Below are 72,089 nucleotides of genomic sequence, written 5' to 3'. Positions count from 1 at the left end.
CTCCTCTCCAGGTAAATACATCTCGCTACACCTGGGATAAAATTAAAAATCATCTTGAGGGAGTTTGGAATCATTCTGACCTTGGATTGTATATTTTTAAATTACATCAAGAAATATTGGATATGAATCGGGGGAACAAGCCTTCGGTGCTCAAAATAGAGCATCTGATTTGTTTTCTAGTACTGATAGTTTTGTGGGTCACAAATCTCTTTCTTCTATGCTAATTAATCTTGCTGTGTCTGCTCTACTTCTGATTCTGCTGTTATTGTCTTTCCCAGTCCTCTTTAAACTTAACGGTTGAAACATTTGGCAACTCTCGACTGAAGTTCATGCCTTTGTTTTAAAAAATAAGAAAGGGGGAGATTTTAAAAAATATTTAAAATTTAAAAATAAAAAATTATTTAAAAAATAAAAAAGGTGTCTCTGGCACCTCTTGAATATACAACTATTCCTCAAGTGGAAATTTTGACTTAATATTTTTGCCATTTTTTCTTTTTTTTGGCATTGGATACATACAGAGCTGAGTGATTTATAAATGCTATTCTAGTTTAAAAGTACTTTAATCTCCAAACAGTGTACCATCTCAGGGTAGAACTTATCTTTCTCAACTTACAAGAGGGTTGCATAAAACCCATCATAAATTGAATATATCCTAAGTTGAAAATGCACTTAATACACCTAACCTATGGAATTTCATAGCTTGGTCTAGCCTACCTTAAACACTCAGAGCACTTACATTAGCCTACACTTGGGCAAAATCACCTAACACAAAGTCTATTTTATAATTAAGTGTTGAATATATTATGTAATCTATTAAAAACTGTAATGAAAGTGAAAGAGAGACTGGTTATACGGGTACAGAATGGTTCTGAGTGCACTGGTTGTTTACCCTTGTGATTGGGTGGCTAAACATTGTAGCTGTGACTGCCCTGCATGGCAAAAGATATCCCTTGTTTAGGAATTGATTGCTCCAAATGACAACCAGCCCTTATATTAGAGTTTCATGAAGTTCCAAAATAGATAATTAATCTAAAAACCAATGACCAATTATTTGCATCCCAAGTGAAAGTGGGCTTTGAATAGAGAAAAGTGAATAAGCACTCTCAGAGGGAAATTTTCTCCAGATAGATAAAGTAATTAGTTTAATAGTCGGCCAAATCTATTAGCTTGACTAGAAGAAATTAAAGGAAAAATAAAGGAGGGAAAGGTAGACATTTTTATGTTTCAGGTGCATCTGCCTACATTCCCAAGATTACAAAGAACAATTATTTTTTGGAAATTAAGCAATTAGGAGTTTAAGAATATATCCTCCACGTGTACTTGTTACATTAAAGGAACTAAAAGACTGAGAAATAGAAACGTAAAAGAGACAATCAAGAAGATAAACAACCAGAAAACATAAATAACAAGGTAGGAGGAAAACAATGGGTATAATGTAAGATAAGTTAGGAGAAAATATTATGAGTAGTTTGTGGTCAAATGTACACATTTCATGTATAAATCTGCCACTATTTCATTCCAAAAAAAGAGTTTTTGATAAACTTGGTCAAAAATTGTTTCATTAGAATGGTGGGGATAAAAGTGTGTTTACAAAGTGGTGAAGAATGAATACATGGTGAATAACAAAAGGAAAATCACTGTGAATCAGGACATTGAAGGAATGATAATATGTTTATTATTTATTAAGCACTTTTTTTTTTGTCTTTTTGCCATTTCTTGGGCCGCTCCCGTGGCATATGGAGGTTCCCAGGCTAGGGGTCCAATCGGAGATGCAGCCACCGGCCTACACCAGAGCCACAGCAACGCAGGACCGAGCCGAGTCTGCAACCTACACCACAGCTCACGGCAACGCCGGATCGTTAACACACTGAGCAAGGGCAGGGACCAAACCCGCAACCTCATGGTTCCTAGTCGGATTCGTTAACCACTGCGCCATGACGGGAACTCCTTATTAAGCACTTCTAAAAGTGTTTATATAATTCAGATGTTTACAGATTTCAATTTTAATAGCATATAAAGGGTAATGTTATTATTTCCACTTCGTAGATGAAAAACTGAATCACAGGGAACACAAACAGTGATTGCGGAATCTAACTTATATTCCAAACCTGAACTTTTTGTACCTAATGACATTGGTACCAAGATGTTGGAATGTTTAAAACTTAACCCAACAGGTCACTGTGCTGTACAGCAGAAATTGATAGAGCATTGTGAATAAACTATAATAAAAAATTTTTAAAGACAAAAAAATAAAGCTTAACCCAACAGGTCAAAAGTTATAAACAATTATGATTATGACATATAATCTTATCATACCCAATGTATCTTAACACTGTAAACAACTAATTTCTTGCTGAAACACTGTGTTCTGCACAATAATAACAAAGATTATAAATTTTAGTGAGAAAGTCATGAGGGAGAGACAATGGAAGAGGTGAATGAAGAGAAAGCTTTTTAGAGAAGAAAACATAAGTTTAAAAAATTGTAATAATGCTAGCACTCAGATCTCAAGCAATGAATATGGAAAGCCTATATAGTAAGCCCCAAACTATCTATATTACACTTGCACTTTGAGAAGAACCAAAATACCATGAAAAAAAATTGAAAGATTTAGGAAGTTTAAGAACTGTTTTTAGGATTTTGCATCAGTTAGCTGTAAAATATAACTAAATAAGCAATTCCAATCCTATGTGCCAATAAAAATGAAACATAACTTGGGAATAAAAAGCAATGAAAAAGAAGATTCATGTTGGAGTGTGATATAGATAAAGAAACCTGATTTTTTAAAACATATACCTTGAAATTACCAGAACATACCTTGATGGAACCTAGGAATAATTACTATTATAATATTTACAACCAAATTTTAACTTGCATATTAGATGGTTTTGTGTAGTTTGTTGAGTGATTAATTACTGCTATGTGATATTAGCATCGCTCTCCTCATATCAAATGTCTCTGAATCATAAATGCAGACTGAGTAGGAGGCAGGACTCAGTGATGAGAAACCACACAGTAACAACTTTTGTCCTGCTGGGACTCACAGATGAGCCACAGCTGAAGACTCTGGTTTTCATCTTCCTGTTTCTCACCTACATGCTGAGCGTCACTGGGAACCTGACCATCATCTCCCTCACCTCCGCAGACTCTCACCTCAAAACTGCCATGTACTTTTTCCTACAAAACTTCTCCTTCTTGGAAATTGCATTTACATCTGCTTGTATTCCCAAATACTTGTACAACATAGCAACAGGTGATAAGACAATTACATACAACAGTTGTGCTCCTCAACTATTTCTTACTGATCTCTTTGCTGTAACTGAGTTTTTCCTCCTGGCCGCCATGGCCTATGACCGCTACGTGGCCATCTGCAAACCCCTGCATTACGTGACCATCGTGAACCACACGGTCTGCAGGAGACTCATCACTGGTTCCTGGCTGGCTGGCTTGTTGATCATCATCCCCCCACTCAGCCTGGGCCTAAAGCTGGAATTCTGTGACTCCAATGTCAGTGACCATTTTGTCTGTGATGCAGCCCCCCTCCTAAAGATCTCATGCTCGGAAACGTGGCTCATGGAGCAGATGGTCATAGTCTGTGCTGTGTTGGCCTTTATCAGGACACTTGTGTGTGTGGTTCTATCCTACGTGTACATCCTCAAGACCATCTTGCAGTTCCCTTCTGCCCAGCAAAGGAAAAAGGCATTTTCTACATGTTCCTCCCACATGATCGTGGTCTCCATCAGCTATGGAAGCTGTATCTTCACCTATGTTAAACCTTCAGCAAAGGCTGTTAATAAGGGTGTGACACTGCTCACTACTTCCATTGCTCCCATGCTGAATCCTTTCATTTACACCTTGAGAAAAAAGTAAGTGAAACAAGCTTTCAATGATGCAATCAAAAGAATTGCATTATTCTCAAAGATCTAATGGAATTCACTCATGTAGAATAAAAAAATTTTCATGAAAAGATCATTAGTTCCTAAGTATGTGTCTTTAAGTTTTCTAATCATTCCTATCCTAGGATGGAAATTGTCTCAGGTACCTCTCTTAAAAGAAATAGAAAATACATTTCTAAGAAACAAAACCATGAAGTTATATCTTAACAAGACTACAAAACTTCTAACAACAAAAGAAACAAAAACAATGAGTTCATTGTACATTTCAAATAGGGTAATTGTGCTGATTGCCTTTTACTTTTCTGGATTTCAAGAGTGTTTTTTGATGCTGAGCACAAAAAAAAACTGGTACTGGAAAAGAGACTAGAAAACCCACAAATTTATTGCCATTATATGTCTTATATTTTAGAAGGGATCCAAGACCAGGGCATTAAATAAAATATAAACATCACAAAGAACAATAACAAAAAGTTTTTTTTTTCAGTTAAAAAAAAGGGAAACTATTCCAAATTATCATACCTTAATGTAGAAGCTGAATTATGACAATAGTCCCTTATAATATTGAATATCTAAAAATGACAGACTAATAGATCAATTTAAACAGAAAACATGTGAATTTAAAGTGTTAATAGTCCCTCTAAGTAAATTTGTGAGGAAAATGCATATATACCTACATCTGTGTTTGCTTCTATATTTTTATCTATAACTATATGGCTTTTCTGGTAACAAGCTAAAATAATTAGAAGATAGTAAAAATCTAAAAAGTGAAAAATATGGAATGCATCTAGATTTGGCACAAAAAATGATTGCAACTCCGTGGGTGTGAGACTAGCACTTACTACTTCCTATGCTGAACTTCATTTTGTTGACTTACACAGACTACCAATTATTTCTCCAGGAAAAAAAAAAAAAGAATTTTGATTTGTGGTCTGCAACCATGGTGATCCACATACAAGTCCTCACACAGTAAGAAGAGGAGAACGCTTTTAAAGAGGGGAAGGGAAGCTGGGAGGGCTGTAGTAAACAATGAGTGCACGGTTTTTCATTGGCTGAGTCCTGACCGTCTCTCATTGGCTGAGCTTTGGCCAGGCAAGAAGAAGTCTTTCTTGTTGTTGTTGGACTCTGCTATTGTCCTAGGGCTAAAGAAACCCCATTCAAGTCTCCTTGCTTCTATTTTGGTTGAGTTTGCTTCTTATTAACTTTTACAATTTATACCTTGAGAAACACGCAAGTAGAACAAGATGTCAATAACCTTTCAAGGAACTTGACTGTGACACATCTCAAAAAGTATTTTATAGCAACAGCAAGTTGAAATAATCATATTTTAATATGTTGGATTTTATAAAATATAACACTAAAATCAATTCATTTTTATTTTACAATATGAATACTAGAAAATTCTAAGTTACAAGTATGGTATGGCTCATGTTCTGTTTATATTAAAATGCTTCAGTTAACCAAGCTGGTTACTACACCCAAAATTCACATTCTGTATTTTTGACCCAAAGTTTTGTTTCTGACTTAAGGGAGCTTTACCAGAGAAACACTTTGAGCAAGATATTTTTAAAAAGCTCCTCAAGCAAACTCTACATGTATTAAAACTTCTACAAGTAACAAAAATAAGAAAAATGTTCACAGTAAGCTTAAACTATGAAATGCAATACATCTTTTTAATATTAGACTGAAAATGAAAAAATGAAATTAATCTGTGGAATAAAAACTGAAAGAGCTATTGAATGAAAATTTTATGACCACTAGAATAGCTCTAATTTTCCTTCAAAAAAAGTTGAAATTCTAAATATATATACATTAATATAAATAATGGGAATCTGAATGTTTGAGCCATGCTGCTGCTTAGAGCAACACTCATTGTATTAAGTGGTTAGAAAGAGCACCAGAGTGAAATGAGTTCCAAGACTTTGGGAAACTTTTCCTATGCAGGTAGAGCTTTTTGCCAATTCTTTGTATCAATTGAAAAGATACAATTAATATAAATTGTATCTTTCTCTTTCTGATACAAAAGCTCTCTCTGAGTGACTCATTTTTTTTCCACATCATTTCTGTGTCTTTGCCCAACCTTCTTACATTCCCTTAATTAGCCTAGTCCATGCCCTCACCCCTTGGTTGACAATATTTGGAATTATATTTTCCTTGTCCTAAATCCCTGATCTGACCCACACTGCATATCTCCAAGTAGAGATCAGTGAACTTAATGACTACTGAGTTATTCAAAAGTTTAAGTTTCTAGAAATTTAGATTGCAATAATATCCCTCACCTATCTTGAAACAGGTGTCTTGAAGGAGGCCTGCACTGGAGGAATAAGAGTCCTTTCTCTGCTCTTCTTGGCCCACTAAGAGCTTACCTGAGGGCCCAGATTGAAAAGTCACTCTTCTACAGGCCTTGTTCCAAAATGCCAGACAACTAGTCTCCTAAGTTGTATTTAATGTCCAAAAGTGTTTTTAAAAATAATAATATCAAAAACAGATTTTTCTTTTTTATTTTTTTAGGGCCACAGGTATGTTATAAGGAAGTTCCCAGGCTAAGGGTCAAATTGGAGCTCCAGTGGCCGGTCACAGCCACAGTAACAACAAAGCCAATTCCAAGCCACATCTGCAAATACACCACAGGTGTGGCAACGCCAGATCCTTAACCACTGAATGATGCCAGGGATTAAACCCGAATCCTCTTGGATAGTAGTTGGGTTCATTTCTGCTGAGCTACTATGGCAAATCCAAAAAAATAAAAAAATAAAAAGAGAATTCGAAGACGGCAGAAGAGTAGGAGGACACCCTCGCCCTCTTCCACAAACACAAGAAAAAAAACCACATCTACATGTTAAACAACTCGCACAGAACAGCAATTAATCGCTGGCAGAAGAACCTAAACTCCAATAACGGCAAGAATCTTGTGACATAACTGGGTAAAACAAGAGAAAAGAGGAGAGTGAGAGAAGGGGAATCGGGGCTAGATGGGCGTTCCAGAAAGGGAACTGTGGAGGAGAAAGTTTTCCCGCACCCTGCAAAGTCACCTACTCCATGGAAAAATCAACCAAATCAGAGGGATCTCCAGATGCAGAGAAGAGCTCAGCAGTAAGTCTGAATTCCGAAGAGCAGAGTGAGAACCAAACAGATCATCTGAACCACTGGCACAGTCACCAAAAACCAAGACGCTTGGGTGGGGGCTGGGCACCGAGACCTCAGCTCCGGAGGTTAGTCCCCAGGAATGGGAACAGGCTGGGGTGGGCGGTGCTGAGACTGCTTGGGGACCAGGAACCGGTCTGTCCAGTTCTTGGGGCAGAGACTGCCTGGGAGACTAGGAAGCTGAGCATTGTGGGTGCAGGGCGCAATAGGCTAAGGGCTAGGGGGTGTAAAGCCACATCAGAGGGAACCTGGGAGAAGAGCTGGATCTGCAGGAGAGACAAGGTGCCAGTGCTGGGGAGGGGAGAGGAGGAGGGGTGGGCCACCATAGAATACTCCCCACACCACAGTGAGCTAACTTGCCCACCAGTTATCAGAAAGCTCTGACTCCCAGTGCATCCCCCTTCCCCCTACCCTGTGCACATGTGCTGGACCTGAGGCTGCCTGCCATCCCAAAAGACTGGTCTCACCATTTGCAGGAAGCCGACCACTGCAGGAGCTTTCCCTGTCCTGGCCTAGCCTGCCCTCTGGAGGGGCTATACCCCCACAGAGCAGTACCCAGCACCGCCAGCCGCCAGGAAAATGCTCACAGCCCAGAAAAGCTAGTACAAGCGTGGCCTGGCTGTGCAAATCTACCTCCATTGCCCTGTGATCCTGCCAATCCCTGCTGCCCTGGGGAAGAGCACTTTGGGTTCTCAGCGGCACAGCTGGCTGCTCCCGCCCTTGGGGGGTGCTGCACGCCTGTGGAACAGCTGACCAGTGCCACTGCTATTCGACATAGTTTTGGAAGTCCTAGCCACAGCGACTAGACAAACAAAAGAAATAAAAGGCATCCATATAGGAAGAGAAGAGATCAAACTGTCACTGTATGCAGACGACATGATACTATACATAGAAAACCCTAAGGACTCAACCCAAAAACTACTTCAATTGATTAATAAATTCAGCAAAGTAGCAGGATATAGGATTAACATTCAGAAATCAGTCTCATTTCTGTATACCAGCAATGAAATATTAGAAAAGGAATACAAAAATACAATACCTATTAAAAGTGCACCTCAAAAAATCAAATACCTCGGAATACACCTGACCAAGGAGGTAAAAGACATATGCTGAGAACTATAAATCTTTAATCAAAGAAATCAAAGAAGATGTAAAGAAATGGAAAGATATTCCATGTTCCTGGACTGGAAAAATCAATATTGTAAAAATGGCCATACTACCCAAAGCAATCTACAGACTCAATGCAATCCCTATCAAATTACCCAGGACATTTTTCACAGAACTAGAACAAACAATCCAAACATTTATATGGAACCACAAAAGACCCCGAATCGCCAAAGCAATCCTGAGAAACAAAAACCAAGCAGGAGGCATAACTCTCCCAGACTTCAAGCAATACTACAAAGCCACAGTCATCAAAACAGTGTGGTACTGGTATCAAAACAGACAGACAGACCAATGGAACAGAATAGAGAATCCGGAAATAAACCCTGACACCTATGGTCAATTAATCTTTGACAAGGGAGGCAAGAACAGAAAATGGGAAAAAGAAAGTCTATTCAGCAAGCATTGCTGGGAAACCTGGACAGCTGCATGCAAAGCAATGAAACTAGAACACACCCTCACACCATGCACAAAAATAAACTCAAAATGGCTGAAAGACTTAAATATACGACAGGACACGATCAAACTCCTAGAAGAAAACATAGGCAAAACACTCTCTGGCATCAACATCATGAATATTTTCTCAGGTCAGTCTCCCAAAGCAATAGAAATTAGAGCAAAAGTAAACCCATGGGACCTCATCAAACTGAAAAGCTTTTGCACAGCAAAGGAAACCCAAAAGAAAACAAAAAGACAACTTACAGAATGGGAGAAAATAGTTTCAAATGATGCAACCGACAAGGGCTTAATCTCTAGAATATACAAGCAACTTATACAATCCAACAGCAAAAAAGCCAATCAACCAATGGAAAAATGGGCAAAAGACCTGAATAGACTGTTCTGCAAGGAAGATATACAGATGGCCAGCAAACACATGAAAAAATGCTCAACATCGCTGGTTATAAGAGAAATGCAAATCAAAACTACCATGAGATACCACCTCACACCAGTCAGAATGGCCATCATTAATAAGTCCACAAATAACAAGTGCTGGAGGGGTTGTGGAGAAAAGGGAACCCTCCTGCACTGTTGGTAGGAATGTAAACTGGTACAGCCACTATGGAGAACAGTTTGGAGATACCTTAGAAATCTATACATAGAACTTCCATATGACCCTGCAATCCCACTCTTGGGCATCTATCCGGACAAAACTCTACTTAAAAGAGACACGTGAACCCGCATGTTCATTGCAGCACTATTCACAATAGCCAGGACATGGAAACAACCCAAATGTCCATTGATAGATGATTGGATTAGGAAGACATGGTATATATATATAATGGAATACTACTCAGCCATAAAAAAGAACAACATAATATCATTTATACCAACATGGGTGGAACTAGAGACTCTCATACTGAGTGAAATAAGTCCGAAAGGTAAAGACAAATACCATATTATTTCACTTATAACTGGAATCTAATATCCAGCATAAAGGAACATTCCCACAGAAAAGAAAATCATGGACTTGGAGAATAGACTTGTGGCTGCCTGGGGGGAGAGGGAGGGAGTGGGAGGGATCGGGAGCTTGGGGTTATCAGATACAACTTGGAATGGATTTACAATGAGATCCTGCTGAGTAGCATTGAGAACTATGTCTAGATACTTACATTGTAACAGAATGAAGGATGGAAAAAAAATGTATACATGTAAGTGTATCTTGGCTCCCATGCTGTAGAGCAGAGAAATAAATAAATAAATTTTTAAAAAAATTAAAAATTAAAAAAATAAAACAGATATTTTTGAGTGCTTACTCTCTGCCAGGCAATGGCTTAAGGGATACTTTATTTCTCATAATTTTAAACTTACATAAATTGAGAAAATGGCATAATGCCCCCTGCTGTACCCATCACCTTGTCAAGTATCTGTCTATAGCCAATCTTGTCTCATTACAAACTGGTCCATTCCTCACAACCCCTACTTGATTATTTGAAACAGATACACATATTATCTCACCTATAATATTTCACTACGTATCTCTAAAAACAAATATTTTTTTAAACATGAAGTTGTAGCATATATGAAATATATAGTAAAGAACATAGGAGTTCCCATCGTGGCTCAGTGGTTAACGAATCCGACTAGGAACCATGAGGTTGTGGGTTTGATCCCTGGCCTCACTCAGTGGGTCAAGGATCTGGCATTGCCATGAGCTGTGTTGCCATGAGCTGTGTTGTAGGTCACAGAGGTGGCTCGGATCCTGCATTGCTGTGGCTTTGGCATAGGCCGGCAGCTACAGCTCTGATTAGACCCCTAGCCTGGGACCCTCCATGTGCCACAGGAGCCACCTAAAAAAGGCAAAGAGACAAAAAAAAAAAAGGAAAAAAAAAGAAACATAATTCAATGTGTACGGACTGATGAATTTTTCTAAGTGTAGCTACTCATGTAACCATCACACAGATCCAGATATAGCATATTTTCAGCCTCATAGAAACCTCTTTCTTGCCTCTTCAGATCAATATCTTTCCAAATAAATCTGCTATACTGACATAAAATGTCAAAGATTAGTTTTGCATGTTTGTGATCATTGTATGAATAGGAATGCAGAGAATGTGCTCTTTGAGTCTGGTTTCATTTGCTCCCATTATGTCTGTGACAGTTGTAGCAATAGTTTATTATCTTAATTTATAAGTTGTAATCAATTATAAAAATACAACACAATTTAATCATTTTCTCTTCATGGATATCTGGGCTGGTTCCCAGTATGAGTCATAATGGCTGCTAAGAATTCCCTTTACATGTTTTTTGGCAGACATACACACTCATGTCTTTAGAATATAGAACTAGCAGTAGAATTGATAGGCTATATTGCAGCCATGTTCTCAGGTTAGTTGACACTGTCAAATAATTTCTGAAAATGGTGTGCCGATTTATTCTTCTATCAGCAATGGATAAAAGGTAATAATTGCTCCACATTCTTGCTAACATGTAACTTTTCCAGTTTAGCCATATTTTAACTAATGATGTTGAACACCTTATTGTAAGCTTTTTGGATATCAGACTTCCTATTTTGTGACACGCCTATTCAAAAAATGTGTACTTTTTATTAGATTTCTTTCCTCTTTAATTTTTTTTTTTTGGAGTTTTGTGATCTTCTATATACCAGTCCTTTGTCAGGGTTATGTACTGACATATATTTAATTATCTCTGTTTTGATTTTCCTATTGTTTTTTATCTTGACTTTAAAAAGCAAAAGTTCCTAATTTTGTTTCTATTTTTTTTTCTACAACCATACCTGCAGTATATAGAAGTTCTTGGGCTAGGGGTAGAATCAGAGTTGCAGCTGCAGGCCGATGCCACAGCCATGGCAACACCGGATCCGAGCTGCATCTGTGACTTACGCCGCAGCTTGCAGCAATGCCAGATCCTTAACCCACTGAGGGGGGCCAGGGATCAAACACATATCCTCATGGACACTATATCGGGTTCTTAACTGAACTCCAGTTCCTAACTGTAGTGAAGTCAATTCATGATTTCATTTCTGTTAGGGCTCTTTATTTTTTGTTTCAGGAATCCTTGCAGAACCCAGTACCAGGGAAGTATACCTCAATGTTCTAGACTGTAAGTTTCACTCATGTATCTTACAAATGAAGGTTAATTGCCCATCTGAAATTAACTTTTATATAAGGCTTGAGGTAGGGAACAATGTTCAGTTTTTTCACGTGACTATCCAAGTAACTCACAATTATTTTCTGAAAAGAATGACCATTGATCTTTTCTACTTGCATTCAATGGCAAGCCTGTCATAACCAACTGATTCATGAATGAGTCTTTTTCATTTAATTCCACTGATATATTTGAATCAGTATGCTACTGTTTTATTTATAGCAGCTTTAAAATAAGTTTTTATAGTCAGTATTGTAATTCAACAACTTTCTTCTGTTTCCTTAAGATTACTTGGGCTCTTTTTGGCCCTTTGTTTTTCATAACACTTTAAAAATGTTGGCAATTTTTATAAGCAAGTAAAAAATACTCTTCAGTGATTTAAGACTGCATTTGATATATGGACCAATTTGGGTAAAATTAATGTCTTTACAACATTGAGAATTCCAATTCAATACAACATGTATCACACATTAATTTTTATATATTGAACCATTCTTGTATGCCAGGGATAATCCCACTAGGACATGGTGTAAGATCCATTTAATGTGCTGGTGAATTTGGTTTAGTAGTATTTTTTGTGAAGGATTTTTACATCAATATTCAGCAGAAATATTGGCCTGTAGTTTTTTGGTAGTATTCTATCTAGTTTGATAATCAGGATAATAATACCTTGTAAAATGAATTTGAAAGTGTTTCCCCTTTCTTCAACCTTCTGGGAGAATTTGAGAAGGGTTGGCTTTAATTCTTTAAATATTTGGTAGAATTCATCAGTGAAGCCATCTTCTATATAATATTCCCTTAGATTTCTTTTTTGAAACATAAATTTATTTTTAAGTGTGCTTTTTACCTTATAGATATTTGGAAATTTGGGGGAAATTTCTCTTTATTTACAGTGTAATTCTATGGTTGTCAGAAAACACTATTTGTGGAACTGAATCTGTTACATTTCTTGAGATTTATCATATGGCTCAGAATATGGTTTTTCTTGACAAATTTTCAGTTTGCACTTGAAAAGAACATATATTCTGTTATTTTTGTGTGGGAAGTTCTACAAATGTCTGTTAGGTCTCAGAGGTTTACAGAATTTTTCAAGTCTTCAATTTCCATATTGATCTTCTGCCAAGTTGTTTTATCCATTAGTCATTAGTTTGCAGTTTTGCTCAAGTATTCCATATTCTTACTGTTTTTCTGTTCATTGGTTCTACCAATTATTTTATTTAAATATCCTACTGTAATTGTATAATAGTAGTTGAAATACTATTTCTTCTTGTAATCTATCAGTTTTTGCTTCATGTACTCTGAAACTCTGTTATTAAGAGCATTAAATTTGAGCATTTCTATGTCATTTTAATAAACTCACCTCTTTAGTCGTTGTGAAATAACCTTCTTTATTTCTGGTAAACTTTGCCCTAAAATCTAATATGTCTCATATTAATATAGCCACTCCAGACCTCTTTTGATTAGTGCTAGGAAGGGATATGCACTACTATCCTTCTAATTTTATGCTCTTTATATTTAAAAGGGAATTTTTTTATACAACTTGTACTTTGGTTTTGCTGGTTTATTCAATATGATAATCTGTGCCTTTTAGCTGGGATATTTAGATCATTTAATCCAGTTTTTATACGTCCAAGTTTAAATCTATCACCTGGCCAATTGCTTTTTGTTTTGTGTACTATCTCTTCTCTTACCTATTTTCTTTCCTTTATTTTATTTATTTATTTATTTATTTATTTTGCTTTTTAGGGCTGCATCCATGACACATGGAAGTTCCCAGGCTAGGGATCGAATTGGAGCACCAGAGTACACCATAGCCACAGCAATGCGGAATCTGAGCCACATCTGCAAACTACACCAGAGCTCATGGCAACATCAGGTCCTTAACCCACTGAGTGAGACCAGGGATTGAACCCCCATCCTCACGGATACTAGTCAGATTTGTTTCCACTGAGTATGAAGGGAACTCCCCTTTTTGCTCTTTTTTTATGCATACTTTTGGATTAAGTGAATTTTGTAATTTTGCTTTCATCTCCTGTGTTAGTTTCCTACTGTAACTGTAACAAATAACACAATTAGTAGCTTGAAATGACACAAAAGTTTCATCTAACCCTTTTTTGAGTTAGATGTCCAGTGTGAGTCTCACTGGGTTAAAATCAAGGCGTTCCTTTTTGGAAGTTCTAGGGTGGGGAATATTTTTCCTTGACTCTTCGGCTTCAAGAGACTGCTCAAATTTTTTAACTTATGGACCCCTTCTTCTAACTTCAAAGTCAGCAACATCATGTCTCTCTATAAACGTTCCTATGATCAAATATCTCTCTGTTCTCTTATGCCTTCCTCTTTCACTTAAGGACCCTCGTTATTGCTTTGGGCCCACCTACATAATCCAGGATAATTTCCCTATCTTACAGGCAGACAATTAACAACCATAATTTCATCTATAAACTTACTTTTTAATATGTAAGTTAATATATTAATAAATTTTGGGATTCATACAAAAACATCTTTGGAGGTTGGAGGAGGACATTATCTGCCTACCACATTTTCCTTGATGGGTTACTAGCTACTACACTTGGTTTCATTATTTTTGGATTTGATTTAGGATTTATAGTATATATCTTCAGTTTACCACCGTCTACCTTCAAATGTCATATAACCATCTATGCAATAGAATCCTGACAGCATAATGCCAACAGAATGGCGATTACATTTTTGAACTTGTTCATAGAATGTGTGTTTTAAAAAAATAGTGAAAATATATATTGAAAGATATTAAAAATGAGTATACTATCTTGCAGTTATTTATATTTTTCCTTTCTTAATTATGTATATTTTTACCTTTCAAGTAAATATAATAAAAATAATAAAGAAGAAAAGATGGTCTTTTGTGATAATTTAGCTACAATAAATGTTACGAAAACAAAGAGAAGTCTATCCAGTTCCTTATCAACGGACTTTCACTCTTTTAATGTGTGTCTGATGTTATTTTTGAATTCATGTCTCTAAGGAAATGTCCCCACTGTTGCTTCTTTCAGGCGTCTTGCTGAGTGGCTTACCCAAGGGATTCATTAGTGATTCTTTACCCTAAGACGCTAAGAAATCATGTTTATATACTTTCAGTTTTGTCAGCAAAGCTCTTTCCCCCAAAAAAAGCAATCTTATTGGTATAAAATTAGAGCAATGAGAATTATCATTTCTTCAACCAAAGACAGTTCATCATTATTTAAAAACCTCTGAATAGTGTTTTACTTAACATTTTTCTCTTCATCTTTTTAACCTTCGGGGCTACTGTGGGTGATGAATCAGCTGACACTAGTATTGGCACTTGGAAAAGTAAGTATGATGCTTATAATTTCCCTCATTTTTCCCTTTGAGAACTCTAGATGACAGTTTCTCCTGAGCAACAAATTGTATCTGTTTTCACCAATATTGTAATGAAAAAGCTACTTAAATGATTGTACTTATTTAATTGTACTTAAATAATCAAAATCTTTATTGATTGGCAAGTTTTCATCAAGGGTACATGATATTTGTGTAGATAGTTCACCTGAACATTATGATTTCATTAGATTGATAGATACGGATATAGATAGATATATAAAAGCATATGACAAGAATTGCTTTATTTAATGACCCACATACATTTTTAGAATGAGAATAATTTCTGAAAGCCAATAACTCAACAGTCACATTTCGGGGTCTGTTGTTTTCCCAAAAGTCTCCTTTTAACAGGTTTTAAGTAAGAGAATAAAAGAAAAGGAAAAGAAAAGTTTGTTGGATATTGCCCAGATCACTCAGAGTTGAGAACATTTTCACATGATGCTCTAGGAACGTCTAGGTTGAGGATAGGATGATGGAGAGTATGGGTGGCTTGCAGACCTAGTGCCATCAAGTACATCACAAGAGTAGGCTGGTGAGCCTAACAGCTCCGCAGAAAACTATGGCCCTAGGTCGGTCCTCTCTCCCTAACAGGACAGCAGTTTTAACTGTGGGAACTGTACACAAAGTGGGAACTGACAGAGCTCAATATCGATACAAAGACAGTGTTTTAAAGAAACTAATTAAAACCATTCACATAACAAACTAAATGGGGAAATTTTCTTTAAACTCTCAATTTAAGAAAACTATGGCCACTGAATTTTTGATTAGCTGATACTATAAATATTTAGTAATAACTTACTATGATGGAACAGTCTGGTCCAAAACCCCATTGTATGAGGTCCTTACGCTTTTCTTTTGTTAGTCTCTTACAGAAGAATGCATTGATAAAGTATAATTGGAAACAACAAAGGGAAAACTCCAAGGAAAACTTTTTTATCTGCAGAAGGTAGGAGGAGAAAAAATTCTGTATTGGTATATTTTATGAGAAAGTTTTACGCACAGACATAATAAGAAATATTTCATGGGTGATGTCAGAGCCACTAACAAACCAAGTGTCAATACACTTTAAAATTTTGTTTCAGTAAAACACAGTAGTGATTTTCATGTAGGCAAAAAAATCAAGCATTCATATAGTGGACCAGATGTATAATATTAATAAAAACATTATGGATGTCACTTGGGTAACACTGTTCAAATGCTTCAAAATTAGGAATATCCTTGTCCTAGGAAATTCCACTGACATAATTATGATAAGTGTGAAGTATTTATACAAAAGAAAGAAATTTGAGCATTCTTTAACACCATATACAAATATAAACTCAAAAGAGATTAAAGACCTAAATTCAAGACTGGATACTATACAAATAATTTTTTTTTTGTCTTTTTGCCATTTCTTGGGCCGATCCGTGGCATATGGAGGTTCCCAGGCTAGGGGTCGAATCAGAGCTGTAGCCACCGCCTACACCAGAGCCACAGCAACGCGGGATCCAAGCTGCATCTGCAACCTACACCACAGCTCATGGCAACGCCGAATCGTTAACCCACTGAGCAAGGCCAGGGATCAACCCTGCAACCTCATAGTTCCTAGTCGGATTTGTCAACCACTGTGCCACGACGGGAACTCCCAAATAATTTTAGATTGACAGCTTTTTTGTTATTCTTTTCAGCATGATAAGGATGTTATTCTGTTGACCTCACTTTGGTGAGTTTGTTTTTTAGTCCATTCCCACCTTTCTGGATTCCAGGAGGATTTTCCTCTGCCTTGATAAACTGTCTCAGTTTTGGAACAGGCTATCCCATATCCTGTGTAGATATGCCATATTTTGGAAGGGTTTTTCTCAGTTCTCTGTCCCATTCCTGCATTTGAAATATATTGTGAGGACTTTTTATTTATATTTGGGACACTATCTGTTCCCCCTCCAAAACTTTTATATAATACCTCTAGTGTGAATTTGTGGGAAGGGGTAAGTGAACATTTACTCTGGGGAAACTTGGAATTTTGTCTACACAAAAGCCCTTATGCAGCCACTAAAAGTGTATTAACATTTTGGCTTGTTCCTTTGTTCTCTTACCTATGGCAAATCCCTTCATTTTTATGACCTCTGCTATAGATGCAAATAGTTTAGGGTCATTCCTCTCCCAGGAAGTTTGTAAAACTTTATAGTTTATTTCATGTAAGTGTCTTTGGATCCTCAGCTCTCTGAGAAGATTTTTTTTATGGTGCACCCACAACATAGGGACTGAATCCAAGCCACAGCTGTGACCTAGGTCACAGCTGCAGCAATGCTGGATTCTTTAACCCTTGCATCAAGCCAGGGATCAAACCCATGCCTCCACCTCAACTCAAACCACTGCAGTCTGATTCTTGACCCACTGCACCTCATTGGGAACTCCTGAGAGGATTTTTTTTAACTGTGATTTTATTACTAATCTGTTCTGTCTTGGTCATAGAGGAGGAATCAACAATGTGACTCTACAGCCTGACGAGGGAGAGTATTGCCCCTCTTGCCTTTGATACTCCTTTATGCATTTGAAATCTCACTGAATTTTTCTTGAAAGCAATAAAGACATTGGAGATCAATGATGAGAAACCAAACAATAACAACCTTCATTCTCCTTGGACTGACAGATGACCCTCAACTTCAGATTCCAATTTTTATGTTTCTGTTTCTCACTTACATGTTGAGTGTAACTGGGAATCTGGCCATCATATCCCTCACTTTAGTGGACTCTCACCTGAAAACCCCCATGTACTTCTTCCTACAGAATTTTGCCTTTTTAGAAATTTCATTTACATCTGCTTGTATCCCTAGGTATTTGTACAACATAGCCACAGGGGACCGGTCAATTACTTATAATATTTGTGTTATTCAAGTGTTTTTTATTGGTGCACTTGGAGTGACCGAATTTTATCTCTTGGCTACCATGTCCTATGACCGCTACGTGGCCATCTGCAAACCCCTGCATTATGTGGCCATCATGAACAGCAGAGTGTGCGGAAGGCTTGTCCTCTGTTGCTGGACAGCTGGAATGCTGATCATACTCCCACCACTTATCATGATAGTAAACCTCGAATTCTGTGACTCTAATGCAATTGATTATTTTTTCTGTGATGCATCTCCTATCTTAAAGATTTCATGCTCAGACACTTGGCTTTTGGAGCAGATGGTGATAGCCTGTGCTGTGCTGGCCTTCATCACAACACTTTTGTGTGTTGTTCTGTCCTATGTATACATTCTCAAGACCATTCTAAGGTTCCCCTCTGCCCAGCAAAGGAAAAGGGCCTTTTCTACCTGTTCTTCTCACATGATCGTGGTTTCCATCACCTATGGCAGCTGCATTTTCATCTACATCAAGCCTTCAGCAAAGGAATCCGTGGCTATTAATAAGGCTGTGACAGTGCTCATGACCTCCATCGCCCCCATGCTGAACCCTTTCATCTACACTCTGAGAAACAAACAAGTGAGACGAGCCTTCAGGGACTCATTCAAAAGAATCACATTCCCCTCAAAGAAGTAAAAGAATGCTGAAATCTAGGAATGAAGTTTTCAAAAGATGGAGCTTCCTAAATATAAATTCACTAAGACAAAATTATCCTGTCTTTCTCATCTGTGCTCTAATCTACACTAATTTCCTCAAAACATCCTTTAGACTTCAGACCAAAATCAGTTTATTCTTTACTCTTCTCATAAATGAGCTAACCACCTTATCAAAAAATAACTATATGTTCATACTAAATTATATTACTTTACCTTCTTTCCAACTTAACCGAAACTACAAAATTTCCAAATGGTGAAAAACAAACATGATGCAAAACAAAACAAAAATCACTGCCTAATTTATGAGAAATGTGTTTAAAACAAATTAACATCACAAGAAAGTTGTATTTTAAATCTAAAAAAGAAAAAATAAAGACTCAGCACCACTACCTCAGCCATGCATACATGAAATTTTAGACACAGTTAGGTGGAACTAAACTCTATCATAATCCTGGCCAATAAGTTTTGATGATTGAGGATGGCCAGATACACACTAGTATTAAAATGGGCAAAGGACCTGTCCTTCCAGAATGTTTGGGAATTTTCTCTAGGCCTATAAAGATCTACTTTCAATCCTTTTCCATTGTTTTCTATGCTCCATGAGACTTACCTTACACAGAAGCACACTCAAATATTACAATCAGATATAAAAATCAATATTTTGCTATAGGGATTGAATATAAAATAATAATTATTGAATGGATTTTGGAGAGCCTCTATAGTGAGTCCAAATTATTTCCTGTGTAATTGTGTTTTATCAAGGACCAAGAAACAAGCAATGGTATGAAATAGTGAGCTCTAAGATTTTAGCTTGAAAATAGTTAAGAAGGTAGAACAGTAAAAGAAAATTTTATTATTGATGGCATCACAATACACTGTCAATAAAACCAATCCAAAATATGGACAAACTTTTTAAATAAATTTGGAAAAATGCAATGGAGATACAGAATCTATAAATTATTATATTGTGATACAGTTAAACTGATCTATAAGAAATTCATCCTTAAAAACTAAAGATGATACAAAGTCCACCAGTATAGTTACAATATTGATCACAAAATTAAAGAATACATTTTATGTGAACCTGCTCAAGGTTACCTGTCATTATTTATCACCAACGGATTCTGACATTTTCTGTTCTAACAAAATCACTGATTTTCTCATAAAGATTGGACCAAAATCAGAAGGCAAATTTGAGGAACCATATTCACAACATTCATTCTGCTAGTACTAACAGATGATCCACAACTGCCTTTACTTTTTCTCATTACCTACTTGTTGACTGTAACTGGGGACTTGGCTAAAATTCTACTTACATTAGTGGATTCTCACCATAAACACCAATGTACTTTTTCCTACATAGTTTTTCCTTCTAAGAGATCTTATTCACATCAGCTTGTACTCCTAGATACTTGTATAACCTACTGTGCTTGTACCATCCAAGCATTGTTTACTAAACGCTTGGTGGTATCTGAATTTTTCCCTCTGGCCACCATGTCCTGTGATCACTACGTTGCCATCTACAAACCCCTGAACTACACCACCACATGAGCACCAGGCTGCAGAAGATTCATTTTTTGTTCTTGGATGGCTGCCTTGTTAATCATACTTACACCATTTAGCTTGAGCCAAAATCTGGAATTTGGTGGCTCTAATGTCATTTATAGCCTTTTCTGTGATGGCTCTCCCTTTCTGAAAGCTCTCATGCTCAGACACATGGGTAATTGAGCAGATGGTTATAGTTTGTGATGTGCTGACCTTCATTACAACATTTCTTTTTGTAGTTCTCTCCTACATATGCATAATCAAGACTCTTATAAGATTTCTGTCATCTCAGCAAAGGAGAAAAGCCTTTCCTATCTGTTATTCCCTTGTGATTGCGGTTTCTATCACCTACGGCAGCTGAATCTTCATCCACAGCACACCTTCAGCAAAGGAATCAGTTGCTGTTAATAAGGTTGTAATTGAACTACTTTTATTGCTCCTCTGTTGACCCCCTTCATTTACACCTTAAGAAACCAGCAAGAAAAACAAGTTTTCAATGACCCAATCAAAAGAATCACCTTCTCCAAGAAGAAAAGGAATGCCAAAATTGATGATTCAAGTTTTCATACATTAGCCTCTCAAAGCATGTATCATTAAGTTACTAAAATTATTTGTTCTTTCCTAATCTGAAATCCATTCAAATTAAACTTCTAAGACTGGAAACCATAAACCTCCCAAAAGAAAACATAGGCAGAACAGTCTTTGACTTAAATCCTAGCAATATTCTTTTTCGCATCCATCTTTTAAAGCAAAGGAAGGAAAAGCAAAATAAACAAATGAGATCTAATTAGACTTAAAAGTGTTATACATCAAAGAAAACCATCAACAAAACAAAAAGACAACCTACTTGGGAGAAAATATTTGCTAAGGACATGACTGATACGGTGTTAATATCCAAAATATATAAATAGCTCATAAAATCGAACATCAAAAAATAACCCAATTAAAAAAATGTGCAGAAGACCTGAATAGACATTTTCCTAGGAAGACATACAGATGGCCAACAGGCAAATGAAAAGATGATCACCATCATTAATTATCAGAGCTGAAAATTAAAACCACAATGATATATGACTTCACACCTGTCAGAATGGCTATCATCAAAAAGACTATTCCAGGAGTTCCCGTCATGGCTCAGTGGTTAATGAATTCAACTAGGAACCATGAGGTTGTGGGTTCGATCCCAGGCCTCGCTCAGTGGGTCAAAGACCTGGGGTTGCCATGAGCTGTGGTGCAGGTCACAGACGCGGCTTGCATCCCACGTTGCTGTGGCTCTGGCGTGGGCCGTTGGCTACGGCTTCAATGAGACCCCTAGCCTGGGAACCTCCATATGCTGTGGGAGTGGCCATAGAAAAAGCAAAAAGACAAAAAGACAAAAAAAAAAAGACTATTCCAGGGCATCCAGATAAAACCATAATTCAAGGAGATACATGCACCCCTGTGTTCAGAGCAGCACTATTTGCAATAGCCAAGACATGGAAACAACCTAAATGTCCATCGACAGAGGAAAATTTACCCGAAAGGCAACCAAAACAGCAATTCATGGAAATTACATAGAGACCATGCAGACTTCAACTATAATGCTGAAATTATTTAAACCACAAGTTTCCTAAATGAAAACAGTAAAAGTTCTTCTCGAAAGGTATAAGAAGTTATAAAGAAAAAAAGAGAAAACTGGCAATTGAGTTTTAGGGATGAATGTGATTATTGATTATGCAGAAAGCATAGAGAAACCCAAGCAAGTATTGAATCTTCAATCCCCCTCTTCCTTGCTGTACAATAGCAGCCTCCTTCTACTTGGAAAACATGTGAAAGTCCTCACCTGAGGCAAGTGCATTGGAAGATAATACTTAGTTTCCTTAAAATCTGCCCTAACTTCAAGCCATGGCTTTTATAACAATACCTAGGACCAGGTCTCAACTTGGCCTTCCTAGGGAAGCAGTTTTCGTTTTATAGAAGGGAAATAATTATTCATCAAAAAAGCTAACATGTACTGCAGGAGTCAAGATAACATATTTAAGAATGGATCGTGAAGGTGCTAGAGTTGAGTGAGCGTTAAGCAAAATGCTGAATAAGGGAGAAAGTATTGACATATCTTAGCATCCTGGCAAAAACACCCAGAGACAGGATTGCTATTATCTCTCAGTCCTTGAAGTTTGGACACACCGGAGCTTGCAGGAAATGAACTAGAACAGCTTTACATCATGTTTAAAATGGTGCAAAAAGTCTCAAAGACTTAGGAATGCTAGACTGGCTTTACTAACTAAAACCAGAGAACACACCAGCTGTGAGAAGCCAAAGGAAATCCCCTTCACAAAGCAAGTAAGTAGTGTTCTGGTAGAGACAACATCAGCATCTCTGGGAACTCAGTAGTGATTGTTCTTTGTAGACCAAGGATTTTGGTAAGAGAGCCTGTTCTTTACAAATGGCAAGATTCAGAGTGCCAGAGACCAGCCAACAACATGTAATTGTCAAGAGCAAAGTGGACTCCGTCTTCCTAATTTTGTTTACCATGGAATGGTAATCCAGGGTCATTGTCTTGCAGGTGTCCATGGCAACATCTAATAGCATAAGACTGACATGGGCAGAAAAGAAGGTATTTTTGATCTATATAATCAAGAAGGTTCAAGAAAGCTGAGGGAAGCCATCTCAATGGAAATTCAGTCTCTAACTCAATTTCATACCTGAGCCAGTTTCCAACTACCAAATCTATCATGTCTTCTTGAGGAAGCATGCTGCAAAGCCACAGAAAATATAGACAAATTTATCAGTCCTTCCCCAAAGAGGTGTGATCACTTAGCAGAGTAATTTTAGACCTAAAAAAAGGGACTCCCAAATTCTTTCAAGTTCTGTTGAAATTGACCTTTCTGTTCTGTTGGAACTGATTCTAACACCACAGAAAACAAATGTCCCTATAGCTTGTGTGTTTGGAGGCCAAGTGATGAAATCTTGTCTAACCATTTTGCAGTGGATCCAAAGGATTTACAGTCCCACCTAGTAATTACTTCTGTGGTTGCTGCCTATCTAAAAATCATAATGGACACATTAGTAACTACCAGAATAATTACTTGATCTACACATACAAGTCCATGCATGCAAATATACAATTATCTCAAATCAAAAGTTTAGTTAAAATAGAAATAAACTGAGAGTTTCTTGGTGGTGCAGCACGTTAGGGATCTTGTGTTGTCAATGCTGTGACTCAGGTCACTGCTGTAGCAGGCATTCCATTCTTGGCCTGGAGACCTCTGAATTTCATATATATATATATGTAATTGTGGGTTGGGAGGGATGTCTGGCCCTATGGACATTCTGAGAAAAAGACAAATGAAAGCATGAATGGAAAACAAAAATAAAATTTCCAGCGGTTGCAAAGACATTCTTTAAAGTTATTGCAGCTTCAGCTCCAATTAAATTTGCAACCTGGAGTTCCCATTGTGGTTCAGCAAGTTAAGAACCCGACTGGTATCCATGATGATGGGGTTTGATTCCTGGCCTCATTTGTTGGGTTAAGGATCCCGCATTGCTGCAAGCTGTGGTGTAGGTCGTGGATGCAACTCAGATCTGGCATTGCTCTGGCTGTGGTGTAGTCTGGCAGCTTCAGCTCTGCTTTGATTCCTAGCCTGGGAACAATCATATGCCACAGGTGTGGCTCTAAAAAGCAAGTAATAATAATAATAATAATAATAATAATAATAATAACCACATTAGTAGTAGTAATAATAATAATAATGATAAGAATAAAATAAATTTGCAACCTAACCAGGTACCTTATGCTAAGGTAAGGGAACTCTTTGCAAAGACTGGGACTCTGAGACATGAAACAAATGTTTAGATAGACACGGATGAAGCTTGAAACAAGCAATGAATACATAATATTTCTTCCACAGAAGGAGATGTTTCAGTCACAGCCCACATCCAAAAACAGGTAGGAGTATCATTCAGGGTTAGGTTCAGCTGCATTTAGAAGAAAACACAAATAGCTATTGTTTCAACACATTAGAAATTAGTTTTTCATCTCACGGAGAAGTCTGAAGGTGGGCTAACAGTCATTTGGAATCCAGAGTCCTCTTACATTTCTTATCTTCCATTAGCCTCTGTTTCACAGTCCTAAGTTACCCCATGGTCCTAGGTGGTTGCCAGAAGTCTACATTGTGTCCACATTGTGTCCACATTGCAGTAAACAAGGAAAAATGGAAAAGGGGAAAAAAGCACATCCCAGTTCTGACCTCATCTTAAAAGCCTTTTCAGAAATACACTTGATACATCAGCTCTTATATCATTGGCCATAATCTTAGTCATATGGTCATACAAAGTGTAAGGGGGCTGGGTAGTATTATATATGGGTACTTTACACCCTTAGTAAAATTGGGGTTCAGTTGCTATAAATACGGAAAATACTGGGCAGGAAAAGCTAACTTTGTCACAGCAGCTCATCAAGATATTCTTCAAAATTTTATACGAAAGGTAGAAAGGCATCTCTTTTTCCCCACCCATCTCATCTGCCATGGAAACTTTTCAATCACTCTCTGCCAAAAGTGGGATAACAGAGAGATGTGATGTGACTTGGCTAGTCACTGGAAGAAACCTCAGTAGAGGAGCACCTAGTGGACTGAGGAAGAGGGCAGTGGACTGAGGAAGAGGGCAATGGAAGAGGGCAGGACTTCTTTCTTTGTCATGATTGAAATACATTTGAAATCATGACAAAGAAAAAGTCCTGCCATTGGTGACAATGTGAATTGACCTTGAGGGCATTATGGTAAGTGAAATGAGTCAGAAAAAGACAAATACCTTATGATATCACATTTACATGGAATCTGAAAAAGCCAAATTCATGGAAAAGGAGAGGAGAATGGTAGCAAGGGAGATGGAAGAAATAAACTGAAGAAATAACTGAAATTTTGCATTATCAGTTAGACAATTTTCAGTTATCAAACAAATAAGTTCTGAGGATCTCCAGGATAGTTCCTATAATTAATAATAGTGTATAATACTAAAAGTTGCTAAAAGAATAACATCTTAAATGATCCCACCACCAAAAAAGAATGGTAATTATGTGACGTGATGGATGTGTTAGCTAATGCTAAGGTTATAACCATTTTGCAATTTATAAATGTATCAAATAAATATGTTGTACAACTTAAACTTACATGATTTTGTGTCAATTACATCTCAATAAAGCTGGAAAAAATAAAACCTGAGAAAGAACAAAGCAACTCACTACCACCTCCTGCCACCCTCTTGCCCTCCCCTTGGATATCAAAATTTGTTCAGAAAAAAAAGATTAAAATATCTTTCAATTTGATTTTCTGAAATGTAGCAAATACTGATATTTCAAAGAAAATCTCTCTTTCTTTTTTTGATTGAGTGATATTCCATTGTATATGTATACCACATATCCTTTATTCATCTGTTGATAGACACTTAGGTTGCCTCCAGGTCTTGGCTATTGTAAATAATGCTGCTATGAACATTGGGGTGCCTGTGTCTTTTCAAATTAATGCTTTCGTTTTCCTCAGACAAATACCAAGAAGTGGAATTGCTGGATTGTATGATAGTTCTAATTTTAGGCATCTCCGTGCCATTTTCCGTAACGGCTACACCACTTCACATTCCCAGCAACAGTGTACTAGGGTTCCCTTTTCTCCATATCCTCACCAAGGTTTATTTGTGGTCTTTTGGATTATGGCTCTTCCTATAGATGCAAGGTGATTCTCATTGTGGAAGGACCTGGATGGTTTTATGCTGAGTGAAATAGGTCAGGCAAAGAAAGGCAATACTATATGTTATCGCTTATATGGGAAATCTATAAAATGAAACAAATGAATGACTATAACAAAAGAGAAACAGACTTACAGATATAGAAAACAAACTAGCGGTTATCAGTGGTGAGAGGGAATGGGGGAGGGGCAGGATAGGGATATCCAGCCCTTGCCAGCTCTATTAAGGTATGTCAGTGGGATTAGGCTGCATTTCTTTTCCACTTTAGGAGTTTTCTATTTCTTTCAAATATAGCAAGTCCATGGATGGAACATCCTTTCTTCTAATAGTTTTCACATACTTGAGAGAAATACCTGAAAGTTATGAATGTCTTACTGTCATTTCTCGAGCCACTGGAAGTGCCCTATGCTACTTTAAACTCCTTGATACAGTTCTCACATCATCATTTAGGCTTATTTTCTTTCAGTAACATTTCTTTGGGGTCTTAAGCACTGGTCTCCTTGGGTTGGGTCTTATATACTGAGGCAACTGATCCCCAAGTTAATTAGCTTAGAGAAGACCACAATTCATGATAAATCAGTAACTTTCCAACCTTCTCACCAAGGACTTTTGAAAGGAAAAATTTTGTTCAATGTGGCAAATTTAATGGAATTTTATACCCTTACACTGAAATATTAAAGTTAATCTTTGAACAGTAACGTGAATGTGATTCTGACCCACCATTTGCTCTTCATCACTGTTTTGCAGATTTTTAATAACCTCAATTCTCTGTAAGTATACTGACCTTTCACATTCTATTACAGCATGCTGTACAAGTCAGTTTTATCACACATAATCCATGTCTTCTGTTCATAAACCCCAGGGGAAAGTTTTCCTTTGTGCTGTTTTTCTTCTTTTTTCTTTTCTCAATGAGTCCCTTAAGTATGCAATTAAAAAAGCAATAAAAGACAGCTCACTTTTCACAGTGCAAAACCAACTATGAAATATCTCCCTACTTGGAGAATACGCTAACACTCCATTAGATAGCCCTGAATTTTTTTCTACTTCCATTTCCAAATGCAAAAATATAAGAATGTATTGTATCAATAAAGCTTATGATGCCATTTGGATATATTCACAGTAAATGCTAGATAATTTATCTTACCTGAGATAGAACCAAATAAAGAAGTTTCTATGGCCCAAGTCTAGAATGTTGGCCTAAGTTCAAACTTACATTAAGAGTGAGGTAGGAGGTGAAAATTTTAGAGAAGCACAGAGCACAATCCACATTTTTGCATTGAGGTGCAACTTAAAAGTCATTTTTCATCCCATTTCTTCCTGATATACTGTCTAGATTTGAGTATACTCAAAGTTCATTACTAGCATATTTTTTCTCCCTTTCACATCCTAGAAGAAAATACAGGAACTAAGGTAAGTGCTTTGGAGTTTGGATCTTCTATTTTTAATTGTAAATTAAGGTAATTTTGTGGAAATCAAAGGCAGATATTTATAAGCAGCTTGATTTCTTTTTTCTGGTTAATGGTTTTACATCTTTTTTTAGTATAAATGTATAAAATGCATAAAGGGTTCCTATTCATGAAGTACATCTAAATCTGTTCATTGCTTTTTCTGATTGATTGTTTACATTTAACATAGAATGTATACGTTGAAAAAAATAGAAGACTAATAACATCTCTCAAAAGATAGAAAGCTTCTCTTTGGTCATAATTTTGCCACATTTTAATTATCAATTTCTTTTCACCTGGTTATATCTTCCTAGAGATATATTTGCCATTCATTAATAAATAACTAGAAGTTATCAAGATTCTGATTATGGAAGAATAGATGCAAGAAGGAATTCATTGTTTTCATTTGGTGGCCAATAAACACAAAGCAGCTTTAGACACATACACTGTCTTTATATTCTAAGTCTTTTTAAATTTGATTCTGGAAATCACTGGGATATTCAGATAAACCCTCTGGACCAGGTCAAATTTTATTTTTTTAATCAAACTAGGAGAAAACTATTAAGGAAGCAATGTGTAATTGTCCTGAGTAGGCATAAATTTTGCCATGGGAAAAGGAAATAAAACAAAAATGGTATAAAAATTTTAGGTATATGATAGGTTTCAGAAAACAACTGGAGTTGACCATATTGAGAAAAGGAGTCATCACCAGAAATTCAGTTTCAAAGATAAAAAAGATAATTCTAAAAAACAGAAAATGCTTTTTTTTTTAACTTATTTGTGTTTTGGGTTTTTTTATGTTTCTTAGGAATCATGTTAATGGTGAACTCCATATGGAAGAAGCCAAAGTCAAATGTAATCTGGCTAACAAAACATTCTGAAAATGAAGAAAAGTCTTGATATAGGTCTTACAAATAATGCAGTTGATTTCAAAATTATGTTCAGGGAATTGAAAACTGCTATTGAAAAGGTGGTTGCAAGACTATGTCTGTTTCCAAATGTATAGCAGGATTTCTCCCTTTTATTTATATTTATGTTCTATAGTTTTTATTTGTAAAATCTATTAACTATCATAACTGCATTCCTAAAAGTAAAACCTTGGTAAATAGATATCTTTCTTCATTTTGCAGAGAGAATTTTATCTTTATGTCAAGATTAGAAAAATTACCTATGAACTCTCTTAGATGTTGTGACTATGTTTTATGAATTTTAAGTCCAGTCTGCAATTTTCTGATTTGGCACCCACCTGAGATGGATTTTGAATTATGTTCTTGTCGTTGCCATTCTTGAAGCAGTAATATATATGGCAGTGAGTCTTAAACATATTGTGTGTCATTTGCCTTTATTTAAAAAACAAACAAACAAACAAAAACCTGGCGTTCCCACTGTAGTGCAGCAGAAATGAATCTGACTAGGAACCATGGGGTTGCAGGTTCAATCCCTGGCCTTGCTCAGTGGGTTAAGGATCCAGCGTTGCCATGAGCTGTGGTGTAGGTCGCAGATGCGGTTCGGATCTGGCATTGCTGTGGCTCTGGCATAGGCCGGCGGCAACAGCTCCAATTAGACCTCTAGCCTGGGAACCTCCATATGCTGCGGGTGCGACCCTAAAATGACAAAAGACAAAAAAACAAAAAACAAAACAAAACAAAAAACCCTTATATGTCCCCTCCTCCTCATCATTTCCATAGAACTTAAGGGCGTTCCCAAACATTCTGAAATCTATCCATGTGCTCAAGGCTCAGATCTTACAGTCTGTATTTGGTATGATAAAGTTAAAAAAGAGCAAAGATGTAGAACATACAAGGCTTTAGGTTCAATTTTGAGCTAAATTACTAATGTAGTACTTCTCCATTTTGCTATGAACTTGAAAAGTCTGTAGAAATACAAATGCCTAGAACTCTCACCCACGGGATTCAAATGGATTATATCGGTTGTGTCATGGGTATTTATGTTTAAAGATTCACCAGCTTTCTGATAGAATGCTGGCACTTAGATATAATACCCCAAACAAAGTCTTTAATCTGAGCCTCAGTTTTCTTCTCCAAAAGGTGGGGCTGGTAATACTCTATTCGAAGAGAGTCTTTGGAGATATTAATAAGAAACTTCATGTACATCTCCAAACAGTTCCTAGCACATTGTCGGTGATCAATGAATGTTAGCCTCTCTCTTGTCTTTTTCGTTCTTTCTGATTGATTCTAACAGCTAATACTGACCATTATTTTTTTAAACTCTTTTGTCTACTTTAGACCATAAGTGAGAAATGAGGAATCATTCAGTGCAGACAGAGTTCGTCCTTTTGGGTCTGACTGATGACCCTGTGGGGCAGATTGTAATTTTTCTCTCTCTGTCTGTTACCTACATGTTGAGTGTGACTGGAAATTTAACCATCATTATTCTCACTCTGCTGGATTCCCACCTTAAGACACCAATGTACTTCTTCCTACGCAATTTCTCCTTTTTAGAAATCTCATTCACAACTGCTTGTATTCCAAAGTTCCTAAAGAGCCTTGTGACAAAGGATCGGACTATTTCCTATATGAGTTGTATGGCTCAGTTATTTTTCTATTTCTTTTTGGGAGTAACTGAATTTTACCTCCTGGCTGCCATGTCCTATGACCGTTATGCAGCTATATGTAAACCTCTACATTATACCACTATTATGAGCAACAAAGTTTGCTACCAACTTGTACTCAGCTCCTGGGCAACTGGATTCCTGATCATCTTTCCTCCAGTGATCTTGGTCCTCAAGTTGGAATTCTGTGATTCAAATGTCATTGATCATTTTATTTGTGACTCTTCTCCCATCCTACAGATCTCTTGTTCAGATACACATTTCCTAGAGCTCATGTCTTTTCTCCTGGCTGTGGTGACACTGATGGTCACATTGACATTAGTGATTCTCTCCTATGGCTCTATCATCAAGACAATTCTCAAATTCCCTTCTGCTCAGCAGAGGACCAAAGCCTTTTCTACCTGTTCTTCCCACATGATTGTAGTTTCCATTTCTTATGGAAGCTGCATCTTCATGTACATAAAACCATCAGCAAATGACAGAGTGACTCTAAGCAAAGGGGTAGCTGTGCTCCACACCTCCGTTGCCCCTCTATTGAATCCCTTCATTTATACCCTAAGGAACCAGCAAGTGAAACAGGCCTTTAAGGACATGGTCGAAAAATGTTTATTTGGTTCAAACAAATGAGAAAATTCTAAAAAGTATGAAGGAAAAAAATGAATTAAAATGTTCCCCCTTTAATGGTGTTTTAGAATGTCATCTTCTGCACATATTTTTAGATTTATTAGCATAATAAAATCTAACATAAAATTATATAATAATAAAATTATCATATAATCTAAAATTTGTGTGATACAAATGTTTTCAATAAGGCTCTATATGAGCTTGTGTGTTAGATGCCATTTTAAAAATGCTTTAAGAGGTTTGATTTCCAAATCTAGACTCTGATCACAATTTTCCAAAGGATTCTACTGAACAGAAGCAGCCTCATTTCCATAGCTGTATAGTCCAAGCAGAAAGATGTACACGGAACTAAATGCATAGCACCTGAAATGATGACTTTTCACTGAAAAATCGTTGGGAACATCATTTGCGTTGCAATAGCTGTCACCTTATGAACAGACAGAACCAGGACAAAAAAAAAATTATTCTGGTTTTCTTCAATCTAACTTAGAGACCACAACAACAAGAGAACAAATCTAAATATAAAAGTTTATGAGACTTTTCTATGCAAATAGTTGGATAACTTTTTGGAACTTGGCATGTAAACAGAATGTTTGTATGCGGAATCATATTTTTAGGAAAAAACATGACCATTTGACAGAAACCACAAAATCAATTATATAGTAAAAAAAAAGTTCAGTTATATTACACATAACATTATGCTCTGAAAATGTTTTGCGTTTATTTTTAATGTGTTAGCAGATTGTACAAATTAAGAATTTGGAGATATAGTTTATAATAATTTAGTTTACGAAATACTTTTTTATTCAGTGAGACAATAAATTACAGTCCTTGTTTATGTGATAAGAAAAAAAGTAATAAAATTCTATATGACCACAAATGAAAATATTTTAATTAAAATTCTAAGTTTTTTTAATTTATTAAACAGATATCGTCTATAGATGCCTGTGAGTTGAATTACAATGTAAGAAATTACTTCATTGCCTTACTTCAAAGCCTAAAGTATGTTTTGCTTCTTCCACAGAATCTTTCCGGTTGAATAAAGCTATTTTCTCTATCTAAAACATTCCTATTTAGAATGTAATACTTATTCTCCCATATAATACTAAATTGCACTTTAATAGTCTAGTCTAGTTCGCTGAGCACGTGGTGATGTCACTGGTAATGATCGCAATACAGGCTAAATCTCAGCAAGGTCAGTGAAGTCAGTAGAATTTTTTTCTTTCTATTAACCAAGTTGATTTTAAAGTAAACTATTGCTATACCTTATATAAAAAAAAGTGTAAATACTTGAGTTCAAATTCCATAAGACAAACAGTGAGTTTTGCAACTCATTGAAGGAACATTCAAATGAATGCCAGAAGTCAATCCAAGTCTCTGACAGAGATAAGTTTTTGAATTTTCTCTAAAATCCAGCTGAGAACTGGCTTGCCATATATATACCAACTTACATTTTCACCCTTATTATGTGCTGTTATAATATAATCTTTCTCCTCTGTATTTCTTTGGAATTTTGAATTGGTTTATAGGAGTATCTGAGAATAGGGAAAAAATGTTTCCCAGATTTATTCAATTCAATATGCTGGAAACCTTATTATGTGAAATTTAACAGATTTGGCTCTATTAATAGAACAAAAATGAATGTACATATGATGATGAGTTTGAAAAAATATTTCACACTATAACTCTATATTTTAGTCAATAATAAAGATAAGATGCAAAATATTTCTCAAGAATCTACAGATTTAACATATAAAATGCCTGTCAAAATTAAAGCTTTAAATTTGAAGGCTGTGGACAAAGAATGCCACCTGCCATTTAAGTAAACAAAAGATGTTGCAGTCATCAAGCCATCAGCCATTGCAGCCCCCCCATATGATAAAGATGCATGTCAATGGAATAGGCTAAATAAGCCCAGATTCTTGCATCTTCCCACATATAGAAAAGCACTAAAATCAGTAACTTGAGATGTCTGCTGTTGCAACTAGCAGTTAGTTTTTGATTACTGAACAAAAAACTACATGTCTTTTTTTCTATTTTCCAGCAAAAAAATACTGGCTCCTCCCTTACCTATTTGGACAGTTCCTTAGAGCTATCTGAGAGCCTGCATCCTGACTTTATAGTCCTTAGTAAGGCCACCAAATAAAGCATAAATCTCAACTTTTAGGTTGTGGCTTTTTTTTTTTCAGTCAACAGTGTTTTTCTATCTGGTTATTCTGAGAAAAAATAGTCAACATACTTAGCTAATGCCTAAAATTATTCCAAGATTGATTACTAAAATCATGAGACTAGAGAAAGATGCCTAGAATTGTCATGAGACTAGAATTGAAAGATGCTAGAGATTAAGACACAATTTGATTTTTAAAAATAGCTGTCCAAGGTCTCTGTTTAAAACTAGGAAGGTTAGGACAAATTCACACTTTGTAGCAAGTAAACCTGCATGTTGGACTGTCAACTAAACAGATACAGTAACAGTGAGGGCAGTGTTATTATGCAAGATACGAGGAAGTATGTATACTCTAGTATTGAGTCCAAGATCACTCTGTATTTGCAGTCAAACAGTTGTTGATTCTGCAAAGTAAAATGTGATATAGACACTATATATATAACTGAGCAGGAGACTCAGGGGATCCCTCCCCCATGTCCTCTGCCTGCCTCTGATTTGTAGAAAAGCTGTAATCTTCCAGGTATCCCCTGAGTCACAGAAGCCTGGCTCAGGAATTAATGATTGAAAGGATGTGAACATACAGTAATCCAATTCAAAGTTGGGCCAGGAGAAGTGGTAAGAATTTAAACAGGAAATCAGCCAGATGGCAGTCACAAAATCCTTACCTCTTCCCTGAAGAATAAAAATGTTGTAATTAACGTAGAAACCAAAGGTGATGTGAACTTCGTTTGCATTTGATCCAAACAACTAAGTGAACAAACAGAAACAGAAAACAAAGAATCTTTATGTAAACCAGAGAAATATGAAGACACTCTGAATAGGAGAGTCTATTACAATTTGTTGATAATATTGATATGTGGGACAATGGCTTGATGGTGGTGGGTAAAAGACAATTTTCTTTTCGGTTTGATACACTTACTGATAAACTTGTGGGTGAAATAAAATGAATGCTATAAGGTAAAATGATACTCAAAAATAAAAGAGCAGAGCTTGATAGAGAACAATAATTTTAATAAATTAATCATTATGGAACCTGGAAAATGTGTACCTGTATGTTCATTACATCTGGTCTCCTGCTGTGAATGTTTAAAAATGACATTTGAAAATGGCTTAAAAATTTGGATGACTGAATAATTTTCTAGCAAATGTACCTGCTAGTCGAGACTGAGATAACATCACTGCTCATGGCTGGTGCCCTGTGAACAGGCACACTGTCTTCTTCCCTCCATCTGCACTGATTCGTCTCTAGGGCTGAGTATCTGGTTCCTAACACGGCCGGTAAATTTGGCCAGTTTAAGAAAACTCTCATCTTAACCATATTCTTCGATCTACATTAATCAAGAATGAAACAACTATTTAGACTTATTTGACTCCTGTGCCTAGTTCTCAATTTGTTCTGAACTCATATTGAGGAATGTGTAATTAAATAATACCAATCAACAGCCTTGTTATCCTTTAGAAAACTAATGGATACGATTTACATATTTGACCAAGCTGTGAGCACCGAGGATAAGGCAGGCTTGTGTGAAAAATGATTTTGCCCCTTTCGTTAAAGAAGTCAGAGGATTTCCCACTGTGGCTCAGTGGGTTAAGAATCCAACAAGTATCCATGAGAATATGTGCTCAATCCCTGGCCTCACTCAATGGGTTAAAGGATCCAGTGTTGCCATGATATGTAGTGCAGATCTCAGATGTGGCCTGGATCTAGTGTTGCTGTGGCTGTGGTGTTGGCCAGAAGCAGACATTCTGATTTGCACACTAGCCTGGAAACTTCCATATGTTGCACGTGCAGCCCTAAGGGGGAAAAAAAAATCAGAGAAGCTAAATATTTTAGAAATCTGAAATTAAACTACAGCCATAAGCACAAGGTTAGGATACCTGCCACATGCTTTCTTTCTGGTTGAAATCTGGAATGCCACCGAATATTTTTGGTTAGATGGGGACTGTACTTGGAAGGCTGCCCTCAAGCACTGTTAAGATTGTGAGAAATTCCTGGAGGGCTTTCTAGTGTCTTGATGGACTCACAGTAGACATCTGTGTCATAGGAGAACAGACGATTAGCACCAAAAAAAGTGCCTGAAGGCAGACTTTTCTCAGTGAGCTTGAAGGTCCAAATTACAAGGCCATTTTTACCTTTTTTCCTATTTTATTTTTTTACTTTATTTTTCACTTTCACTTGCTCTTTAATTCTGAGTATTGGTAATCTTATTTTTTTAACATAATCACAGTTTTATTGTATATTATTCAATTATAATTAATACCATTTATTATCATAGTATTAATAATATATGTATAAAGGCATTACATTTTAATTTTATCTTTGTAGTTGCTTTATGATATGCAGCTTGCTTAATTTTAGGACTAGATGGGGTTTTTGGTTTTGTTTTTGTTTTTTCAGGGCACATCTGTGGCAATTGGAAGTTCCCAGGCTAGGGGTCAAATCAGAGTGGCAGCTGCTGGCCTATGCCACAGCCACAGAAATGCAGGACTTGAGCCACATCTGCAACCTAAGCTACAGCTTGCCACTAAACCTACTGAGCGAGGCCAGGGATAGAACCTACATCCTCGTGGATACTGGTCGGATTCTCAACCTGATGAGCCACAACAGGAACTGTGGTACAAGGAGGTATTTCTTGGGCTGTTCCTGGAAATCCTCTTGATGTTTCTGGAGAAGCACATACATTTAGTTTAACAAACTGTTCCTTTCAAAATCAATAAAATGAATCTTGGATCCTACTTATGCTACTTGTTAGCAATAGTTCATTTTTCTAAACTTTTATTTCTCTACACTTTTTTAATGGACTTTTATGACTATAAATCACTTTTAGGGTAATTTTCAGGTTAATTATTATTATGAATTTTTCATAACTTTTGGCTTTTAATCTGTTTCAATTTAAATTTAAGGAAATTTAAAAATAAACATTTTAACAGGACAGATACTATTCCCATGCCTTCCTTTCTTCTTTTGTTCACAGATTAATGTCATGCATTAACTTTTTTATTTTTTATCTTCATATAAAAATTCTCATTTGCATTATCAGAAGCATCAAACATCATATTTTTGTATGATTGGGTCACTTTGTTATACAGCAAAAAGTGACAGAACATTGTGAATCAGCTGTACTTTAATACAAAAAATTTAAAATTATCAAACTTCATGTCAAAAGATTATCTATTATATAACTAATATTTGTCTGAATGTCAAGCATAAAACATCCTAGAACTTGGCATATAAGATAGACTTCTCCAAGCTATTTACTATATTAAAGTAGAATAATGATAAGTAAGCAACCATGAAATTAAGTGATATGAGAGCAGCAGATAAGCAATAACACAAATGTGGATGAGTAGGATTAATCCAGGCTTTCTGGTAGTGTTGGTAGAAGAGGATTAAGACAAGGACAGCAAGAGAGTCCCTGTGGAATGTCATTTAAACTGGAGGACCCTGAGATTGGGTGTTTGAAATAAGTGGAAAATTCCTGCCTACCAGGGCCATGGTATGATCAGGAGGCTCACGTAAGAGAGCAATGATCAAAGGCAGTTTAAATATGCTGGCCTATAGAAGTTCAAGTTGGTGAAGAATTTAACAAGTGATTAAGTGCTGATATTTCTTTGAGAGCTATCACTGGGTGAAAATTTGAAATGACTATAGTTTTCATTTTCAAGAAGGAAATCATTTCATATTTGCAAATGATAAAACCAACAAGGAATTAATTTCCAAAAGGTACAAAGAGCCTATACAGCTCAAAAAAAAAAAATTGAATAAGAGGCAGAAGATCTAAATAGACTTTTCTCCAAAGAAGATACAGATGATCAACAGGCACATGAAAAGATGCTTAATATCACTAATTACTAGAGAAATACAAATCAAAACTGGAATGAGGTGTTACCTCACACTAGTCAAAATGGCAATCATGAAAAGAAGTCTACAAAAAATAAATGTTACAGAGGGTATGGAGAAAAGGGAACCCTCCTACACACTTGGTGGGAATGCAAATTGGTATAGGCACTGTGGAAAACAGTACAGACATTCCTTAAACAACTAAATATAGAGCTACCATATGAGCCAGCAATCCCACTTCTGGCCATATATATCAAAAACAGGAAAACTCTAATTCAAAAGGATATATGCAACCCAATATTCATTGCAGCACTATTCACAATAGCCAAGACATGGAAACAACCTAAATGTCCATTGACAGATGTATGGATAAAGAAGGTGTGATACACATATGTAATGGAATATTACTTATCCATAAAAAAGAATGCAAATATGCCATTTGCAGCAACATTGATGGACCTAGAGATTATCATACTAAGTGAAATAAATCAGACAAATATCATGAAATCACTTATATGTGGAATCTAAAAAAATGATACAAAAGAACTCATTTACAAAACAGAAATAGACCCACACACATAGAAAACAAACTTATGGTTACCAAAGTGGGAAAGGAGGGAGGGATAAATTAGTAATTTGGGATTAACAGATACACACTACTACATATAAAATAGATTAAAAAAATAAGTACCTACTGTATAGCACAGGGAACTATATTCAGTATGTTGTATTAACCTATAGTGGAAAAGAACTTGAAAAAGAATAGATATATCTGTACATATTATAACTGAATGACATACACGTACACCTGAAACATCATAAACCAAGTGCCCTTCAATTTTTTTAAAAAAGAGAATGTCATTGATATTAGTATTTATACTGTAATATTTTTTCTCCATCCTGTATATCTGATTTGCTGATTATTTATTTTAATACATATCCTGTTAATAACTTTTGAATAACTTTTGTATTGAATTGGATCCATTCAATAAATATGTAAATTGTGATTCTAAAGTTTCCTCAGTAGTAAATGCTGTTTTGAAATCCTAAATCTTTATACTTATTCCTAATTTTAAAATACGTTTTGGGATTTTTATAACTATTTTCCTTGTCACACTTAGTTTCTTTTTAATATTAAAAGTACTCTTTCTTCTTAATATTATTTCTCTCTGTAAGGAAAGATAATTCACTAAGTTTTTTGGGTTTTTTTGGTTTTTTTTTTTTTTTTTTTGAAAAATGATGTGCAGGAAAAGTTGAGAGTGGGGTCATCCTTAGATTTCCTGAAACAACTGTTTTTTTCTTTTGTATAAAGGTTATAATCCTGAAAGAGTTTGGTTTATAAGAGGACAACAGGAGTGACCTGATCAAAATCAATATAGAACGGAAGACAAAATCTAGTTCAGAGAGAGACACGATAGGAGAGACACACAAGAAAACTTCTTAGGGATCCTGACTTCAACATTCCCCTAGTTCTTTGAGAGTGATATAATTCTTTGGACTGAGTCGTTAAAGGCTTGTTTCACTTGTTTGTTCCTCAGAGTATAAATAAATGGGTTTAACATGGGGGAAATGGAAGTAGCGAGTATCGTCACTCCCTTATTAAGGGTCGTTTCATCTTTTGCTGAAGGTTTGATGTAGACAAAGATGCAGCTGCCGTAGGTGATGGAAACCACAATCATGTGGGAAGAACAGGTAGAAAAGGCTTTTGTCCTTTGCTGGGCAGAGGGGAATCCTAGAATTGTTCTGATGATATACACGTAGGACAAAACCACACACACGAGCGTCAGGATAAAGATCAGCACAGAGCCAGCAAGAGTCATCTGTTCAATGAACCTTGTCTCTGAGCAGGCGATCTTCAGGAGTGGATTAACATCACAGACAAAGTGGTCAATGACATTAGAGTCACAGAAGTCCAGGGCCAGTCCGAAGCTAAACGGTGGGGAGATGATCAACAAGGTGGCCATCCGACAGCAGAAGACGATCCTTCGGCAGACCCTGTGGTTCATGATGGTCACGTAATGCAGGGGTTTGCAGATGGCCACGTAGCGGTCAAAAGACATGGCGGCCAAGAGAAAAAATTCTGTTACTGCAAACACGTCTGTGAAAAATAGTTGGCATGCACACGCGTTATAGGTAATGGCCCTGTCACCTGTTGATATACTGTACAAGCATCTAGGAATGCAGGCAGAAGGAGATTTCTAAGAAGGAAAAATTTTGGAGAAAAAAGTACATGGCAGTTTTGAGATGAGAATCCACTAATACGAGGAGGAGGATGATCAGGTTGCCAGTTAGACTCAACATGTAGGTGAGAAGGAGAAATAGAAAAATCAAAATCTGCATGTGCGGGTCATCTGTCAATCCTAGGAGAATGAAACGGGTTAGTGACGTGTGGTTTCTCATTGCTGGGTCCCGAGTTCTGCGCAATCTGCATGTAAAACTGAAGAAGGTAAGATCTGAGAAGAGGGTGAGAAAAATGTTTAGAATGACTTTTGTTTAGGAAAGCAGGGTAATGTATTTTACATGCATTTTTTTATTTGATAGTTTAAAGTAATTGATGTTGTCAGTCAGCTCTGTTGATATGTCATTTGATAGGTTGGAAACTTGGCTTTCAAACATTTTTTGACCACAACATACAATACGATAGACATTTTATACGACAGTCCAGCGTACATGCACACACACACACACAAATATATTCTTACATGTGTCTGAAACCAAAATTTCAAGAAAATTAGACACTCTGCTCTGGGATGTTTTCTATACAATCCATAAAAATATTGAGTCACTATGCCATACGCCTGAAACTAATATAATATTGTAAGTCAACTATATTTCAATTTAAAATTAATAAATATAAATATCATCAAAATGATTTCACAGTCTACTAAACAGTCATAACCTGTATTTGAAAATATATTTAATTTTTAGAGCATCTTTAAATGATATATTCCAAGTAAAGTATAAATTTCCCTGAAATTTTTTTTAAGGAATGCCATTCTTTTAATTTATATTTTGGAATAGTTTTTTTTTTTCCATATTATACTTGTCACCCAGGAACAATGATATCACAAACTTTAGGGTATCTTTTTTCAAAGAATTTTCGCCTTATCACTAACTCAGATTTTACCCAGTTTTAATTATCTACATTCTCTGATACATCTTCATTTTGCCAAATCCCTGACCCAATTTCCAGGGATTGTTGTTGGCTTCTTTTTTCCTGGATAAATTGAAAACTCATAAGGGTTTCTACATTCATTTGACAAAGCAATTGAAGATTCTATTCCACTGCCATGATCAAGCCCATATTTATCTACAAAGGATAATTCCTGTATTAAGAAATTCCTTTCCTAAATATTTCCCATGACTTCCTCGAATTCTTTATGTCTTTGTCTGATTGTCACTGATTGTCCACCTTGGTGCACAACACAGGGAGTATTTTGACTCATACCAAATTCGCCAAATTAAAAGATGTTCAATGCAAAGCTCAAGGATACTATTCTTAATGTTTTCAATTCAATCTGATATTTGCCTGAAACACTCAAGAACCCTTGTTATCAAGTCGCTGATGTTATAATCAGCTCTACAAGTATTAACGACATTATTCAATCTCACTTCTATCCTTAAGTTTTAATAATTTTCTTTAATTCCAGACTTCCAACCTGTTCCTCAACTGCTTATGGTATGTTTTCTGAACTCACTACTCCACTTAAACCACACTTGGCAAGTTTAACTGTTCTTTCTTTAGGTTTCAAGGAAGTAGAGTCATTTTATTTACACCTGTTGTTGCATTTGGTGCTATCAATCACTCCTCCTACTTATATTGTTCCAGATACTTTGTTTGCACCGTATCCACACTCCTGGTTGTTGTTTTGCCCATCTGGTTTCCCATGGAAAATTATCTCTTCCCCTATTCAGCTTTATCTATATGTTTTCCCTGGAAATTAATTAAATCCCATGACTTCCATTTATCATTTAAAATTTGATAATTTTTAAACATCAAATCTTTTTTTTTTTTATGGCCACACTCGCAGCACATGGAAGATCCTGGGGGAGGGATTAAACCTGTACCTCCACAGCAACCTGAACCTCTGCATTCAGGTTCTTAACCCACTGCACCACAGTGAAAACTCCTAACCATTGCATCTTTGATGTGATCTCTTTATTTATTTATTTATTTTGTCTTTTCAGGGCTGCACCTGCAGCATATGGAGGTTCTCAGGCCAGGGGTTGAATCAGAGCTGCAGCTGCCAGCCTATGCCACAGCCACAGCTACAGCAACATGGCATCCGAACCATGTCTGTGACCTACACCACAGCTCATGGCAATGCTGGATCCTTAACGCACTGAGTGAGGCCAAGGACCAAACCTGCAACCTCATGATTCCTAGTCGGATTTGTTTCCCCTGTGCCATGATGGGAACTCCCTGATGTGATCTCTTTAAATGTTAAACATCTTCACCTGCTGATTTCACCGTCTCTCTAAGTGAACATGTTCACAATGGAATGCCTCATCAACTGCTCCTCTTGCCATAACTCCTGCCATACTCCTTGTTGACTATACTAAAACCAAAGCCAACACTGATTGCCCTACATTAACAACTGAGAACAAGCTATCATTGTCTTAGTGTAACTGTATCTTGAAACTTGGTTGACACTACAGGTACTTTTACTTAATTTTGTTGTTTCCCTGATTCAAACATGGTCAGTTGGTTGGCTGGTTGGTCGGTTGGTCTTGAAGTTATGGAGAGTAGGTCTAAAAGCACACCATAGGGAAAGTCAGGTATTGCAGTCATCTTACATGGACTACCTGTCTGGAAAGTATTGTCATCTAACCATTTGTATCTCACTCCCCCTGCTCATTCTGACTCATACCCAGCATTCAGGGACTTGTTCCTCTGTTTTCTGTTGGGATTCTTCAGAGGAGTCTCCAAATCTCCCAAACCACATTAAGACCTTTCTATGTGTTTTGTCACAACCCTATGCTCAAGAGAGGATGCAAAAAAATTAGTGGAAATAGGATATTAATCTCATTTAATACAATAACCATGAACTGAAGAAGTCTGAGATATAGAATTAATTCTGTATTTCACTTTACCCTCAGATCTAATAAGTGGTTAAACAATTTATATTGTTTAATACACAGACTCAATTTTAAAACTCTGACACCTCTTACCTTTGCCATATCCCTGCCTATAATTCCAGGGATTCTTGTTGGCTTTTATATTCGGTGGAGGAAATGTTCTAAGAGGCCCTTAAATCACAATACAACCTAGCTCATATATACGTCTGCATTGAGGTCAAAAAGTGTTAACTGACTTATCACGGTGTTTCTCAGAGAAATAACTTTCCTTGTATGGCTTCTATTCATTTCCCTCAATATGCCTGTCAGAAACATATTAACACCAGAAAATGAGGAATCTTGAATTCTAGATTTGAACCAACAACTGCTCTGTGGTGGGTGTTCAGCCAGCACCAACTCAATACACTAACAACTGCTCAAATGTCTTCACTTATTGTTCAAGGCTATCAATAAAGTTTTTAAAAAATTGACAGATACATGTATACATTCTCTTTTCTCACATTATCCTGCTCCATCAAAAGTGAACCACATTCCACGTAAAAATTAAAAAAAAAAATTGAGCGAATACTGTAAAGTATCTATAATGGAAAAAATAAAAAACACTAAAATAATTTAAAAAAACCCCGCAATTTCTTTAGAAACTCCAAATAACCGACTGTGTGAGGGTGTTAGTTGATTGCTATAAAATATTCCTTTCCTGCAGAAGTAGGGGATACTCATATGCCCATTTCCCATAATGAATCTCCCAGAGTGGACAGGCTCCATTAAAGAGACGGTGGATGGACTTTGTTTTAAAATGTGATTTAGGATGAGCTCCGGCTCTCCCAAGTATGTGCACATCATGCATATAACAATAAACTGAACAAATATTAACAATAGATTAAATAATGACAGTAATAAAACAGAATAATGGACTCAAATATAGAAGAAGATTGCATATACAGCCCACCTACTTCTCTTTGCTTCAGGCTTGAGACTTCCAAAAATATGCAACTCCGGAAACTTCAGGCCTTGTCCCTGCTGTTAAATATCTTAAAAATTAAGTTGACACAATTATTTGACTGCTGTATCTTACTCCTCTTGCCTTTTAGAGTACTGAACATTTTAAAAAGGTATGGATATTAATCATAACAGCAGATAATTTCCAATTCAAGGCTGCTTCTAGAAGTCCTTCACTGCACCTGTTTTTAGGTTGTCTGCTATTTATTAACGCATAAACCCAGCCTTATCAGTTTCCACAATCAATTCAATATTATGAATTGTTTCTTATAATCAAAATTCAATTAACTATTCACATCACTAATTTTGGTAATAAATATCAAACTGTTTTTAGGAAATAATAATTTTCAGAGTTCCTGCGGAGGCACAATGGTTTGAGGATCTGACTGCGGCAACTAGAGTTGCTACAAAGGTGTGGGTTCCATCCCTGGAACAGCACAGTGGGTTAAAGCATCTGACATTGCCACAGCTATAGCAGAGGTCGCAGCTGTGGCTTGGATTTATTCCCTAGCCTGGGAACTTCCACATGCCACAGGAGAAGCCATACAAAAAATAAGAAAAGAAAAGAAATATAATTTTCTAAGTCTCTCAAAGACCACAGACATAATGGTTTCAATTGGTTATTTATTTCTGAGAGTTAGAAGAATGAGGAATACGTTTTCACAGGCTTGGACATGGACTTCTAGGGGGTCAATCTTACTTATTAACCCATCCTCACCTCACAGGCAGCTCGGGGATGCCAATGATATATCAGATCCTTTTGGTTCTACCTTTTGGCCAAACTTTTCCTACCAAGGTATTTGTAATTGCTGCTCCAAGGTCTGAAGGAATATCAAGAACTCGTTTCTGTTTGGAGAGACATGATAACTGAACCTTCCTAAACAAAAATGAGAATTTCTGACGGTAAGAAGACTGATGTTTGTTTTATGTGCCAAACATGAATCCAAGTGATAAACATGAATCCTAGGTGAATTAGGTTTTAAAGTCATTTATGAATCTTTTGAGCAATCATTTGGCAAAGATCGTGAAACACGTAGCCATGGGGACAGTGTCTTCAGAGAGCTGAAGATTCCACAATGACATTCAACACAGGACATTCACACAAAATGAAAATAAGATGACAAAGAATAAGTCTACATTCCCTTCCTCTTGTTTAAAGACATCTACCGTTACTAATAGCTGCTAACAGAATAATTTCCTCTTTCTCCATTTTTACCTTAAGTAATTGCTAGTTATTATAAAGTAGACACAAAATTTTATTTGTGGTTACCCATAATGTATAATTTTGGGGTTGTTTATACTTTCTCCTTTTGTTTTTTATAATTTTGGTAATTTACATATAACATAAAATTTACCATCTCTATCAATTTAAAGGTACAGTTCAGTAGTACTAAGTACATTCCTATTTTTGTGTATTACCCTTCATCTTTAACACACTTATTTTTTCTTGCAATATCTATTAATTGCTGTTTATTATAAAGAGTAAAGTAATTTCTTTTTATTGTTTAAAATTGTTATTTATGGAGTTCCCACTGTGGCATGGTAGGTTAAGGATCCAGCATTGCTACAGATGTGGCACAGGTCACCACTCTGGTTCGGATTGGATTCCTGGCCTGGGAGCTTCCATAGGACCCAATGTGACCAAAAAAGTAATAATAAATTAATTAATTCAATTGCATTGCTATTTATTACAAAATTAAACTAAAAAATATAAAATTTAAACTTAATATAATACCCACCCATAATATCTCAGGTTATACCTTTCCAGAAATCTCCTATGTAAAAATATTCATATTAATTGGTAGATTCACAAATGTGAAACTTTCTATACCAGTTGTTTCTCAAGCTAATTTATAAATAAAATTTTCAATAAACTTTTTTAATCTCAATAATTATAAATTTGTGTCATCATTTGGGGAACTATGTCATATTCCTTCTTGGAGCATTCCATCATAATTTGAAATCAATTCTAACCAGTGAAACTTTGTGATGTCTAAAAACATGTTTCACTACCATAAAAAAATGACTTCCTCAAAACGATTATATGATTCTACAATTTTTATTATAAATCTTTGCAGTTTCTTTTTAAAATCAATGATCAGTTGTGACACACAATGCATTTTTATCAAATATCTTTGTCTACAACATTCTTGGCAGGGAAAACAGAAAAATACCGGAAGGAATTAAAATAAAAATATACGAAAACTGGAGTTCTCGTTGTGGCTCCATGTGTCAAGAACGAGACTGGTATCCATGAGGATGTGGGTTCAATCCCTGGCCTTGTTCATTGGGTTAAGGATCTGGTGTTGATGCAAGCTGTGATGTAGGTTCCAGACATGGCTCAGATCTGGCATTGCTGTGGTGTTGGCTGGAAACCATAGCTCTGATTCAAACCTCTAGCCTGAGAACTTCTGTATGCCATATCTGCTGCCCTAAAATAAATAAATAAACAAATAAAATCTCAAGTTACTTTTCAGAAATAAATTCATATTTTCTCATTGTCACATATATTCATATCTATCCTTTATAACTTTCTTTCATATCAATTCTTCATTTTTAAAATGAGGTATGCTTTTCTATTTTTAAATTATGTTTGTTGAATACCAAAGTGAAATATTTCAAGATTGAATTTGATAGTTGTCTTCCTATATTTCTCATTATATTTGACATCTTCTGAAGAGGATTTATCTGTGTTTTTGTATTATGTGTGGTTACTCTCAAGATATATTTGAGGGTATTTCAAAGTTTATACTTTCTCATTTTATTTTTTTATAATTTTGGTAAATTACACATAGTGTAAAATTGACCATCTCAACTACTTTCAAGAATACAGTTCATAAGTATTAAGCACATTCTTTTGGTCATGGATTTCCCTTAATACTTTAACACACATATTTAATTTTGACTTTTCTTGCAATATCTAGGAAGAGCTGCTATCTAGATCCTCATTCCTAATAAGGAAAATCTTTTAGACTGCTTTTTTTTCCTTTTTCCACTTGTTCTGAACTATTTAATAGGAGACTGTTGACTCATGTCCTATGTTGCGATGGTAAGGTTTTCTTTCTTTCTTTCTTTCTTTTTTTTTTGTCTTTTTGCCTTTTCTTGAGCCACTCCCATGGATTATGGAGGTTCCTAGGCTAGGGGTCCAATCGGAGCTGTAGCCACCAGCCTACACCACAACAACGTGGATCTGAGCCGCGTCTGCAACCCACACCACAGCTCAGGGCAGTGCCGGATCCTTAACCCACTGAGCAAGGCCAGGGATCAAACCGGCGACCTCATGGTTCCTAATCGGATTTGTTAACCACTGTGCCACAATGGGAACTCCAAGGTTTTCTTTTTATTATAAATGTTATTTTAGTTTTAAGAATAAATATTATTCATATCTGTAACTACCCTACTCCTGTTACCCTAAAGATATTTTCATCTCTTGGATGAAAGCATGTTTTTCTTTCTTGGTGGAGTATACCATTACATAATTCTATTGGTTTTAATAAAATAAAACATTTTGATAGTTTTAATTTCTTAAATTGCATTAATTTGGTCTCAAACATGAATGGTTCCTTTCCCACGTGTATAATTTTCTATTAGAAATCATTTTCCTGGAGCAATTTCATTTTCTTTTACTAGGACTTCCAATGATGAACCTATTTCATATATTGATCCTTTAATACAATGCAATACAGTACACTGACAGATAATTATTCTTCAGAAGTGTTTAGGATTGTTTAAATTATTTTTCAATGTATTATTGAAGTATAGTTGTTTTTCAAGGTTGAGATAATTTCTGCTGTACAACAAAGTGATTCGATTATACATGTACACACATCCATTCTCTTTCAGATTTTTTTTCCCACATAAATTATCACAGAATATTGGGGAGAGTACTCTGTGAAGTGTTTAGTTTTTTCTCTTTTCTTCTATTTATATATATTCTTAATTTACCATTAGGTAATCATTTCCTTTTTATTTGATTCTCACTTGGTGATTAAAATGTTATTGACCAAGGAGGAATTTTTTTTCTCTATAATTGCATCTAATTTTCCTTTCCAGTTATTCTGTCTCTGGAGAGCACACTGCATGGTTATTAGGATCTATGGATTCATCTTCAAAGGCTCCACTTTTATTATTTGCTAAGTATATTTACTCTTTCCTTGTATTCAGAAGTTACTTGCTACAGGGAATTGGATCACGAGGTGGAGCAGGAGGACACAGAATTCATCTCCCCCATGAATATGCCAGAGATACATTTACATGTGGAACAAGTAAACTAAAACTGAAAACTAACTGGACACTGGCAGAAAGACTCCCGTACAAACAACTCTATAAGAAAGAACCACCCAGAATCGAGGAGGAAGGAAAGAAAAGCGATCATCAAGTTGGGACCTGTGCTCCTGGGAGGGATCAGAGGAGAGGGCAGATTACATAGGCAGAGATCCTCCGTGGGAGTGGGCAGTGTGAGCCACCTATTGCCCCAGCCCCGAGGTCTGACAATGCCGACAAGCCCTTGGCATATAGGAGGGCCCGTGGGACTAACAGGAGGCTTTGGGAAGCTTAGACTCTGATTGTGAGGAATGCACAATGCTTGGATGCTCCCAAGACAGGGAGGGGAGGGTGGATTGAGAACACAATGAGGATGGCAGGTGCCTAGGTCTGAGCCCAGCAAGCACACAAGCAAGAACTCTTGCTTCACAATGCAGCAACATGGTGGAACAAGTGCAGCCACGACCAAGCAGAGAACTCAGCCAGGAGACACAGAGGAGGCCCAGACCCAAAGCAGCATCTGAGCAGGGAAGGGGCAGTTATCTCTGATGGTGGCCAGACCACCACAGCCCACAGCCAGACATGGACCCATATGCACTTCAAAGAAAATCCTACAAAATATTAAAAGAAATTAAATGAGTGGGAATGCCATGTTAATGGATTGGAAGAATCCATACTCTAAAATGTAAATTGTTTTCAAATCAATCCTTTGATGTAGAACAAACTCCATCAAAATCCTAGCAAATTATTTTTGTGTCAATTAACAATGCGATTCTAAAATTTATATGGACAGCAGAGGCCCAAGTATAAGAATAATAATAATAAAACAACACTTCCCTGAAAAAGAAGAAAACTATACTGACAATAATATAGAAAAACAGATGGAGAGGCCAGGACAGGAAGTGCAGAAAGATACCCCTGCGAATGTGCCCTTGCCTCCGTTTCTCCAAGCTGTCTGTCTCTGAATCCCTGATGCCCTTGGCCTCTCCATTCCTACCTCAGTCTGAATTTCCCTCTGCCCAGGAAAAGCTCCAGTATCGCTGCTTTGGAGGGCGTGATGCTATCAGGACCTATGGAATTTTCACTGTTTACCATGGATGGGGAGGAGGCTCCAGGGCAGCACAGGAAATTACACGCACATGTGGATTCTATGATTCCAGCTCAGTTATCTGAGTTCCCAGCTGGGCTACTTAGCTTCATAAAAAGCTGGCCCTGTTAGCAGTGTCGAAACATGGGAGCAAGCTCTGGATTCATAACCAAACAGTGTATATTGAACATAAGACACTCAGACCCTGCGTTCTTGACAAGCAGAATGACATGTGTGGGTGTAACACAGTCCCAGCATGTTTTGAATATGAAATTACAGTGATTAATATGACAATACTGATTAGTTCTACCTTGAAATAAGAACAATGGATGAACTGGATTACATGATCAACAGAATGATATCATTAAATATTAACTCTCCAAAACATTGAAATAAGATGGCTTATAAACTAATGAGCAGGAGTTCTCACTGTGGCTCAGCAGAAACAAACCTGACTAGCATCCAAGAGGATTTGGATTCCATCCCTGGCCTCGCTCAGTGGGTTGGGGATCCAGCATTGTGAGAGATGTGGTGTAGGTCACAGACAGCTCTGATCTGGCATTGCTGTGGCAATGGTGTGGGCCTGCAGCTGTAGTTCCCATTCAACACCTAACCTGGAAACTTCCATGTGCTGCACATGCAGCCTTTAAAAAGGGAAAACAAAAACAAAACAAAACAAAAAAAACAACAACTACTGAGCAGAAGGAGTTCCCGTTGTGGCTCAATGGGTTAAGAACCTGACTAGCATCCATGAGGATGCAGGTTCAATCCCCAGCCTTGCACAGTGGGTTAAGGATCTGGTTTTGCTGTGGCTGTGGCATAGGCCTGCAGCTGCAAGCTACAACTCCAATTCAACTCCAAGCCTGGGAAATGCCACAGGACATAGAGACAGCCCTAAAAAAACAAAACAAACAAACAAACAAAAACCTAAGAAGCAGATATTTGGAGGACTGACTTGAGTAGATCACATGAGGGTGTAGTGTAACAAAACTCATCAGCTGACCCCCAGCGTTTAGACCATGTAAAAAGGATGAGAATCTGATTGTCTTTTTATCATCTGACATTTTTTTCCCCTGCAACTGATGCTATTATGCTTTCATTTCTCATCTCTGTGGACACTGACATATGAGAGGTGATTAATTTCTTTCTTCTTTTTCCGCCAAAGATAATTTTACCATATATTCATCAGTGGTTTGAATAGGGTCACTAAGGGCATTTTTGTTTGTTCCCTTAATTATTCCCTATGCACTCAAGCATATAAAACCAACATATGCCATTTCTATCAAGGAAAATGTATCCATTTTTTGCAGCCCATTCACTTCACAGCCAGGGAGAGTTTCCAGCATTTATTTACCATTGTTTCCATTCTTGCAGTCACAGCATTAAGGGAAGTATTTATAACAGTCACATGAGAGACAGGCACTCTCATCAGATTCCATTTGCGACGTGGTGATGTTTGGTAGCTCACTGCACATTACCTTGCATTTGCAGACACTCTTACCTGGAAGAGTATGCAGAGCTTAAAAGTAGGGCAAAGTCAACTCAAAATTATACTTACTAGCACCCAGTATTTCTCAGACTCATGAAGGAACTTTGGGTTAAATTTCCTGAAAAGTCATGGGGAACCACCAGAAAGTAAGTATGAAATGTTTGTCATTTATGTGCCTAAAAGTTCGAAAACTGGAACCATGGAAGGTGTGCAAAAGCAGCCCTTAGGGAAAGGCAGTGAGTTTAAAACTTTCAGCTGGAATCTGAGTCCAAGAAGTACCTTCATATTCAGAGAGGGTTTGAAAAGTAATCTTTGAGCTGCCACTTTGTTCTATGTAACATGGTAATCAATCTGAACATGACTCTTGGGTTGTGATCTTGGAAGAGATTAGACTTAAGGGTAAGACCAGCTATGTACACAGCAGTGTTGGCACTGCCATGGCATAATGAGAGGGGCCAAAAATGAATCTCAAAAAAGTATTCCTCATGTTTTCATGGTCTCTTAGAACATGAGGGTTAGAAACAGCTTCAAAGGGGCAACCACCCCTTTCCATCACTCTGCTAAATGATTATTTAACTTATCCTTAAACATTTCCAGTCCATCCCTTGGGCTGCCTCAGTCCTGTCCAAATCCATAATAATTAAAGTTACATTAATTAGGTCAGACCACATTCTAGGATTTTAGAGCCTCTGAAGTTAATTGTTCTTTTACTAGTGCACTCAAATAACTCACATATGTAAAATGTAAAAACAGCAAAAAAAGTAAAAGGAGTTCTCTGGTGGCTCAGTGGGTTAAGCATCCAGCATTGCCATTGCTATGGCTCTGGTTACTGGTGTGGCAAAGGTTCAGTACCTGGCCTGGGAACTTCCACATGCACCAGAAGCCACCGCACAACTGCACAAAAAAAAAAAGGATTTAAAATAGGTTCGTTTGTTATTAATTGAAAACATCATAAGATCAGATAAACATAATGATGATTATTTTGGAATTAAATGACTATAATTAAAATAAAGTGGCAAACCTCACTTACAAGAAATATACCAATAAAATCCAAATATCAGGATATCTTGTTAGTAAAATACATTAAAAACAATCTCCAAAGCAATAATTCTCAAATTCCTAAGGCTTCGGGAAATCAAGATTCTTACTTACAAAGAGTGAAACTACACATGGGGATATATTTCTTAAAGGACTAGTTTAGCACTAAATGTGGGAAGCCCTTTAGTCAATATTTCTTTTTTGACCAGTTCTTAAAAGTGAACTCTGATATGTTTTAAAAGAAAAGAGTTCTATATAAGAATGTCCACTAAAAGATTATTTTAGAAAAAATGGAAAAAATTTTGATGCTCAATATTAAAAATACTATCATTTTCTTCTTTACATATTGGAATATAATATGAAAAGCTGTGTTTGTTTTTTTGTCTTTTCTAGGGCCGAGCCCACAGCATATGGAGGTTCCCAGGCTAGGGATATAATCAGAGCTGTAGCCGCCAGCCTTACACCACAGCCACAGCAACGCCAGATCCAAGCTGCATATGCAAACTCTACCACAGCTCATGGCAATGCTGGATCCTTGACCCACTGAGCAAGGCCAGGGATTGAACCCGCAACCTCATGGTTCCTAGTCGGGTTTGATAACCACCCCACCAAGCCACGACGGGAACTCCGAAAGCTGTGTTTTTAAAGAATATTTAATGACATGAGGCAAAGACATTGTAAGTACTCTAAAACCAACTGCATGAATAAAGTGAGGTTAAGTGAGGAAAATATCAAATATTATTTACATATAAAATTAATTTCACAAAGTATAAATAACTGCCTTATACAACTATATACGTAGAAACAGATTGTAAATAAATTCAACAAGTGATGAGTAATGAGGAACTCTGTGTGATGTGATTCTAGAAAGCCTTGCTTTCTTTCTTATAGTTGTCTTTTGTTTCTAGATGAATGTAGAGAATAAATATGTGTTTTTATTTTATTGGCATTAATGTAATGTTATTATCTTTAAAGACAAAAATAATAAATAACAATTCTCCATATTTCAAAATGATTCCTTGATAGCAGGAAGTGAAACAGTCATAGCCTAAAACAACAGTATTAAATATAATGTCTTTGTGTTACGATTTTCTTCTTAAAGTAAGCATTCAAACAGTGGTGTGAAGTTATTTGCAAATCTCATTCCACCATGTCCTCTGAACTGAGAACACAGACTATGTATTTTTATGGTATGCAGCGGTGTACCACCCATGATGTTAAATGGAAGTCAGTGTATTGGGCAGCATGAGCATTGGGGTCCACGGGTAGAAAGAAGGAGCTGAGGACAACTTTGGAGGCACTAAGTGGGAAGATGTGTAGCTCTCAAGAAACCACCACATCAGCCTCAGAGAGCAATCCCTGCACAGGCACACCTTATTTAAAAGTGGCCGACACTTAGGCGAACCCTTTATGCTACAAGAGAAGGTCAGCAGGATTTTTCTAGGAAGGTGTTGCTAAATCCTATCACATCCTGGCAACCCTCCTTATAGAAAAGACAAGTTGCCTTCCCTAGGCCAAGAGGGAAACAGCACTTAAGGTATTTCCTAGGGAATATCTTAAACATCACATAAAAAAAAATTCACATTACAAAGGAATTGATATCTCCTAAGAAGATACCATCTAGCCATTTTACTGAAGTAACCCAGATGCCCTGGAGATATCATTTGCAGTTAGGGATCATTTGAAAAGCTAACATTTTGTGACTAATAGAACTGACTAAGGATGAGCAATTGTCCCAACTTCTGAAATGACAATGTTTCTGGAAACATGGAATCTTTGGATCCAATTTGAACTGGCTTAAATTCCAGCTCTGATATTTCTTAGAAGTTCAATATATGCTCATGCCTGAGAGAGTGAGTGAATAGATCAGAAAAGTGAGAAATGAAAAACTGCTCAAGGGCTTCCTGGAAGATGATGAAATGATGGCTGTTTGCCATGATCCTCAAAGGAAGCAACATAGGGAGGCAACCTTGTAGGGAAGCGCCTAAGGATGGATTGTGGGTTTTCAGCTTTTAAGAATAGTCACACTTAACAGCAAGTTTTATTTATTCTCTGTGTCATATTTAGTCCTTGTTAATGTTAATGCCTGACAATCCCCGTTCTTTGGAGGAATAAGCACAGAATGTGAGTCTCTTCTTGGGCCAGGCTGCTGAGAACAAAGAGGGACGTCCTGTAGCACTGATAGGGTAGCTGTGATTAATGACATTCCCAATGGTAAGGTGTGTTTTCGGAGAAAGAAATCATGGCAAAGAAGGCAGTGCTTCCCCAAGAAATATTCTCCCTCATCTGCATCTTGGAGGATATAGATTTTATGTTATTAAGGGAGTTGGAAAGCAGCCTCAGAGGGCATTTGGGAGCTAAAATGTCTATGCATAAACTACAGAACCCCAGGGAGATTCTGTAAGGATCTTAGTGCAAAGCCTAAGGACAGGATTCTGTTCCCTGGGGGAAACCATCAAACATCCCCCTTTCTAGGGTTTGGGAAGGCTTAGGAAGAGGGAGACATTAGACAATGGATAGATTTTGAAACAGGAATTCAAGGAAGGAAACAAAACAGAGGCTGGTCAAACTGATTCACAAGAGAGACACAAACTCTAACATTTTACCATATTATCTATTGTGAAAGGAGTGCAAAGAAGAAAGCTGGAAGAGGATGGGACTCAGGAAATTTCCAGATAACTCTCTGATACTGCTCCCAGGTCATCCAAACAGTAAAATCTTATCCAGGATGCTGGGGGATTAAGAAATTATTTGAAGGGGACAAATGCTGCAAAGCACAGAAAATAGTATGACTAAGCCACTGATGGTAATTGCTCTAAGGTATGAGAATGATATGTTGATGTGCTGTAATCACAAGTGGGAAAATACATTTTTATCCATTTTTTATATTAACGGTCATTTGTGGATCTCCTGCTCTACACTGAGGACGGGAGGACCAAGATGGCTGCCAAATCTCTGGGGGCTGTGAGATCTACTTTTTAATTGTCCTGTGCTGCAGTGGACGCTTCCATAAACCAAATTCCAAAGATGAATATTTTTCATAAACTACAGTCTGAAGAGCAAGGGAAAACAGAGTCCAAGGAAATGAAGCATGATGCACTCACTAACATCGTGATTATTGATTACCAAGGGAAAATTCTAAAATGTGTTTCCACTGGCTTGTTTCACTACTTTTCTATACATAGCTTATTGAAATATTATTTTTACATTTTATTCCTCAGATTCAAAGTTTATGATTTATTAATACAGACTTCTTATGTATCTGATAACTGTGATGAAAAATCATTCTGCTATCACTTCCTTCATCCTACTAGGATTAACAGATGACCCACGACTCCAGGTGTTTCTTTCGGTATTCCTGTTTCTGACCTACATTTTCACTGTTGTTGGAAATCTAGTCATCATTCTCCTCACTCTGGTGGACTCTCACCTTAAAACACCCATGTACTTTTTCCTTCGGAATTTCTCCATCCTAGAGATAATATTTACAACTGTCTGTGTTCCTCGATTCCTGTATAGCATGACAACTGGGGACAAAAGCGTGACCTATAATGCTTGTATCATCCAGTTATTTTTTGTCATCCTTATTGGGGCAACAGAATTTTTTCTCCTAACGACCATGTCCTATGACCGCTACGTGGCCATCTGCAAGCCCCTGCACTACACCGCCATCATGAATGGAAGGATATGCACCACTCTTGTCCTTGGCTGTTGGCTGATTGGGTTAATTGTCGTACTCCCACCTCTCAGCCTAGGAGTTCAGCTAGATTTCTGTGACTCCAATCTCCTTGACCATTTTGGCTGTGATGCATCTCCTCTTCTAAAGATCGTGTGCTCAGACACTCAATACGTAGAACAACTTGTTTTAATCATGGCTGTGCTGACCCTCATGGTCACACTCGTCTGTGTGATTGTGTCCTACACCTACATCATCAAGTCCATTTTAAGGCTCCCTTCAGCCCAGCAGAGACAAAAGGCTTTCTCCACCTGTTCTTCCCACATCATTGTGGTCTCCATCACCTATGGAAGTTGCATCTTTATCTATATCAAACCAGCAAAGGAAGGAGTGGCCATTAATAAGGCGGTGTCCCTGCTCAACACTTCGGTTATTCCTCTGATGAACCCTTTCATTTATACGCTACGGAACAAGCAAGTCAAACAAGCCTTCAGGGACTTAATAAAAAAGATGGCTTTTCTTTCAAAGAATTAGGAAATGAAAAAGATTGTATAAATTTAAAATTTACACATATAAATATTTCATCTTTTACTGTCTTCTAATTAAAATCAATGAATTTCAAAGAATTAGGAAATGAAAAAGATTGTATAAATTTAAAATTTATACATATAAATATTTCATCTTTTACTGTGTTCTAATTCAAATCAACCGTACAGTCCTGAACTTACAGTCTAACTTACCACCAAAGCTTCTTTTCTATTACTCTGAGAACCATGGACTAAAGAAAGAACTGTAGTCTTAATTCAAATAGACCTTTCTGAAAAATAATGGTGGTGGGTACATGTATAACTGAGTCACTTGTCATACAGAAGAAATTATCACAACATTTTAAATCAACTATACTTCAATAAAGCTCAAAAAAAATAGACCTTTCATTGTTGTTCACTCTTCTAAGTGAGCATGAAAATAAATTTCCAGATGGTCCCAATAATACCTCATCATGCTTATGTCTGAATCACAAAAATGCAGTAACCAAAATAAGAGTGGTCTTTTTCCAATTGTTTCTTTCAATGTATAGCTTTTCCAGGTCAAATATTATTTATCTCATGATTCCTTCCTATTCTACCATCCACTGTTTCTAAAACAGGATAATGGGTAGAGATAATTTGTTTCTCTTTTCTATTGATTGATTGATTGATTTTTGTCTTTTGGTTTTTTAGGGCTACCCCTATGGCATATGGAGGTTGCCAGGCTAGGGGTTAATTCGGAGCTGTAGCCACTGGCCTACACAACAGCCATAGCAATGCGGGATCTGAGCCATGTCTGTGATCTACACCACAGCTCACAGCAATGCCGGATCCTTAACCTACTGAGCAAGCCCAGGGATCAAACTCTAGTCCTCATGGATACTAGTTGGGCTTGTTCACTACTGAGCCACGACAGGAACTCCTCTCTCTCATTTTTTAATGGAACCTCATTACTACAGACTGAGATGAAACTAATTTATCATTAAACTGATATGTTTTTTGGTTTTTTAACGCTTTTATTTTTGGCATTAGAGCCCTTCTTTTTTTCTAATCTTATTAGATATAATCGACAAATAATGTCATATAAGTTGAAGCTGTATACCATGAAGATTTTACATATGTATATATTGCAAAGAGATTATCATAATGTTTAGTTAACACCAGTTACCTCTGCTTTCTATAATGGCTCTACAATTTTCTTTTCTGCGTGAGAATTTTTTAATATCTACTCTCTTGTCAAGTTTCATTAAATACAATACAGTATCATTAACCAAAGTCAACATGCTGTACATTTGAAACTCAGGGCTTATTTATCTTAGAACTGGAAATCTGTATCTTTGACCACCTTCACCCATTTCCCCCGGCCTCTGGAAACTACCTGTCTGGTCTCTGTTCCTATGCACTTTTTTAGATCCTACGTGTAAGTGATATCACACAGTATTTGTCTTTCTCTGTCTGACTTATTTTACTTAGCATAATGTCCTCAAACTCTAGTCATGTTGTTGAAACCAGTAGAAAGGTCTTATTTTTTTGGCTGAATGATATTCCTTTGTATATACCTCCTCTTCTTTACCCATTTATCCATCTGTGACTCAAGTGGTCTCCATATCTTGGCTGTTTACTCATGCTCGGTTTATCTACTAAGGCTGCAATAAACGTGGGAGTGCAGATATCTCTTTGAAATCATGATTTTTGTTGCCTTAGAATATATACCCAAGAAGAAATACTGCTGTGTTATATGAGAGTATTATTTTTAGTTTTTAGAAAAAAAATCCATATTGTTTTCTATAATGGCTGTACCAATTTACCTATTCCCACCAAGAGAATCCCAGGGTTCCTTTTTCTCCACATACTCATGAACACTTGTTATTAACATTTGTAATATTTTTTACTGCAGCCATTCTAACAGGTTTGAGACAGTATCTTGCTGAATTTTCAATTTGCATTTCCCTGAAGATTAGTGATACTGAACATCTTTTTATGTACCTGATGGCCATTTATGTGTCTTTGGGAAAATGTCTTCAGATCCTTTGTTGAGATTAGGCTGTTGAGGGTTTTGTTATTGAATTTTAGGAGATCTTTATATATTTTGGATATCCAATATATGGTTTGCAAATATTTGCTCTGTTTCTCCCATTCCATAGACTCGTGTCTTGTCATTTTGCTGATTGTTTCCTTTGCTGTGCAGAATCTTTTTAGTTTGATTTGTCTCACTTGTTTAATTTTGCTTTTGTTGTTAGAGCTTTTGGTGTCATATCCAAAAATAATTATTGCTAAGGACAATGTCAAGGAGTTTTTCCCTACATTTTATTCTAGGAGTTTTACATGTTCAGATATTAACATTTTAAGTCTTAAATTTATTTTGAGTTGATGTTTGTGTATGGTGTAAATATGGGTCCAGTTTCACTCTTTTGCATGTATATATCCAGTTTATCCCAGCATTTATGGAAGAGAATATTCTTTCCCCATTGTGACTGCCCATGATTTAGTCTTAGAGGCAGTATAATCATTTAGTCAGCACCAGACATCACTATAGATCAAATCTTTAAGCCCTATTGGCCACTATGGTAACCATGATTATTTTATCTCTTGAGTTGAAGCGCTGCCACCTGGCCCCGAATCTCCAGAGTCCCCTCATTCCATTGAATTTAAAGAGTGCTTTTCAAAACCGCTATTCCCCATTGTCATCCCTGGACTTTAAGAGCAGTCACCATAGAGCACTTTAGGAAGCCAAGTCTCCTGGTCAATAATGTATTTCTCAAAGGTTGTTGAATGGACTATCCCTTGAAATTTTCTGGGCTTCTGTTAGGGAGTAGACAAGCACGTCTTACATAATAAATCTTCTCCAGTAGAGTCTTTGGATGTTTTCCTCAACAGCATAGGGAGAAAGTTCTGGAGTTTTTATATCATTCATTGTAGGGCACATGTGGGCCAAGTGGAGCCATGTCCAACCATTTGAGAGACTGACATTCATATCAGTAAATTCAACTCTGTCCAATGTTACTCTCACCTTACCCTGATCCCAAGCCCTTATTATATACTCCCATAGATATTCCTCAGGTTTATGTTGATATATACTAGCAGTCTTGAAATTCCTCTGATGTTTATGGTAACTTCTTCCAGACCATACTCTGTACCCACTGCCCTGGAGGCTTTTTGACCTTGACACTGTGTTTTGGGCTCAAAGCAAAGACATAAGGTGAGGATGGGTCTTGAACAAGTTCATCATTCTGAAAGAAAAATGCCTCAGAAGAGGCTCCTCAGGCAAGAATAGTCCAAATCCTTGAGATGGGATATAAACGTCTGCTTCTCCGGTAAGCACAGCTAAGCAAACTATGGGACTTGAGTGGAATTTATTCTTGTGCCCTCTAGTAATCCCTGAAGGTATGAATTCATTCACAAGATGAGACTTGGGCTGCTTTCCAGATATTTTGATCTTAGGAGATACTAGGTTCTTTTGGGATGGTCATAGTTTTTTGACTCCTTTCTCATAATTTGAACTTGGAATTTTAAATCCTGAGATAATTGCTTTTCTTACTCAAGAACAGTTGATGTACAATATTATATGTCAGAAGGATACAATACAGTGATTCACTATATATTTATATATATATATATGTGTATATGTGTGTGTATATATATATATATATATATGCTTTTTAGGTACACACCTGAGGCATAAGGAGGTTCCCAGGCCAGGGGTTGAATCAGAGCTGCAGCTGCCAGTCTACACCACAGTCACAGCAATGCAGGATCCAGGCTGCATCTGCAACCTACACCAGAGCTCACAGCAATGACAGATCCTTAACCCAGGGATTGAACCCCTATCCTCATGGATATAGTCAGGCTCGTTACCACTGAGGCACGATGGGAACTCCACAATTTTAATATTTTAATTTAATTTTTACAGCTGCATCTGTGACATATGGAAGTTCCCCGGCTAGGGGGTCAAATCAGAGCACAGATGCCAGCCTACACCATAGCCACAGCCAACAGCAAGTCAGATCTGAGCCACATCTGTGACCTGTGCCACAGCTTGCAGCAATGCTGGACCTTAACCCATTGAGTGAGGCCAGGGATCAAACCTGTATCCTCACGAACACCATGTCTGGTTCTTCACCTGCTGAGCCACAACAGTAACTACTGATTCACAATTTTAAAGGTTATACTCCTTACAGTTATCATGAAATGTTGACTACGTTCCCTGTGTTGTAGGACATATTCTTACAGCTGATTTCATACATAATAGTTTGTACCTCTCAACCCCTACCCCTGTCATGCTCCTCCCCTCTTCCCTCTCCACACTGGTAACCATTAGTTTGTTCTCCACATCTGCGAATCTAAGAGAAAACAAAGATTGATCATTATCAAAGAAAGGAAATGTTTATAGAATATTTTGAAGCAAATCAGCAAATTATGATTATTAGTCATGCTAAATTTTCAAAAATCTAGAACTTTAGAAAATATTTTAATATGTGGAAGAAAGCATGAAAAGATAATGAGCTCAAGCTGAAATGAATTAACAGGGAACACATATGTCCTCTCTATTTAAATCAGTAAACATTCAAGCAAAATATATGAAACTACAGTTTTCCATATAATTAACATAGGCAATTGAGGACAGCTTACTTCCTGGAGACAGTGCATCAGGGGAGGAGCCCATCAGGCCCAAAGTCGAGAATATGCAGGTGGTGGTCCAGGGAGGCTGAAGTTCACATGAAAGAGGCATGCAGAGAGATAAGTGGTGATCTATTTGGCCCTTAAGAGCATTCAACTGAGCACTGATCAGCACATAGACATAAGGACCTTACCTAAGACAAGAATCACCAAAGAACTGTAAAGAACAATATTCTGAGCTCACATAGGAATGGAAATGGATCCTATTCACACCAAACAGAATTAAAAATCTCATAATTTACTGGGTATTATTCAGAAGGATTTGCCTCAGTATTGAGGAAAGAAATCCCTAGGCTAAACACTTCTCGATCCAGATTAATACATATTAACATAGAAGTTAAGATTCATGATGCCTAACATAATCAAATTTCACCAGACATGCAAAGAAACAGGAAAATACAACCTATAAGGAAGAGAACGATGAATAAAAATAGACCCAAAAATGCCAGAGATGATATAGTTAAAATAGAATACAGTCAAAACAGTAGTTATATTTGTACCCCATATGTTGAAGAATATTTAAGTAAAATATTAAAATTGTTAAAAAATAGCCAAATCAAATTTATAAAGATGAAAACTACACAGTCTGAGGACACTATGTATCAAGTAATTTTAATATCAGTTAGATATTACAGAGGAAAATTTTGCATAAATGGAAGAAACAGCAGTAACATCTGTATAAAACATACAAAGAAGTAGAAAGCTAAAAAATATTTAACGCATCAGAGAACTGTGAGACAACAGACCTGATATATTGTGTAATTAGAGTCTCTTTTTAAAAAGAAGAAAGAAATGCTTATGCATCGTGTGTATGTATGTGTGTTGGCACAGGCTTGTATGGAGGTTGAGACTGGGAATTGGGGCAGGTGGACTGTGAAAGTGGAAGCAGAAGTGGACCTGAACCTCCTCTTCCACATAATGCTCCTCAAACTGTGGTTCCCGCAAAAGCCTCTGATAAAAAGCTATCAGAGAAGTAAGTGTGTAATTTGTCATAACAGCTTTTTCCATATTCTCCAACTACCGGCAGAGAGTGAGTTCAGTCAGTTTTAAAATGTGAATTTCCCTTTATTATAATTATGCAGAAAGGTAATCAATGCTCATTTCCGATATGTTGTTATTCTGAAGGGACATGAAATTAGAATTTTCCTGCCATGGTCACTTTAGCTTTTGGAAAGGACAGACATAACCATCAGTTAGGGAGCTGTTACTGCTAAAGAGACAGAAGAAAAAGAGGTGACGGAAAAGACACCACAACCCAATAATACACTCTAGCATCATAGAAATCAAATAATATCAGTGTTATAAGTTACTTCATCTTATTACCTGTTATTTAAGTCTTTTTTGCCACTGTTTGGTGGAGAGTTTGGGGGATGGGGGGACACAGATTCACGTCTCAAATCTCTGTCCTGAATTAAGACTGAATGAGCTTTGTTCCAAATGTAAGTTCAAAGTGTCTCAAATATATTTTTTAATTTACTAAATAGGGAGTTGATGAAGGAAAAACCCAAATCTCAATCACTCTTCTAGGTCCCATAGTGACAGTGAGTGTAGGTAGTTTTGCACAGGTTGTCTTCAAACCCTCCATGTTAACGTTAATTGAAAACACTAATTATGGGAAGAAAGTGGGAAACTTTATCATGTATTCAATGAAATTGTTACCAAAGCGAATCGATCCAAATTAAAAATAAATAATTCTCGGTGTTCCAGGGAAATTTTCCCAGTGTAGGATTTTGGTAAGACTGGGGGTAAACATCACAATGAAGCAGTCTTATATTCAAAGGATTTGTTACCACAGGCTTGACTGCAATGCGAGAAGCACTGTTTAATTTAACAAGCTTGGGAGTTTCCACTATGGTGCAGCGGAAACAAATCCCACGAGTATCCACGAAGATGATCCCTGGCCTTGCTCAGGGGTCAGGGATCTGGTGTTGCCATGAGCTGTGGTGTAGGTCATAGACATGGCTCAGATCCTGCATTGCTGTGGCTGTGGTGTGGCCAGGAGCAGTAGCTCCAATTCAATGCTTAACCTAGCCTGGGAACTTCCATATGCTGCGAGTACCATCCTAAAAAGAAAAGAAAAGAAAATCTAACAAGCTTCATAATTATTTGAATGAATAAATGTAGATTATGTAATTGGGCAATAGGAAAGAAGAGGAACCTAGTGTATTTTTCATTAGAGAATAACATTCTATTCAGAAGACACATAAAATCTATTTGCCATTGGCTAAGGAACATTCTCCCAGGGAACCAATCCTCCTCCACTATAAGGGCCGTGGTACATCTTCCCACATAAAGTGCATAGGTTAGGCACTACGTTATCGATGGCACAGGAGAGGGAACATCCTTTTCATTCTTCTCAGGCCTTCAGGGCAGAAGCTACACTATGGCCTGGTATTTCCTGTGTCCACAGACTACCCAGGACAAGGTTAGTGACATTAGATCTGAGGTTGTAACCGTATGTGTCTCAGAAATCCAAGCCAATTTACCAACTGTGCATTGTAATGAGTCTCTGAAAATTGAATTTTAGTATGTGGAGAACACATGTGGACTTAACTTGTATTTGGGGTATCCATGAGGCAAGAAATTCCTGGCGTTCCTTTCCCCAACAGAGAAGGGCAATCGGCTTGGAACTGTGGTTGCCACCATCGGCCAGACCAGACCGTTACTGCTGGCAATGGCCCGAGAGCCTACAGGCATGGGTCAGGGGCCAACTGTTGGCCAGAACACCCTCTAGCATTAAGATGACTGTGCTGACCCCTGGCTTCCATCTTTGGTTAGGGAATAGAATGTAGCAGCTTCTCCAGCGGCTCTACTGTTTGTGATGGTGGTGCTGAATCTATAAAGTATACAAAATCCATTTCCCGATCACTCAGTTGATCCCAACGGCTCCTCAGGGGGGTCAGCGGATATGAGAGAGGGTGGCCTCTTCAGGTACCACTGCATCTAGCAAAGGACCGAGGACATGGAAACCATTTCCTCCTGTAGGTAGGATGTGCTAGAGGGCCCAGGTTTGGCTCTATATGTGGCATTTTCATTTTAATCATGAGACCTCTGTGGCCATGCCAAGTTTGTGGGGTGCTGCCTTAAGGACCCAAGGCATAGTGGCCAGCTGACTACAAAGAGTCACAGGCTCAGGATTTGTGAAAGCATGTCTTCCCAGAAGGGCTCACTATACAGCCAGCAGATGCCATCCTAATAGTGTGTAAGGTGCAGCCAAGGAAGATAGTTTTTTGCACCTCAAGTCCATAAACCACGGCTGATCCACGGACTGGAAGGACTGAGAGAAGGCTGTTGAAGCCCCTGTAATGAAAGGGTCTCTGCTGAGGAGCAGAAGAGGGGAGAGCTCTAAACAAAGTATCTGTTGTTATTGCAATTTGGAGCCTCTGTTGTTGGGTGGCCCAGAGTGAGCCAATATACGTAAAACCACTATGAAAAACAGCAGAGCATTTCCTCAAAAAATTAAAAAATAAAGCTCTCATATGATCCAGCAATTCCACTTCTGGGTATTTATCTGAAGAAAATGGAGACATTAACTCAAAAAGATGTGTGTCTCCAGATTCATTGCAGCCCTATTTACAATAGCTAAAATACGGAAACAACCTAAATGTCCATTGACAGATGAATGGATAAAGAAAATATGACATATAAAACTATTCAGCCATAAAGAAAGAGGGAAACCTTGTTATTTGCAGAAACATGAATGGACCTTAAATGTTAACTGAAATAAATGAGACAGAGAAAGACAAATACTGTTTGACTTTACTTATATGAAGAATCTAAAAAAGAAAAAACGCAATTCAGAGATAAGACAACAGCCTGATGGTTGCCAAGGGTGGGGGCTAGGGGTGGAAAAAAAATGGGTGAAATGATTCAAAATGTTCAAACTTCCAATTATAAAATATATGTCATGAGGATATCATGGATAGTATGAGAACTATAGTTAATAATATGGTATTGCATATTTGAAAGCTGCTAAAAAAGAGTAGATCTTAAAAGTTCTTATCAGAAGGGGAAAATTCTGTAACTACATCATCATGACAGATGTCAATGAGACTCATTGTCTTGTGGTCATTTTGTCATATATATACATACATATATATATAAATATATACATATATATATAACTCATTATGTTGGATTAATGTAATGTAGTCAATTGTACTAATTATATTTTTAAAAGGAAAAATAAAACAAAATGAGTCAGTTTGTGAGCAAGGGCATAACAGGCTTCAATAAAATTTGTAAATGAGGAATATGTTGCCTCTGAAACCCAATTAAACATGTAAATGCTGAGACTCCTTTAAAGCAGTAAGTGCTGATGAACCTAAGAATTAGTTCCTTAGTGCATCAAATATGATTTATCCCCATGCTGATAAGTAAAGTTTAGAAATTTTAGGGAAATGGCAAGGCCTGAATTTTACAGAATGCAGTGTGGCCCAACCTTGATCAGAAAGTTCTGTGACTAGTATTTGTTTATGCATGTGAGCATATTACTTGAATTTCTTTGCAGATAACGTTATCAATATAATGTCTGTTCCTGGAATAAGCTGAATGTGGTTAAATTTTTGCCTGCAAAGTTAAGTGCACTGGCAGCGCTTTTGAAATATCTCATAGTGAGGAAAGTAAAAATGTATTGTGCCTTCAAAAGTGAAGGCAAATTCTACTGAGAGGCTGTAGAACTATATATAGAACAGAACATATTAGCCAAATCTCTAACAGCAAAATAGTTTCCAGTTGCTAATCAGAAGGAGTTCCAGCAATATGTTTAATACCAGCAATACTAGGTATGAAGATCTTAATGGACATACCCTGGCATTAAGGCCATGGCCATCCACTGTGAAGGAACTCATTTATATCAGATATAAGCACTGGCCCAAATGAGTTATTAAAGGGGAAATAATAAGGACAATGGCTAGGGCAGGCATGCCAATCCCCATGGCTCTCACTCCATTGCCCTCAACTTCACAAACCTCAGGGCTGTAGCGGATTCTCTCCTGGAACCCTTATCATGGTTTCTCAGGAACCTCTCTCTGCAGCCACATGTTAACAACTTGTTCTCAAAGCTGTAACAATTGCACCTTCTGAACTTGGGTCCACAGGGCATCTTTACTTTCTTTAGGAAATTGATTCCCATGTGTCTGCTCTAAAAAGAGCAAATAAAACCTGTGTCATTCTGGCTAACATAGAAAATGCAAAGAAGCCCATGTCTTGCCTTGTAAGGATTTCACAATAATCTCTCTTAGAGCACAAATATTAAGGAATTTTCCATCTATTAAAGTTCCCTCTTCTAACTCTACCATTGCCAGGACAGAGGGATTATTTGCTTTTTTCTTTTTTCTTTTTTATTATACAAGTGCAGGACTCTGACTCTAAGGAATTATGTTTTGATTCTGGTTTGGATTCATAGAATGGAAGGTCAGACCCTTCCTTCCTAGTTAAGCTGCACAAACTTGGGTACTTCCATTAAGAGAAGCATCAAAAGTACATGGGAAGCTGATAAAAAGAAAAACACGTTCAATTTTATGCTACTTGGAGACTCTCATGGCACATCTCATCTCTGACATCCCTCTTAGGAACAACAAGGTAAACAGCCTACTGCAGTCATTCAGAGGTTTAAGGTGTAAGCATTACATGTTTTTAAAGTCAGTCGTGCTATTATTCTAAAAACATGGATCATGAAATCAATCAACTGTGAAAATACAGATGAAAATGCAGGACTTACCAAAGACCACAGGTCAGTACAAAAAAGCAAGGCATGGCTGTAGGGGGTACAGGTCAATGCAATGCCTCCAAAAGCTGTACAGAACAATGGGGAAATTGCAAAGAATGATTTTGAAGATATGATTTTCCTTATCCATATGCATGTGAATTAGAGGGGCCTACACTGTCTTTGCTTCTTAATCAGAAAAATCTAAAGATGCGCACAGTTTCCTTCCTTGAGGATTATCAATTTATCTACAAAGGACTCTAACTGTCAGAAACATCAACAAGAAAATCTGAGGCACGATAAATTATCACCCTTAGTTTGTCACTGAGGATTCCTCAAGACTTTGTGCAAAACCTATTCTGAGAGGCATTCCTGTTGTGGCTCAGAGGTAATAAACACAACTAGTGTCCATGGGATGCGGGTTTGATCCCTGGCCTCACTCAGTGGGTTAAGGATCCAGCATTGCTGTGAGCTATGGTGTAGGTCACAGACATGGCATGAATCCTGCATGTTTGTGCCTGTGGTGTAGGCCAGCAGCTGCAGCTCCAGTTGGACCCCTAGCCTGGGAACTTCCATATGCTGCATGTGCGGCCCCAAAAGAACAACAACAATGAAAAATATACTCTGTGATACTATCTGTGGATCTCTCCAGATCTCTATTCTCAGAGACATATCCCCAATTAGTGTGTAGGAGACTTTGAAAATGGCAAAGAAACATAAATAAATGCTGATTAATATGATTTAATGCTGAGACTTGTCCATGTAGTCAAAATAAAATGAGAGAATACTGAACTAAAAAGATCTAAGAGTCCTAAAGCCCTATTACAAAGTCATCCTACCAAAGAAGTGGGGCTATAGAAAAAGTCAATCATACATCAAGATCTTCAGCATTATCTGCTTGGAGAAATTTCTGTTGCTTGCTGAAACAAGGGAGTCAGAGATTTGTATAGTAATGGAGACGAGGATTTATGGCAAGTATCCACTGAAACATCAAATTGTACAGGGAGAGTAGGCAAGATACAGAAAGGGGAAAAAAGCGTGAGGAGGGGAAAGGGAAGGAACAGAATCAGATGGAAATGTATCTACCAAGTGCACAGAAGTATAAGAGATTTATAAAGTCAGATAAAGTGACTTAAATGCAGAGATATCATAAACATTTTGGGAGGGAAAGATAGGTTCAAAAATTATTCTTCTGAAACAAAATTGAGTAATTATTCTGCAACAAATTCTGTGATGTGTCCAGGAATAGATCAACTTGAGGAATTACAAAGACTGGCAATAGGAGTTCCCATTGTGATGCAGCGGAAACGAATCCAACTAGTATCCATGAGGATGTGGGTTCAAGCCCTGGCCTCGCTCAGTGGGTAGAGGATCCAGCATTGCTGTGATCCGTACATCATAGTGTAGGTCTCAGATGTGCCTCAGATCCCATGTTGCTGTGGCTGTGGGGGAGGCTGGCATCTGGAGCTTCGATTCAACCCCTAGCCTGGGAACTTCCATATGCCATGGGTGTGGCCCCCAAAGTAAAAAATAAAAAGAAAACCAGAAAGACTGGGAATGAAGGTCACTTACACAAGATATGGGACATCCCTGGAGTCAAGTCCAGTCCAGCAGGACACAGGTTTGGGCCAACTGAATGTAAAGTTATATTTGACCTGATTTGGTCAATTACAATCAGCTTTACCTCTCCTATCTCAAGAAACTTTGGTTTTCATCATTCTCACCTTTTCCCTTTAGAGCCCCTAAAGGTCAACAGTGAAAAACCGAACCACATTTACTGAGTTTATTCTCTTGGGTCTCACAAATCAACCTGAGGTCCAGGTGGTGACATTCATCTTTCTGTTCCTCACCTACCTGCTACGTGTCCTAGGAAATCTGACGATCATCATTCTCACTCTGGTAGACCCCCACCTCCAGACCCCCATGTACTTCTTCCTCCGGAACTTCTCCTTCTTAGAAGTTTCCTTCACATCCATTTTTATTCCCAGATTTCTGACCAGCTTGACAACAGGAAATAAAGTCATCAGCTTTGCTGGCTGCTTGATTCAATATTTTTTTGCTATATTTCTTGGGGCAACGGAGTTTTACCTCCTGGCTTCTATGTCCTATGACCACTACGTGGCCATATGCAAACCCCTGCACTACCTGACCATCATGAACAGCAGAGTCTGCATCCAGCTTGTGTTCTGCTCCTGGCTCGGGGGATTCCTAGCTATCTTTCCCCCAATCTTCCTGATGAGCCAGGTGGATTTCTGCGCCTCCAATGTTCTGAATCACTATTACTGCAACTATGGTCCCCTCCTGGAGCTTGCCTGCTCAGACACAAGCCTCTTAGAACTGACGGTCATCTTCTTGGCAGTTGTGACTCTGGTGGTTACTCTGGTGCTGGTGACTCTCTCTTACACATTTATTATCAGGACCATTCTGAGGATCCCTTCTGCCCAGCAAAGGACAAAGGATTTTTCCACTTGTTCTTCCCACATGATTGTCATCTCTCTCTCTTATGGCAGCTGCATGTTTATGTACTTTAATCCTTCTGCAAAAGAAGAAGGTTCTTTCAACAAAGCAATAGCTGTGCTCATTACTTCAATTACTCCGTTGCTGAATCCCTTCATTTACACGCTAAGAAATCAGCAAGTGAAGCAAGCATTCAAAGACACCATCAAAAAGATTGTGAAGCTTTAAAAAACAAAATATATTTCCAGGAAAATATGTTTCATTTAATAAATATGTATTCAGTGTCTACTCTATTTCAAGTGCTGCATTGGCACTTGAGGATAAAAATATGAAAGACCTAAAGTCCTAATTTCAAGGAATCAATGGTGTAGTGTGATAGGAATGTGTTGAAATTGTAAATTGATGTCATAAGTTTACAGAAAATAAAATAATATGGTAAGTGTTATTAGAGAAGGATGAATGAGACTCCCAAAATAGAGTAATTGGGAAGCATTAACTGTTTTCTGGAAATTACTTGAAATTTAAGAGGCAAAACAGATTGCTCATTTAGAAGAATGGGAATATAAAAACTTAGAGTGAGAGAGGCCAGCTCATAAAGGTATTTATTATAAAGTGTGGAGTTAGTTGGACATTGACGAGTCCCCAGTAGTTTTTAAGAAAGGCGGGTATATTATTAGCATTGTTTTAAAGGAAATCTAGCTGGGGCATTAGTCTTGATTAGGGAGTTCTGGAGATGATGCTTCTTTCAAAGTGTCAATATTTTTTATTCTCCTTATCTTTTTCTTTATCTTTCAGTTGAAGCCATTGCAACTTCATTCTTCCATAAAACACAAAAAGGCATTTGGTCCACTTTTCCTCAAGTGAGGTGAAAACGCTCAAGATTTTGTCAATTTACACCTCCATTTTCTAGAAGTTTTTGGTTAGAAGAGATTTCTAGAGGCAAAGTCAGACTCCTCTCACTCCTCCTAAACAAATGGCAGTTTTCATAGCTGCCATGTTTTTATGTTAATGGCTGAGATTGCCACACTCTCTCTTTGAGAGTCTCCAGTAATTTCTTTCTATTTTGACTTCATTTTCATCTTTTTGTCTCCTTTGTTAGGTATTATAAAGGATAAATTCTGTGATATGACTTCATTTGTTTAACTTTTCCCCAAATTTTTGCATTTTTTCCCACATAAGCCATGGATGCCTCATTCATAAAGTGAAAAGGAATATAAAGTAGCAATACAGTTTTATACCCAGAAGGTTCCAGATTATGAGTTTTTGCAACTAACAGGAATAAACGACCCTATCAAAAATCTACACATGGATTCAAGGTAACAACAAACTGAATTTGAATACAGCCTCAACTTCAATGGAACCTAGGACATTTTGGAAATCTGAATACCTGTACATAGTTCCGTAACAACCTTAATTCATTACAGAATACCAATTACTATTTAGGGTACAAACATGATGTGATGTATTCACATGTTTTATGTGCAATAATAATGGTGAACAGAATGAGGACTTAATGAACAAACTGTATGGGACTGATTGTGAGAGAAAATTTCCAGAACCACAGAAAATCTTGAAGAATATATAATATTTTTAACAAACAGCCTTTTATATAAAGCCATTGGTGTTTTGAATTATCTGGGTTTCCTTGGTGGCTAAGCCAGGTGTTGGTGATAACTTTCAATTCATTCCAAATCCCCTGAGCTATTAATTAGAGAAATGTTCTTAAACAGCAACCCCTGAGTCACCAAGTTCTCCCAAATCCACATTTCTACCAAAATCTATGGTGAAGTGAAACAAAATGCTATATAGTGGTTGAAAATACAGGCTTCAGTTCAAATCTCAGATGCCCAACCTTCTACCCGAGTCTCCTTACAACAATTTTTTACCTCCCTAGGGCTTACTTTTCTCAACTTTAAAGTGTGGATAATAATAGTGACTATCTTACATGACAGTTTTGAGCATCAAATAAGTATAAAAAAAGTTATGCCATTATTTATTGTGTTGTAAAAATGATATCCATTATAACACAATGATAATGGTAACCAATATCCTTGTCCAGAAACTCAGGCTTGGAATTCCCTGGTGGCACAGTGGGTTAAGGATCCAGTGTTCCTGTGGCTCAGGTCACTGTTGTGGCGCAGGTTTCATCCCTAGCCCAGGGTAGTTCCACATGCTGTGGCCATGGTCAAAAAAAAAAAGTGACGGAAGGAAGGAAGAGAAGAAAGGAGAAAGAAAGCCAGTTGAGTTGCCAGGCTAAACTGGTAAAAATAGGTTTTTCATTGATTGGTTTAACATAACTGGGACTATAAAATTGTTAGCCATTCTACTTGAAATCCCTTTGCAGCAAGGCTAGCTTATTTCCACTCCTCTTATGTCCAGTTGCATCCTTTGATAGCTGGGTCAGTGAAGGTCTCAATACACTTCAAATAAAGCCAAGAGAACAACCGGCAGCAGCTTGTTAGGGCTGGACAATCATCCACTCCATGTGCTCTGGATGAAGCTGAGATAAAGAGGAGTATTCAGTGTTAGTCAAAGTTTAAGAACACTAGCCAGGGCTTCACCCAGCCTTCACAACATAAGCACCTAGAAATAAATTTGGGAAGGACTCTGTCACCTCCTAAACGTGCTTGTCCAAAAAAAGAAAAGGAAAAAAAAAACCGATAAGTCATGGTTTTCTAAAACTGTTCACCTAGGTAGCTTTATGCTAATACTTACTTGGAATGTAGCCCAAGTCATAGAAAACCAAAGAAATGAATTTACTGATTCTGCAGCTGAACTTTTGGAATGTTACTGTCTAAATGTGTAAGTTGGTGGATTATCCTTCCTATCACCACTGTAGACAAGAATCAAAAGAAACAGCTTTACCTACCTAGTATTCTCAGGACAATCTCAGAGCAGTGCTAGGGTGAGGAGATGATAAAAATGAGTGAGGCCTAATGTACTACGCCAGGCATTCATTCTTCTATCCTCTCTCCCTAAGCCTCCACAGCTTGTGACTTTAGGAATTACAAGTCTAAACAGGTCGTCTTCTCCCAATGCTGCTTCTCGCAAAGAGTTTAAAATAATATACAAAAGGGAGAAAAAGAGATTTTTTTTTTTGAGAAGCCAAGTAAAGTAAGAACAGTTCTGTAATGACTTGGGCCTTCTAGCTTGAGGATCATCCTTTTATTCCTTTATATTCATCCGTAAGTTCATGAAATTTGGCACATAAACATCACTAGACTGTATAGAGGAAGCTATGGAGAGTCATAAGTTCACAAGCCAAAACTACCACCAATCAGAGGACTATATCCACTGTGGGCTGGAGGTAGGAGTCAGGGGCAAGAATATACATAAGATATAATATGACACAAAGAATTATTAGAACAGAAGCATCAAGAATTTAAAATAAGTATAATTTTCTCAAAAAGATAAGAATGATACTGGTAAAATGAAGGATAAAACATTATAAAAATACATAGGTTAAAAATTCTGCTGAAAAACATAAAAGAAATAAAGAATAAAACAGATGAGGCTAATACCAGGAGACATAGAACTAAAACAAAAATAGTGAACTAGAATATCAGATCTGATAAATTCTTTCATAAAACAACAGGAAACAAGAGATTAGATAGATAACAGAAAATATAAAGATACCAGATTCAATAGAAATGTAGGTGGGTAGATAGGCACCAAAAGACAAGAATATATACCAAAACCTAGATAATAGGTGTAACAGGTGAAGAGAAGATTAACAAAAAGAAATAATAATAGAGTTCCTATACTAGGCAAAGATGGATATCTCTGTGTATGCTGTGACAAGATAGATAAGGAACATTTATGCCTTAAGAAATCAGACATTTACTTTCTCTAACACCGCACCTGAAAATAAACTCAAAATGGATTATGCCCTGAATATAAAGCTGGATACTATAAAACTAGAGAAGAACATAGACAGAAAACTCTTGGACATAAATTGCATCGGTAACTTTTTGAATCCACCTCCTAGAGTAATAAAAATAAAAACAAACAAATGGGACATAATTAAACTTAAAAACTTCTGCACAGCAAAGAAAACCACACATACACACACACAAAAAGACGACCCAGAGAATGGGAGAAAATCTTTGCAAATGAAGCAACTGAAGATTAGTTTCCAAAATGCACAAATATCTCATGCAGCTTTATATCAAAAAAATAATAATCAAAAAATGGTCTGAAGATCTAAAGAGACATTTCTCCAAAAAATACAGACAGATTGCCAAAAAGCACATGAAAAGATGTTCACCATCACTAAATATTAGAGAAATTCAAATCAAGACTACAATGAGGTATCTCCCCACACCAGTCAGAATAGCCATCATCAAAATTCTACAAATAATAAATTCTGGAGAAGGTGTGGAGAAAAGGGAACCCTCATCCATTCTTGGTGGGAATGTAAATTTGTACAACCACTATGGAAAACAGTATGG

General features: G+C 37.1%; 6 protein-coding genes across 6 annotated transcripts; 5 read left to right on the top strand and 1 right to left on the bottom strand.

Annotated features, from left to right (window-relative positions):
- Nucleotides 1-3,000: 3,000 nt before the first annotated feature.
- LOC125131851 (olfactory receptor 6C2-like) lies at nt 3,001-3,870 on the top strand. The gene has a single exon (XM_047788598.1). The coding sequence runs from the start codon at nt 3,001-3,003 to the stop codon at nt 3,868-3,870; it is 870 nt and encodes a 289-aa protein (XP_047644554.1).
- Nucleotides 3,871-17,765: 13,895 nt separating this feature from the next.
- On the top strand, nt 17,766-18,704 carry LOC125131687 (olfactory receptor 6C2-like). Its single transcript, XM_047788457.1, has one exon. The coding sequence runs from the start codon at nt 17,766-17,768 to the stop codon at nt 18,702-18,704; it is 939 nt and encodes a 312-aa protein (XP_047644413.1).
- Nucleotides 18,705-29,695: 10,991 nt separating this feature from the next.
- On the top strand, nt 29,696-30,634 carry LOC125131686 (olfactory receptor 6C75-like). Its single transcript, XM_047788456.1, has one exon. It carries the CDS (start codon nt 29,696-29,698, stop codon nt 30,632-30,634), a length of 939 nt encoding a protein of 312 aa, XP_047644412.1.
- A 7,471-nt stretch (nt 30,635-38,105) lies between these two features.
- LOC125131552 (olfactory receptor 6C2-like) lies at nt 38,106-39,039 on the bottom strand. Its single transcript, XM_047788303.1, is given in 2 exon segments — nt 38,106-38,826; nt 38,828-39,039. Coding segments are annotated over 2 exon segments (933 nt in total).
- Nucleotides 39,040-53,850: 14,811 nt separating this feature from the next.
- On the top strand, nt 53,851-54,804 carry LOC125130321 (olfactory receptor 6C2-like). The gene has a single exon (XM_047785699.1). The coding sequence runs from the start codon at nt 53,851-53,853 to the stop codon at nt 54,802-54,804; it is 954 nt and encodes a 317-aa protein (XP_047641655.1).
- A 10,345-nt stretch (nt 54,805-65,149) lies between these two features.
- On the top strand, nt 65,150-67,866 carry LOC125130349 (olfactory receptor 6C4-like). The gene is made up of 2 exons (XM_047785723.1): nt 65,150-65,208; nt 66,930-67,866. The coding sequence occupies exons 1-2, from the start codon at nt 65,150-65,152 to the stop codon at nt 67,864-67,866; spliced, it is 996 nt and encodes a 331-aa protein (XP_047641679.1).
- The last annotated feature ends 4,223 nt before the right edge of the window (nt 67,867-72,089 follow it).

The sequence above is a fragment of the Phacochoerus africanus genome, chromosome 7, assembly GCF_016906955.1.
Source record: "Phacochoerus africanus isolate WHEZ1 chromosome 7, ROS_Pafr_v1, whole genome shotgun sequence".
NCBI lineage: Eukaryota > Metazoa > Chordata > Mammalia > Artiodactyla > Suidae > Phacochoerus > Phacochoerus africanus.
This window is presented reverse-complemented; position numbering and strand designations above follow the sequence as displayed.

Bases quoted from the DNA above. Each gene is read 5' to 3' on its own strand.
- LOC125131851 (XM_047788598.1), top strand. From the start codon at position 3,001: ATGAGAAACCACACAGTAACAACTTTTGTCCTGCTGGGACTCACAGAT.
- LOC125131687 (XM_047788457.1), top strand. From the start codon at position 17,766: ATGATGAGAAACCAAACAATAACAACCTTCATTCTCCTTGGACTGACA.
- LOC125131686 (XM_047788456.1), top strand. From the start codon at position 29,696: ATGAGGAATCATTCAGTGCAGACAGAGTTCGTCCTTTTGGGTCTGACT.
- LOC125130321 (XM_047785699.1), top strand. From the start codon at position 53,851: ATGTATCTGATAACTGTGATGAAAAATCATTCTGCTATCACTTCCTTC.
- LOC125130349 (XM_047785723.1), top strand. From the start codon at position 65,150: ATGAAATCAATCAACTGTGAAAATACAGATGAAAATGCAGGACTTACC. The intron at 65,209-66,929 runs GTCAGTACAAAA...GAGCCCCTAAAG, and splicing joins GGACTTACCAAAGACCACAG to GTCAACAGTGAAAAACCGAA.